This window comes from Nicotiana sylvestris, chromosome 1, assembly GCF_000393655.2.
Source record: "Nicotiana sylvestris chromosome 1, ASM39365v2, whole genome shotgun sequence".
NCBI lineage: Eukaryota > Viridiplantae > Streptophyta > Magnoliopsida > Solanales > Solanaceae > Nicotiana > Nicotiana sylvestris.
The window spans coordinates 29,305,353-29,377,441 of record NC_091057.1 but is presented as its reverse complement, the minus strand read 5'-3'; the positions used below and the strand labels follow the sequence as shown (position 1 = coordinate 29,377,441).

Genomic DNA, 72,089 nt, shown 5'->3' with positions numbered 1-72,089 from the left:
ACGAGAATATAGGGTGTGACAATATTCCGGGTACAACCAAATCAAAATGAACCCGGAGGATCAGGAAAAAACTTTGTTTATAACGAACTTTGGCACATATTGCTACAATGTGATGCCTTTTGGGCTTAAGAATGCTGGAGCCACTTATCAGAGGCTCGAGAACAAAATGTTCGTAAAGAAAATAGGGGAAAACAATGGAAGTTTATATAGATGATATGCTGGTTAAGTCTTTGAATGCAAGCGACCATCTGAAACACCTCTAAGAAACCTTTGGCATCCTAAGGAAGCACAATATGAAGCTTAACCGAAAAGTGTGTATTCAGAGTCAACTCTGGTAAATTTTTGGATTTTCTGGAGTCACAAAGGGGGATCAAAGTCAATCTCGACAAGCTGAAAGCCATTGACGACATTTCAGACCAACTGACAAATGTGAAAGAAGTCCAAAGGCTAACTGGAATACTAGTCTCTCTAAGCAGGTTCATTTCCCGGTCCTCAGAAAAAATGCCATCACTTCTTCTTACTTTTGAAGAAGAAGAACAACTTCAAATGGACTCTGGAATGCCAACAGGCCCTAAAAGACCTAGAACAGTATATATCAAGCCCTCTGTTACTATCAAAACCAGAGGAAGGTGAACAATTGCTAAAATATTTAGTATTCTCGTAGGTGGCGGTAAGTGCCATTCTAGTCTGGGAAGACGAAGGTACGCAATCTCCTACCTATTATGTTAGAAAAGTTTTAACGGGAGCGAAAACGCGTTATCCGCATCTCGAAAAATTGGTCTTAGCACTCATAGTCGCTGCTCGAAATCTTAGGCCTTACTTTATATGCCACTCGATAGTCGTGGTGACAACTTTTCCCCTGCAGAATGTCGTTTACAAACCTGAATTGTTAGGTCGACTAGCCAAGTGGGCAGTCAAAATAAGTGAATCCGACATCGAATATAAACCTAGGACTATAATCAAGTCACAAGTTTTGGCCGACTGTGTGGCTGATTTCAGTCCCGGGCTACTGGCTTTGGCCACCAACGAAGTGGTGATGGTTTCAAAAATGACATCAGGAGTTTGGATCTTGTTTATGGACGGAGCTTCCAATGTAAAAGGGTTCGGGCTTGGGGTAGTCTTAATTTATGCCCTCTGGAGAAATCTTAAGGCAAGCCATAAAACTGTTCCTCTCACTAACAATGAAGTTGAGTATGAGGCTTTGATTGTAGGACTTGAATTTCCCGGGAACAAGACTCTGAGGTCATTAAAATCAAATGCAATTCCCAGCTGGTTGTAAATCAGGTATATGGAATCTTCAACACCAAAGAGGAACACATACAACAATATATAGTAAAAGTTCAAACTTTGCTCGCACGGTTCAGGGAATGGTCAATCACCCACATCCCAAGAGAAGAAAACACAGAAGCAGATGCATTGGCCAATATAGGATCTTCCACAGGATGAATGGATCAGATTCTAGTACAATCGTATATCTCATGCACTCGGTATTGCATGTGGATGGTTATTATGAAGTAAATGCGACCATCTTGGTCTGGTACTAGAGAAATGAAATCATCGACTACCATGAGCACGACAAACTTTTTGAAGACCCGACGGCATCCCGGGCACTCCATACCAAAGTAGCTTGTTACAGCTTCTGGGGAGGACAGTTGTATAGATGGTCATTCCAAGGCCCGTTAGCCCAATGTTTAGGAACCTCTTAGGCTAATTACATCATGAGAGAGGTTCACGAAGGAATATGTGGAAATCATTCAGGTGCAGACTCGTTGGTGTTAAAATTAGTTAGGGCAGCATACTACTGACCTCGAATGGAATAAGACGCTAAGGAGTTCATTCAGAATGCGACAAGTGTCAACGTTGTATGCCGTTAGTACACCACACATCAGAGCTATTAAACTTGGTATTATCACCATGGTCATCCATGAAATAGGGATTGGACATAGTCGGTCCGCTGCCACCGACTCCCGGTAAGGTAAGGTTTCTTTTGATTTAACTAATTACTTCTCTAAGTGGGTTGAAGCAGGTCCTAACCAGAAAATCGGCGAGCACGAAGTGGTCGATTTCCTGTGGAAGAACATAATTTTCTGGTTCAGAATACCAAAGGAGATAGCTTGCGACAATAGGCCATAGTTCATAGGCGCAAAGGTCACAAAATTCCTTGAATACTTGAAAATCAAAAGACTCACATCTTCGCCATACCATCCGAGAGCAATTGGCTAAGCGGAATCAGCAAATAATGAAATTATTCAAAACCTCAAAAATAGATTGGAAGCATCTAAAGGCAAGTGGCCCAAAGAGTTACCAGGAGTGCTATGGGCATACCGGACAATGACCAAGTCAAGCACGGGAAATACACCTTTATCTCTCGTATGCGGAGCAGAAGCTCTGATCCCTGTGGAAGTAGGAGAACCTACCTTGAGGTACTTTCGGGCGAATGAAGAAACAAACAACGAAGCATTGCCAGTCAAATTGGAGCTACTTGATGAATGTAGGGACATGGTGAACATAAGGATAGTGGCCTAGAAATAAAGAATGGAAAGATACTATAATCGAAGAGCCAATTTCCGTTATTTCAAAGTGGGAGACTTGGATTCAAGAAAAGTGACTCAAAACACCCGAGAGATCAATGCATCTGACGTGGGAAGGCCTCTACCGAGTTTCAGCTATCACATGAAAAGGATCATATGAACTGAAAAACCAAGACAGAGTAAAATTAACAAGTAACTAGAATGTGACCCACCTCAAAAGGTATTATTACTGATGAGCACCACTTGTACTGAAAGTATATGCTGCACTATTTTATCCTTCGTCCAATTTTTGTCTCAATTGGATTTTCTGGCAAAGTTTTTAATGAAGCAGCAACAAAAGCATAATAAAAGTAAAACCTTTAAACAACAAGACATCGAAATGACAAACCATTGATAGATGGTTAAATAGTCTTTGGCTGGGTGGCAAATTCCTAAGGGAAAGCAAAATTTACCACTAGACCAAAGGCTACTCAACCATTTACAAGTGTTTTCCCAACAAGCTACTGGGGGTGGTTAGATAATCTTTGGCTCGATAGCAAAGTTTCTAATGGGAAATGAATCTTGCTATCAGATCAAATATTATCCAACCATTCACTAGTGGAACCCTCAAAGGAGAAAGACTTCCAATATTCGAATTTGTATTCTTCACATTCGAATACTAGGGTAATGATATGAGAATACGACAACCCGATTGCCACAAAAATTGGGACTACAAAGTCCGCGAACAAATATTCTTCATCGAGACCGAGGACTGCATAGCCAGCCCCATAGAAATAAATTGTACAAATTAGCCACATGTAATGGCAATTTCTTTTCTTTCAGCAAAACGAATTCTTATGTACTTTTTAATATAGAAGGAATATTCTTACCGTGTTTCTTGTCCAAACGATTAATTGATTTTATCATTTGAAAGTGAATCAGTAATTCAAATGTTAGTGCCGAAATAAATAGGAGACGTCCTCTTCAAGATCACCATGAACAAAAAAGGACCCTCTCTTATGAAATCCTCACAGTAAAGGGTTGGATCCAAAAACGTTTATGTCCGGAATCCAAATGCTATTGGGGAAAAATGAACCCCGAAGCCTTGCATAAGTCGACGCAAAAAAATAAACTTTGCGTAATGATTAAATGAAAAGAACTTTTATATATCAAATGTGTCAAGCAGAACAAGTACAAAAATTCAAAAAGAAAACAAAGAACTAAACTACATCGTCCCAGGAACTCGGGGGGAGAGAAGCATCAATGCCCCCGGGAGAAGTAGGTGGATCTTCCATTGGCTCAGAATCTTGGCGTTCATCATTCTCTTCAAGTTCCTCCTCGATTCCCCAGAACTCAAAACCGGAACCAGAAGAGTTAGTTACATCGGGCTGAGTAGGGAGGCATTTTCTAGTGGGTGACTCCAGCTCTCGGGCCTTAGTGATTTCATCGTCAATATCAATGACGCTCGTTTTAGCCTCTTCCAAGGTTTTTCTCCTCATGGTATACATATACTATGTTTTTTCAATGATGAAGGAATCTGTTCAGCGCTGAAGTTCTGATAAAGCCGCTCAACCTCGGTTGAAAGGCCATCCCGCTCGGATCTCACGGTGCTAAGGCTAAGATCAAGATCACGGATAGTGGTTATATGAACCTTATTTTGTTTTATGATCATCTTATATCTATCCTCCATTTGGGCATGCTTATTCTCGGCAGCAGCAGCCTCTTCGACTTTGGAGTTCAAGGCTGCCTACAAGTTATTCAATCTCTCAATGGAGGCAGATTCGTGCTCGGCAGCAACAAACACAACATTCCAGACCTCAGACCATTTAGACTTGGCTTCTTGAAACTGTACATTTAACTAAGAGGCTTCTTAGTTGAGGGTCATCATTTCCTGCTCACTCTACTGCAGCCGATCCTTTAACTCACCAGCTTCAGCTATTTTTACTTCCAACACCGGGAAACAAGCAGCAATTTGGTACCTCTCGGCCAACAGTTGATCCTGCTCGAAATTAAGCTTCTCTTTATCGATGATCAAATCTGAAGGCACTTGGAAGCAAGGAAGTTGGTTTGATAAGAAAAAACCAAAATTAGAAACTCTGTCAAAGCAAATCAAGAAGAAACAAGTAGTAAAGAGAATAAGTATATTACCGTTGTTTCATTGTACATGGCATTGTTTAACAAACACTCTCCCAAGAGAGAGTATATCTTCTTCTTATCCTTTTCTGAAACCAGCGGCTTCAGATAATTGGCAAGTTCCACCGATCGTGACAGTAGATGGCATTCGATAGATAACGAGAGAGAGACACTCCTCCTCATCTAGGATTTGTAGAAGGGGGCGAATAGTTGTGCCCACAATTCCCATGGTCTGGGGATTGGGGAGGAGGGACATCATCTTCTTGGGTGTCTGCGGTCGGTGAGGGTGATGTAGAAGTTATTGATGATGAAGGTATGGTCGGTGTAGAAGGATATGAAGCTGATGGTGTTGTGGGTTGAGAAGCAGATGTAGTAGAGGCAGTGATGGTCGTTGGCTGCTTACCAACCGAAGACAGAAGAGGACCGGTACTCAGCCTCACAATACCAGGAGCAGTAGCTGGGACTGGAAAGGGAGAGTAATTAGCATTCTCCACCAAGTCATCCCCCCCCCTCCCAAAGCACTTGGGCATCGTCCTCGATTGGGTTTGTAAGCTCTTCAGATTGAGAATTTTGTTGAGCTGATGAAGGATGTCTCCTTAGTAGGGAAGCCTCTTCATCACTGGCTTCCCCATCATCATCGATCACCACAGAGACTGCGGCTGGCTCGGGCGTGGCTTTCTTTACCTTTTTATTCTTGCCCTCGACCGAGGAAGAACGTCACCTTTTTGGTTACTTGTTCTCCGGTCAGGGACTCTGAGAGAAAGCGCTTGCGCCGGAAGCAGGTCCAATGGAATTTATTCGAGTGAGAACCTCTTTCAGCAACCTCATCGCCTCTGCGGGATTAACCAAAACATCCTCCTCAGGGATGGTAACAAAGCCCTGCAGGAGACCTGAATCAAAAAAAAAGAGTTTAACCAGTTTTCTTATGCATGAAAGTGAGATGAGGGAAAATCGGTTTTATGAGTCAACTTATTATGATTTTTGGCCTTCCATCCATATTTGGGGGCCAACTCTTTCCGCCGGCAGGTCTCAGGCATGGTGATACCCAGAATCTTCTAAATCCACCGGTCTAGGCCTTCAACCCTTGGTGGTGTCCGCCGAGTTGCTGAAATAATAAAAGAAGGAAGATCAGCAACAACATGAAATAAACTTTTTTTTAAAAAAGACAGACTTTGAACTTACGTGTACGAGTCTACGACTTAGGGAAAGATAGAGTTGTAACCGGGATGATATCCCTGGTGGCAACAACGGCAAATCACTCCATCCATCCACGATCGTTGTCATCATCTATACTGGTAAGCAAAGCATGGTGGCCACATTTGCTGAAATTTATTACTCCCTCATGGAAAATCTTGTGGGAGTAGAGATTCATCATATGAGCCAAGGTGAACTCCTCCTGCATTTCCTGGCACAGCCACCACAGATAGGCCACCGTTCACCATACCGAAGGGCCCACCTGTGCCAAACAAACTTGGTATCATTGGCACAGCTCCAAAATCATGGGGTCAAGTCCCCCGCTCAAAGAAAATGCACCCAAAGTGAATGGATACATATAAACATACATGAAGCCCTTCTTAGTTAAGGTTACTCGCTCCACCAGTTCGGGAGCAATGATGTTCATGTCATGGCAATCACAGTCCTCCTTCACAACAGGAATGATGGAAGGGCAAATAGAAGAATGGTATATGCTAATAGCCCAAGTGCGAGAACTTGAAGAAGGGAACTTCTCTTCGAAGTCCTTGGCTATGTTAAGTTGTTTAAGGATGATGGTGTTCACTGTAAGGGGGTCAGCATTAACATCGATTTTGTCTGTGCTCTCCTTCGGACCGCCACCTAAGAGAAGGCCGGAGTTCTTGGAAGAATTATTAAAGGAAGACATGATCGGCAGAAGATGATGAGAATTATTTGAATAATATTAAAAAAAGATGAATGAAACGAAGAGTTGAATGCAAAGAAGTTGAGAGAGTTTTTTAAAAAAAATGTTAAGTGTAAAAGAAGAAGAATGAGGCGTATAAGTAAATTAATAAGCGGCTAATATCGTGACAATGATTACCTTGAGAACTGGCAAAAATATTGCTAAATAGTGGAGTAACATGTATTCGGGGTATTAAATGCGAAGAGACGTGCGTTTTATCAAGCGTCAAAAACTTTTCAGAAGGGTTCAGAAATTTTCCACCAAAAAAGAAATTTTCACCAACTTCCTGGTGACACGAAGATATGCCACTGGAAAGAAGGGGGACTATCTGTATAGAGTAAAATCAGTTCACATCAAATACTCGAATGATAGAGTGACATGTGAGACCCTGGACGAACGGAAGATGAAGCAAGTTAAAACCAAGACCGAGGACAATAGCTTCAGTTAGCATCGGGTAGACCCCGAAGAGAATATTATTAATGAGGGAAAATGAACAGTTGTCATCAGATGACATTCAATGAAGAATATTCCTTGGTATTGAATATATGCTCATTACAGAGAATTTTGGCATTCATTACCTGCCATGACGTATTCATCAATGACCCCCATTATTGTCATTTAGAGGGGTTTGATCATAGGACATTGTTCCCTAGGTTTAGCTATAAATAGTGACTTCAACTGTCATTGTAAGACATGCAATTTCTGACAAACTTATACTATACATTATTCCAAGCTTAATATTAATTTATTTTATGTCTAACAATATTCTTATCGCGCCTTCGGAAGCCTTGCTCCTGGAATCAAGTTGTCTGCTATTTTATTTCGATTTCAACGCTAAGTCTAGCATTTTATTTAATTTATCTGTCATTTTGGGATCAAATCGATTCGTTTGTCTATAAATCACGCTATAAATTCAACTGCGCCGTTTTACAGGTAAACAACAATAAAGATGGCATTTGTGGGGGTGGGGGTGTGGCCGGAGACAGTAGTGGTTGCCTCATTTTTTCATACAGTCTTGGCCCTTGAAGTAGTAACTGTGCAGAATGCGCTTCCCTTTTTCCTCTAGTATAGGTTTCTTTTTCATCTGCACAAAGGCTTGGAGCCTATGTTTTGTACCAATAATGGCATTCACTTCATTTCCATGTATCTAGATAGGTTATTACTCCTTCATGCTACAATAGGGAGGTTTTGTATTAATATACAATCCCCTCAAGTCACTTGTACTCGTTTTTGAAAGTTGAACAAACACTACAGAAAATAAGATTGTCTCCTCCAAAAGTATATATCGCCGGTTGGAATGGCGACCATCCTAAATCTATTTTCTTACGCATGTTTAACTTTTGAGGCGAGTTCAGTCACCACAAAAGCTAATAATAAAATGAATAAGATTTTGAGTGGACTAAGCTCGCCGCAAAAGGTAAACAATTGTGCCAAAAATAAATTTAAGATTGGTGGCTACTCCATCTGGTGTAGCCTTTTGGGCGACTAAAATAGTCTGCCACAAAAAGATTGTCGCTAAAAGCCTTTATTTCCCGTAGTGAAAATGCGCCGTTGGTATCTTTATTTTTTTTTTAAAAAACGAAGAGAATTGAGAAAAGATTTAGTGAGAAGGGAGAAGCATAAAGCTTTTTTTGTTTTTTGTTTTTTATCCTCATTATAAGCTAACTCTCAAGGATGAGTACTAAAGTGACATATTTTTTGCTGCTCCTTTTTTGCAAAGTTTACATACACAGGAATTTTGATAAATAGTTTTCAATAACATATACTAGACAAAAGGGGAAGAAGAAAAATAAGGGAAATTTACAACAAACGTGGTAAAGTTTTTTTTTTACCATTAAGCCTAGTATTGCGAAAAGTAATCACATGCATGCATGTCTATCTTCTTTTGAATTTGAAAGAATTCTAACCTAATTGAAATTCTAAACGTCAACGTTATCTCTATATAATTATATGCATGTATATCTCTTAAACCTCCTCCCCAAAACTCTCCTTTTTATTCTCTTCTTTGTATCTTTTTAGTTTCTTCTTTTGCTTCTAACAGCCCTAGGCGTCACTAATTTAATCATTTTAGTGTCTGTTTCAAATTACTTTATTCCAATGAACAACCAAAATGATCAACAAGAAATCAACAGAAAAAGGAAGAACAACAACTTGCATGATCAAAATAATGCTAGTACTTTTAGTAAATTTTCTGCCGAAAATATTCCAAGAGTTGGAGAAGAAGGAGAAGAAGACGACGATAATGATTTGCTTACACTTTCACTGTCCTTTCCTCCGACCAATAAACCTCGAAAACAATCTCCTCCAAAAAATCAACCAAATCTCCCACCACCATCATTGCCTCTGCCATCAGGCTCTTTTTACCTCCCACCAGTTTTAGCGTCGCCAACGCCAATAGTAGCCGGTCCAATACAGCCAATGCGCAAACGACGTAACCCTTCAAAGGCAGCGAAAGATGGAAAAAGTGATACTATCCCACCACCATTTCCTTGGGCCACAAACCGTCGAGCCACAGTCCATACGTTAGATTACTTGTTGTCTAAGCAACTTTTCACCATAAGCGGCGACGTTCAATGTAAGAGATGTGAGAGAAAATACCAATTGGAGTATGATCTGAGAGAAAAATTCTTAGAAATTGGAACTTATATTGCTGAAAACAAAGCAGCCATGCATGATCGTGCCCCTGATATTTGGATGAATCCTTTGCTTCCAACTTGTCAATTTTGTAAACAAGAAAACAGTGTGAAACCAATAATCTCAGAGGACAAATGTACCATAAATTGGTTGTTTTTGCTACTTGGGAAAATGCTTGGATGTTGTACTCTTGACGATCTTAAGTATTTCTGTGAACATACTAAGAATCATCGCACAGGTGCAAAGGATCGTGTTCTTTATTTAACCTACTTGACTTTGTGCAAACAACTCGATCCAAATGGTCCATTTGATCGCTGAGAATTAGGGTTACGTCGTTCTTGTTTAGATTATTTTGGATTAATTGAGAATTTGCTACTTTGAATTATGTTGAATGAACATTTTGTAAGATTGATGTTTTCTCCTTAATTTTAGTTTTTCTTTTTATCATTGTTGCAATTTATTTTCACGTTAATTGCTTGTTGTGTTTAAGTCTTTAAAGTTTGTACAGAAGATATGTTCAACACCCTCGGGAACACACAAAAATTTACCGTGCCTATTAGTCTCGATGTCAAACACAAATTAAAGAGCATAGCTACGGGGTGGATAACCCCCTTTACCTTGTATCCTCGTCGAAAAATCACTAAGTCAATTACATTCAATTACAATTCTCTATTATTGAATTTTTTTTGCTTTCATACGGAATAAAGGCTACAATCATCAATAAAATTTCTATTTTCTTTATTCTCTCAATTTTTTTTCTTATTATTTATTCCCTTTCCGTATCGTTTTTATTTGAAAAAGTGAATCATATCGGTTGTTAGAGACCCATAGTATTTGTTTAATTGCTCTGACTAAAAAACTATTTTTTGGGTAATTAAACACTTAAATTAAGTTTGTTTTTATGGATTCTGAAAATGCGATGCATAAATTCTCCTGGTGGTAGATGTGGTTGTATTCATTACCTTAGAGTTGAACTATATTTATATAGTTAAACAATATTAAGACATTTAATTTGCATTTAATCTCGTATCTATTGATACAAAGTAATAATATGTGCAGTAATATCATAGGCTAGAGTTTATGAAATTAATACTCCCTCCGGTCCACAATAAGTGACCATTTGCCTTGGGCACACCCATTAAGGATATACAAAATTCTAGACAAAAATAGATAGTGTGACTAAACTACCCTTAATTAAACTGCATAAGGGTAATTTTAGAAAAACAAATTGAATTTTTCCTTAATTATATAAATTGGCACTTATTTTGAACCAAAATAAAAAAATAAATTGGTCACTTATTGTGAACCGGAGGGAGTAAACAATCTAACTATGCTTAATAAACTCTAGTCTCAACCAGAGTGGCATTATCTTAAAAAGGAAAACTAAATCCTTAAAAACAATAAACTGATAAAGCAATTTAATTAGAAGTTATCAGTTTTTTTTTTTTGTAGTTTCCCACCCATTGTTCGATATCTACATTGCGGCTCGACTAAATCCACATTCACGTCAGAAAATCTCACATTGTGCTATTTGTATGATTGTTGATTGGCTAACTGATACAAGTACCTTGTTTTATGTTTTGATGATCTAACAAATTTAATGTCAAGAACCAGATAAGGAACCCGTTACACATTCTCAAGACCTAAAGATCAAAAGGTTCTAGCTTGGGATATGGTTCAACTCTTCAGAGTCAAAAAAACAATAGAGGGAACAGATAGCTATCGTTTCCCGAGGAAATTGCACAAGTTAACTGCCCCAGCTGTAAAGTTGTTGCTTGCGCATGCTACAGTACAGAAACAGTGCAACAATCAACTTTATGGGGAGTGTCTTTTGCCTACTTTGCTTACACCATGCGAAGTGATGTCACAAATATTTTATTAACATCAAGGAAGTTAAAACAAATCACTTGAACACTTAGAGAATTTACTCAAGCACGCTTACGGTGATTGATCATCAAGCAGACAATTCTTAAATGCATCAAGAACAACACTACTACGGACCAGTTCCATATATCAAGTTATTGTATGTCTTAGTTGAGTTGTAACTTTGTAATAGTTCTTCAATTGTAATTCCTACTTAGCTTGTTTAGAAGCATTGCATAGGAAACTCTTTGTAAATCATAAACCCTTGTGTTTATGTCTTGGCTAGAGTTAGTCGAGTTGTAAAGTCTTTGTAATAGAGTTATTACAAAGTGGCTTGTAATAGAGCATTACAAGTTAGTGAGGGATTAAGAGGTTAATTCCTAGGTTACATATGTTGTAATCTGAAAGTTGCTCAGTAGTGAAGTTGAAATCCTACAAGGGTAGGTCGTGGTTTTTAATCTCGTTGAGCTGGAAATTTTCCACATAAAATTCCTCTTGTCATTTACTTACTGCAGTATCCGTGTGTTCTGTTGAAACTGATAGAGAACCTAGTATAGAGTTTATGGACCCTTAAATTCTAATAATTGATATCAGAGCAGGTTCTTTCTATCACGTTAACACCTAGAAAGGATCATCATGGCTGCTCCGCCAAACATCGAAGAAGGCCAGTCTACTTACAGACCACCAAGGTTCAACGACCAATATTATGGATGGTGGAGGACTAGGATGCACGACTTCATTAGGCTGAAGATTCAGAGCTATGGGATGTTATCTGTGACGGACCCTTTGTTCCTACCAAGAATCTTGGCGACCCATCTGTATCCATTCCAAAGATGAGGAAGGAATTCAATGATGTTGATCGAAAGGCCATAGAAAAGAATTTGCGTGCAAAGAAAATTCTTGTTTGTGGCATTGGTCCTGATAAATATAACAAGATATCAACATGCCGATCAGCAAAAGAAATTTGGGAGGCTCTTCAGATAGCTCATGAAGGAACAACACAGGTTAAGCAATCCAATATTGACATGCTCACAACTGAATACGAGCTCTTCAGGATGAAAGATGATTTATCCATCCAAGATATACATACTCGGTTCACCTCTATCATTAATGAGCTTCAATCTCTTAGTGAAATCATTCCAAGAAACAAGCTTGTCAGAAAAATCCTTAGTGTGCTACTCAATTCTTGGGAAAGCAAAGTAAACGCCATTACAAAGGCAAAGGACTTGCAGGAGTTAACCATTGATGAGCATGTCGGCAATCTGAAAACATATGAAATGAAGAAGAAGGACAATGAAAGAAGAAAGGCCAAAAGGGAGAAGAACCTAGTCCTCAAGACAGACAGCAATGATTCAAGTGGTAAGGATGGTGATATGGCTTACCTGACAAGAAGATTGCAGAAGATGGTTCGCAGGAATGGAGGCATTCCAAAAAGAGAAAGTTATAGCAAGCCAAAAAATTATGACCTTTGTCATAAATGTGGCAAACCAGGACATTTCATCAAGGATTGCCCTCTTTTAAAGCAAGATCTGTACAAAAACAACTTTGACAAAGTAGCCAAGAGGAACCCGGTTCCTGATAAATGCTTCAAGAGAAAGAATGTCGTTGATAATGTTGTAAAGCAAGCTCTTGCTGCATAGGGAGACTCCTCCAGCGAATCTGAAAAAGGAAATGATCATGGTGATAGTTTAATAATGGCAGTGGAAAGTGAAGCAACTGAGTATGACTCAATTTTTGCCTTGATGGCTCAGTCTGATTATGATGAAGATGACGACGATGATGAGGTAAATTTTCTAGATGTTCAGAGAAATATGAAATCTTATTCTCCTAAAAAACTCATGTCATTGGCAAATGTGTTAATTGATGCTTATCACCATCTTATAAATGATAAAGATGCCTTAACTGTGGAGTTAGGAGAAGAAGAACAGACCAGAGATAACCTGGTAATAGTTGTAGTTGATTTGAAGGAAACAATTGAGAACCTGAAGAAAGAGAAGGATGTCTTAGATGAAAAAATTGCAAATATAGAACATGAAATAGATGATCTAATGGTCATTGTGGTAGACCTAAAAGAGACCATTGAGTGTGTAAGAAATGAAAAAGAAGTCTTAGCTGAGATATTTGCAAATATTAAGCATGAGAGAGATGACCTATTAGTGGTGGTAGTGGACTTGAAGGAAACAATTGGGGAACTTAAAATGGAGAGTAGTATTGAAAATTCTCAAAAGGGAAACGAAGTTGCAAGTGAGGTACACATTAAGCTTGAAAGTGAGTTAAAGTCAGTAAAGTCTAGTCTGTTTGTTGGGCTTGAGAAAAACAAACAACTTCAGAAAGAACTAGGTAAAGTGAAGAGTGATCTTGAAAAATTACTCAAGTGGACTTGGTCCTCTGATGTTGTCACTACCATGTACACCAACAATAGGGGAAACAAGTAGGTGATTGGGTTCCAAAAGGAAAAGATTCCCGACAACCCTTATAGAAAATATGTTATTGTACCTGACAATTGGCTTTGCACTCAGTGCGGTAACACCGGGCACTTTAAAGAAAGCTATAAAGCCAGATTTCAGTCACAGCAGAAAAATAAAGTTTTTGCTGAAAAAGTAACTACTGGTAAAGAACCTGGTCCCTTATATAAAAAACGCATAATGCCTGTTTGGACCAGAAGATTCCTCATTCACCCATTTCCTCATTACAAGGGACCCAAACTCGTTTGGATTCCTAAGTCTAACTCCTAATTTTTCTGTGCAGGGAACAGTGAAAGGAAGCAGCTTACAATGGTACATGGATAGTGGCTGCTCAAAGCATATGACTGGAAGTACAAATGAATTTCTTTCACTTAAGACCCTGCAACGAAGGAGTGTATCCTTTGGAAATGGCAAGAAAGGATATATTCTAGGAGTTGGAAGGATTGGGAAGTCACTCTCACACTCAATCGAAAATGCGTACTACGTGAACGGGTTGAAGTACAGCTTGCTAAGTGTTTCCTAGATTTGTGACAAGGGAAACAAGGTGGAATTTGTGTCAAATATTTTCACAATCACAAACCTAGTGACTGGTGAGGTGGTTCTAGTAGCAAAAAGATATTAAAATATCTATGTTGTTGTTTTCGAGTCTCTGCAAAATGGTGATCTCAGTTGTCTAAGTGTCATTGATGATGATGCTGAACTATGACATAAGAGGCTGGGTCATGCAAGCTTCACGTTGCTGAACAAATTGGTCAGGAATGACCTAGTTTGTTGTCTGCCCAAGTCAAGCTTCAAGGATAACAAAGTGTGTGATGCATGTGTTAAAGGCAAGCAAGTCAGATCCTCATTCAAGCCCAAAAAGGAAGTCAGTACCTCAAGGTTGCGTGATCTTCTTTACATGGATCTATGTGGATCCATGAGAGTGACAAGCAGAGGAGGAAAGAAATGCATCTTTTTATAGTTGATGATTACTCCAGATTCACCTGGACTTTGTTTTTCAGAACCAAGGATGAAACCTTTGAAGTGTTTGTTGCTTTCGTCAAAAAGATTCAAGTGAAGATGGGGAATAATGTAGCTTGCATCATATATGACCATGGGACTGAGTTTGAAAATGCCAAATTTGATGAGTTCTGTATTGCAAATGGTATCACTTACAATTTTTCAGCTCCAAGAACACCTGAACAAAATGGTGTTGTGGAGAGGAATAATAGAACTCTTGAAGACATGGCAAGGAAAATGTTGACTGACAGTGGGATTGCAAAGTATTTTTGGGCAGAAGCTGTCAACTCTCTTGCTACTTGGTGAACATGTGCATGATCAGGTCCCTTCTGAACAAAACTCCATATGAACTGCTGAATGGAAGGAAGCCCACACTGACACATCTAAGGACTTTTGGGTGAAAATGTTTTGTCCTCAACAATGGAAAGGAAGCTCTTGGAAAATTCGATGCCAAAAGTGATAAAGGAATATTTCTGGGATACTCATCTCAAAGCAAAGCTTACAAAGTATACAATAAAAGGACTCAATGCATTGAAGAGAGTATACATGTGATCTTTGATGAATCTCACCTCTCCTATGAGAAGGACAAACATGTTGACCAAGATGGAGAACATTTATCTGTTTCAGGTGAAATCATTGACATGGCAAATGGAAAAGCTGATATGATGAGCCACGTTGAGGAATCAAATAAGGATGGTGCAACCATATCTCCAACTGGTGGAGAGGAACCTGGTCCCTCAATTACAATAACTGAAGCTGAAAATAGAGTTGTCAATGTTGTTCAAGGAACTCCATACGCTGAGACAAGAAGCAATCAAGGCTCACATGCAGAAATATCTGGACCTTCTCACAACGAGGTTCAGGTGTCTAACTGGAAACACAAAAGCTTACACCCCCTTGATAACATCATCACTCCTCTTGATTCAGGAATTCAAACCAGATTAAAGACCACCACTTGGCTTCTCGTCACTTCTATCTCAAATAGAGCCCAAAAATATCAAGGAAGCACTAAACAATACAGACTAGATCACAACCATGCAGGAAGAACTTCATCAATTTGAACAAAACAAGGTATGGCACCTGGTTCCTCGACCTGGAGATCGAACCATTATAGGAACCAGGTGGTTGTTCAGGAAAAAACTTGATGAGTTGAAAATACAACAAAAAACAAAGCAAGGCTTGTAGTTCAAGGCTACAATCAGGAAGAAGGGATTGATTATGATAAAATATTTGCTCCAGTTACTCGAATGGAAGCCATTAGAATTCTTATTGCCTTTGCATATCATATGGAGTTCACATTGTTCCAAATGGATGTCAAAAGTGCACTTCTAAATGGTTACCTGAAAGAAGAAGTCTATGTCAAGTAGCCTCTTGGATTTGAGTGTTACGAGCATCCTGAGCATGTGTTCAAATTGGACACGGCATTGTATGGGCTAAAGCAGGATCCACGGGCTTGGTATGAAAGGTTGTCGAAATTCCTTCTAGAAAATGGCTTTACAAGAGGGAAAATTGGCAACACTCTTTTTCTAAAAAAAAATGAGGGTGGAACCTGCTCATTGTTCAGGTATATATTGATGATATCATTTTTGGAGCCACAAGTGACTCTCTTCGTGAAGAATTTGCAAAACTCATGGGGAGTGAGTTCGAGATGAGTATGATGAGAGAATTAAATTTCTTCCTAAGACTTCAAGTGAAGCAATCTCAAAAGGGAACATTGATAAGTTAGCAGAAGTACATCAAGGAGCTGTTGAAAAGGTTTGACATGGAAGCATCAAAAGTTATTGACACTCATATTGCTACAACCACTCGTCTAGACATGGATGAACCAGGTTCCCCTGTAAATCAGACCATGTATAGAGGGATCATAGGGTCACTCTTGTATCTCACTACAAGCAGACCAGACATGTTTTCAACATGGGTCTTTGTGCAAGTTTTCAATCCAATCCAAAGGAATCTTATCTGAAGGTTGCCAACAGAATATTGAGATATATCAAGGGAACACAGGACCTAGTTCTCTACTATCTCTCAGGTGATAGCTTTGATCTTATTGGGTATGCTGATGCTGATTATGCAGGATATCTGGTGGACAGGAAAAACACATTTGGGATGGCACATTTCCTGGGTTCTTGCCTAATCTCATAGGGTACAAAGAAGCAAAACTCAATGGCATTCTCAACTGCAGAAGCAGAATATGTAGTAGCTGCTTTATGATGTGCTCAATTGTTGTGGATTAAACAGCAGCTGGAAGACTTTGGAGTGTTCTTAGATTGTGTGCCTCTCTTATACAACAATACAAGTGCACTAAACATGGCCAAAAATCCAGTCCAACATAAGAGGACCAAGCACATTGATGCACGCCATCATTTTCTCAGAGATAATATTGAAATGGGGCTCATATGCATGAAATTTTGCAGCATAGAAGATCAAATTGTAGATATATTTACCAAAGCCCTAAGTAGAGAACACTTTGAGAAAAATCGCCTAGCATTGGAGATGATAAAACCCAATTGAGAACATGGTCCCTCGATGATTAGCATTTAGTACAAACTTGGCATTTGGCTGGAAAAGCATATTTATTTCTTCGATGTCGAAGTTGAAGGGTTCTGCTTAATGGTTAAAAGCACATACGCATCGAATTTAGTAAATAGCGATAGAAATATTAAGGGCAAAGAAAATATGAAGATTAACACTTTTGACTTTGGCGCAAATAAACACACCTATATGTTACTGTTAAAACTAAATACTGATTCTTAGACTGCGTTTGTGCAATATTTGGTCAAAGTTGAAAAAACGAGAACTTGAAACTGAACTGAGAAAAAGTTAGTTGGGGTTGGACATGAATTTCACTTGAAATGCCCCTCAGACTATTTCGACTTTGAATTCTTTCTTATAAGTTCGAGTTGAAATAGTAATGGAATCTGTAAGCACATGATTTTTGCCCTATATGAGAATCACTCCCAAAATTTCCAAAAATAAAATAATTTTTTGTTTGTTTGCAATTGTTGTGAATTTTGTGTTATTTTTCTTGTATTGTTTGCATTTGTCTGTGCATGTTTATTTGCTAAATTAATAAAAAATACAAAAATATGTCGCATTTGCATTTAGGATTTAAGTTTGCAAATATGAGTAATTAAGTTTGTTTTACAAAAATAAAAATTACAAAAATAGGCATCTTTTGCATTTTTAGCCTTTAATGTCCAAATTGTGTGATTGTATTTTAATTGTCATTTTTTATTTTATATGATAATTGTTGCTAGGAATTAATTAGTATTTTTAATAAGTTAATTTAGTTTGTAACTTAATTTAGAATTTTAGTTTTAGAAAGTGAAAGAAAAGAAGCAATAAAAGAGGAAGAAAATCGGATTGGGCCACCTTCTAATTTAAATCAACCATGGCCCAAACCAAATAAACTCCTACCGGGTCCACCCGACCCAGTCTGCCCCAAAACCCAAATTAATCCCAACCCACCCCCATTTTCATTTTTTTTTCAATTTTCCAACCATAAAAAAAACCCTAAACTGCCCCCCCCCCCTCTCTTCTTCTCCTTCTCCAAACCAAGCTCCCTCTCATGGCTACCCCTTCCCCTTCACGTCCCAACAGCCCTCTCACCCCCATGGAAGCTGATGCCCAAGCTCCTTCATCTTCTTCGTCGTCGAGCCCCCCCCCCCCTCCCCCTCGTCGACCTCCAGCCATGCAACCACCACCAGTTTCGTCCAAACGACCACCTCCCTACCACCTCCCTTCACACAGCCCAGCCTCACCATCGACCCATCTCCAGCAGCTATTGTTGTTGCTTCATATTCTCTTTGCCCTCTCCAGTTGCGAAGCTCCATGTCCAGCAGCCACTGCTGCTGCTTCACCTCAACACACACTCAGCCTCACGTCCAAACAACCATAAAACCAAACGCAACTGCTTCTTCTTCAGCCCATCGCACGAGCAAATAACCAGTCCGCCTCCTGTCTCCATGCCAGTTTTGATTTCTGTCTCATCATGGAGTTCGTGTGTGCTTTCATTGGTTCGAGCCTAACTAAGAGCTGTCATCCGCTCAAGGGCTCGTTTGGTTTTGTTTGAGTCCGTCGTTGTTCGTCGTTCACTAAGGTCCAGTCGAGTTCGTCGTTGATCCAATCCGGTTAGTTGGTTTAAGTTTTATTTCTATTCGTATCTTGTTTGATATTTTCGGATTTGAAATCAGTATATGTTTGATTCATTTCTTGATTATCTCTTCAGTTTGTTTTTATTCATTTTTTCTTGTTTAGTTTAATATAGAAGTGTGTTGGTTATAATGTTGTTAGATTTAATTTGAAGTTCAATTGATTTTTTGAGTTTAGTGATTTGAATCTACTTGTTTGTTATTGTTGTTGAATCTAAAAGTAGGTTTGTTGTTAAAAGAAAAAAAAATATTGTTCAGTCAAAATAATTCTAGTTGTTTCTTTGTTGTTCATCATTTAGTTTGAATTTGTTTAGGAATTGGTTATAGCTGTTGTATTTTGGTTAGAATTGATTAGGCGAATTGGTTATAGCTGATGGGGGTAGAATGGTAAATTGTAGTATTTTCAGGGGTAAAATGGTAATTTCAGTAAGTTCGGAGGAGTATTTTTGGAATTGAAAATTTGAACAATTATTTAATTTGAGTGCTTCGTCCACTAGGCATTAATAATATTACAATAGTACATGGTGGGGGACAAGACATAATGGAGTGGGAATAATATATTTGTTTAATATAGTGGAGGACAAAACATGTAGGCATGGGGAACAAGGGAATTAAAAATATTAAGTAGTGGGGACAAGGCACGCAATTATGGGAATATTTCGAGTTAGTGGTTCAAGACAAGAGTCTTGGTTATAAATATTGTCATTTTTACACAGTGTAGGAGAGGATAGAGGAGAAAGTTGAGAGAGTTGACTGAATTTTGAGAAATCAGAATTTGAGAGCAAAAAGAGAAAAACAAGCTGAACTTTTACTTGAATAATTTCAGGTTGCTTTTCCTTGAGTGTTATTCAAAAATCAGTAAACTACTGCGTCTTGTATCCGTCTCTCTTCTGCTTTGACTGCGATTGCATTTTGGTACTGCTGGTTTTCAATCTATTACTGGGTTATTCTACTGGTCGTTACTGGTTTTGCTTTTGCTGAACCTGTTGTTGCTGTGTATTTACGCTACTGCTGCTTCTACTGATCTTCCTCTTCTTTTACTTCCAATACCAGGTACATGACTGTAACCTTATCGATATTGTAAGCTGAAATGTGAAAGCATGAATACATATGAAGAATGGAACTTTGAAGTTTTAATTTAGCTTTTTTTTCTTTGTCTCTTTTACTGATTGTGTTTAGGTTATCTCATGTATTATTATTCTGTAAATTTCGGTTGCTTTGCATAACTAGGCATCTTGTAGTGATGTATTAAATAATACTCTGTTTTAGTTTGGTTATTAGGTAGTATATGTTTAAGCATGCTCATTACTGTCAAACTGTTTAACAATTGGAGTAAGAGGAAAATAACATAAGTTGGTCTTTAATGAATCGGCTTGGTAAAACTGGTTAGTTCACTAGCTTGAAGGTTTTAATATTGTCAACAGTAGGTTAATCGTGAACATGTAGCTAAATTTAGTTAAAGCATGAATTTAAATTAATTTCGTGAATTAGGCATTATGGCATGATTTGAGTTCAAACAAGACGAGTTAACGTTTGAATTTAATAAACTTTCGAATATGTATTAGTAATTAAGATTGATTCTAGTTTCAAATAGTCGTAAATAATTAATTCCAATCGTTCAAGTCATCTAACAATGCAAGTTTAATCTAGTTATAGGATAATTAGTTTCTTTTGAACATATTATTTGTCGATTCCGTAGTTTATTTATAATTTCAATTTTAGTAATATTCTTTTCCGTTAACATTTGTCTTAATCTAGCATTTAATATGTTACGCCCTTTTTTTAAGCATGTAACTAATTATGATTTTTTTCTCTTTTATTTTATAAACGAATTTAATAGAAATGTAGTCACTTTAGGATATCCTTAAAATAAATGAGGCGAGCCTCGCCAAACAAAGACGCACAAACTGCGGGGCCCTCAATTGGTCATAATAAATACTTAGAATTTGGGATGGACTGTTTAGTGAATTCCACTGCCTTCCCCAAAGATAATAACGCGTTAGACTTTTTAGGCGCGACTTAATTAAATTACATTCTTAAATTCGGGTGCGCATTTATGTGACCCAAATTCAAATCTCAACGGAGTCGAAATGTGTTAACAACTACGGGTGCATTGATTGTGACGTGGTTCGAGATGCATTTTCACGACGTTGCAATTCTATAAAATAAATGATAATAATAAAAGCGGTTTAAACTTAATAAAAGCACATAAGTCACAACATGTATTTAAATCAGATATTTAGCCATTATAACAATTTAAGCGACCGTGCTAGAACCACGGGATTCGGGGGTGCCTAACACCTTCCCTCGGGTCAACAGAATTCCTTACTTAGAATTTCTGGTTCGCAGACTTCATTTGGAAAGTCGAATATTTTCCTCGAATTGGGATTCAAGATAAACCGGTGACTTGGGACACCAAAAGCCAAACCTTTTCCAAGTGGCGACTCTGAATTAAATAAATAATCTCATTTCAAATATTGTCACTTAAATTGGAAAAACTCCCTCACGCATTTATCCTTCGGGGTAGGCGCGCAAAAATGAGGTGTGACAGCTCTGGCGACTCTGCTGGGGAAACAAACCCAGAACTTCGGTTCAGGGTTCAAGAATTCGAGCTTAGAATAACTATTATAGTTGGCTTGTTTTATCTGATTTTTACATGTGGAGCCTAATGTGCTAAATGTCGTTTTTACCGCTTTGATATTGTTTGGACTGTATATAAATTGCTACGAAACCCCCCTCTCTCTAAGTCTTCTAAATCATCTGGGAAGTGTGCACTTCGTGTGACTTCTTTTCTGTTAGAGTCTTATCCCAATTTTAGAACGAGGTTCGAACAAGTTGCAAAGCCGGTGAAGCTTTTGTATTCCCAGTACGCTGACCCCCCTCGGCTCGAGCTGTCCGCTCGGGTAAGCCAGGTCTAGAACAATAAACCCAGGTTTTTAAACCTAGTATAACAAGCCTCATGCCGGATCCCTAGTATGAACGTTTGTTTGCATCATGTGCATTTGACCTTGGAGACTCAACACAGGGGTTGGGTCTGTCTAGGACAGGTATACCCAAATGAAAAAAACCATCTTGATGCATCTTACGTGCTATTTGCGCATCTGTTTGTTTCGGCTTGCATGTTGACCGACTTCTAGAACAGAGGAAGAAAATAAATAAATAAATAAATAATCAAAAAAAATAAATAAATAAATAAATAAATAATAATATAGGAGTGAGAGGTAGGTATTTAGAAAATTCTGAAATCTTCAAATGAGCCAAAGTTTTCAACTGCCATGTTCTGTCAAAACAGGCGAACTACGCTAGTTTGATTCTCACCGGATGTGGGATACGTAGACAACCCCCATCAGGTCCAACTTCATTTTTGTAAAAATAGCCCAAAAAGAACAAAAAAAATTTGTTTTGATTGTAAATGAGAAGGTAATGTCATTCTTGTCTAAAACAGTCGAATGTCCCCAAAAAGGCGTCGGAAGGCCACTTTTGCAAGAACATCCACATTTAGTATTTTTTTTAAGGTTTTGGCCGTTTAGCAAACACAGCTTTAAAATCTTCTACCCCGAAGTGCTGAAAGGCCATATTTGCAAAGCCGAATTTTTTTTTATGAAATTTTTTTTTTTAAAAAAAATAGTGATAACCTTTTCTTGAGTCGAAATGAGTCATAACCTTTTAAATTAAATCGCCCTAATAAATGTGCAGGATGAGCACAGATGAAAATGAACCCTTCTCAGCTCTTAAAGAGATCCACTTACAACTCCACATGTGGTGGAATGACCTAGGGAAAGGTAGCCGAGGAACTGTGATAAAAGTTTTGGGTGGTCTTGTCGGACTTTTTAACATCAAGCCAAGATTGGACGTAATTGAAGCCTTGATACCTTTTTGGGATCCGACTCGCAATGTGTTTCGCTTTTCTGATATTGAGCTCACACCCACGCTAGAGGAAATTACGGGTTACGCCGGCCTTAGCGGAAACCTTAGAAATTGGTACCCGGTGTCACCGAGACCAGTATCTCCTCACAAGTTTCTGGATATGTTGAGTATTAGCCGGGATATTCAGGATGGGAATTTATCTGAAGGGTTTTGCACTTTCCAGTTCCTGTACCAACGCTATGGCGATCCCCAAGGTTTCGAAGCACCGAATACTGGTCTGACCCATGCCGAAAATAAAGATAAATGGGAGGCAAGGCGGGGTTTGGTTTTTATAGTAGCATTCTTGGGTGTTATAATATGTCCACAAAATGACGGCAACATAGAATTGGGCCTCGTGGGAATGATTGATGTCGCAATTAAGAAAGCTAATGGCACATTAGTTCCCCTAATCTTATCTGAGATTTACCGAGCCTTGACCATCTGTCGAGAAGGGGGAAAATTCTTCCAAGGCTGCAACTTACTACTACAACTGTGGATACTGGAACATCTCTGCCACCGTGTCGGGTATATGAACTACGGCATGACTGGTTTGGATTGCATCAAAGAATTTGAAAGCCGAGTGGTGGGGGTTGAATTTCCAGAGGGTAGCGAAGCTTGGTTTGCCCGTTTGAGTTTTTTAACTTCGAATAAAATTGAGTGGACGTTTGGATGGCTCCCTGCCACCGAAGTCATATACATGTCAGCTAAAGTGTGCTACTTTCTCTTAATGGGCATCCGTAGCCTTCAACCATATGCTCCTCACAGGGTTTTGCGCCAACTGGGAAGATTTCAAACCATCCCCCATGACGAAGATTTGAGTATACATGTTGTCGAATTGGGCCCTGAGGCTGTATTTACAGAAGGAGGAGTTCGCCAAGTTTGGAATGAGTGCAGATTTCTCGAACCCAAGACTATGGTGCGGGATCTAGCTAGAGATGAGGTGGACCCCAATTATATGGTTTGGTTTGGCAAAAGATTTCAAATTCCTCGAGAGCCCGAGAGACCTCCTAAGAGACCTCATGTCCAACAATTCACTAACAACTCACAGAAGCAGTGGGGCTAGTTGGCAAAAGAAGAAAGCTATAGGGCTAAGACAAGTAAATTAGAGCGACAAATCAGGGACCTCAAATTTGGCCACAGTATCCAAGCTGCCGCAGATGAAGGGGAAAAGAAAAATCTAACTCAGGAAAACGAGTCTCTCAAAGCTCAAATTCATAAAACGAGAATGGCTGCTAGAAACCCGGAAAGAAGCTGGGCAGATGAAAGGCTTATAAGCGGTCTAAGAAAAAAGGTACTCGAGTGTCAAGATGACCAAGAAAAATCTGAGGCTAGTCTAGCAAAAGTCCGAGCACAGTTGGCAGATAATGCAGAAGGGCGGGCAGAGTTTGCGCGACAAATGAAAAGAAAATATGAGGGGACAATCTCCAACCTAAAGAGAAAGCTAATCACCCTTGAAAATGAGGCGGACAAACAAGCCAGGAATTTTAAAGCCGATAGGGAACATTGTTATGCTTTGATGGCCCAAATAGACAAAGATATCCAATAATTGTGGAATCAAAATCACCATGACACTCAAGTGTTGGAAGCCCGGAGTCAGCAAATCGGGCGTTTACTTCAGGAAAAGGGTATTGTCCGAGAGAGGATTAGAGCCATTGCTGACTACATCGTCATGAAATGTCACGCATGTGAGGATATGACTCAGACCAATTTTCTTCGCTATTGTAATGACATTTGTCAGCTAGATAATGAATGATTTGAAGCGGCTTCAAGGGGATCTTGCACATAGGCCCGTGAGACCGAATAATGTCCCACGGGCCCCAGGAGTCGAAGCATTGATGTATTTATGATTTTTCACTTATTGAGTTTGTATTTTGGAAATTATTATTTTTTTAGGCTGTTGATAGTTTTAAAATTCCAAGAAAATGAGTAGTTTGAAGTCTTTGTAATAGAAAGTTTAGGAGTTTATTAATGAAAATTTGAAAATCCCCAAAAAATTGTTTCTTTTTCACACTTGTTTTCTTGAACTACGTAATGATCTGATTCACGCGACGTCGTAATACGTAGGCAATCCTCATCGGATCCGGTCACGTTTTTGTAAATAACTTCAAATAATAATAAAAAAAAAGAAAGTGGAAAGAAAAAGAAAATTGGGAAAATAAGCAGAGCCGGGATGAAACATGCAGCCGTTGCGAAACATGTAGAAACATATTTAACTGTATAGGTGCATCACACCCCAACGTGTGATTTCCTATGTGTTAATTGTTTCAAACTAACTGATTTGTTGTCTTCCAATTCCGAGGTTCTATAGTAAGGTGGTTGGTTTTGTGGTAGTCTGGCTTCACATTCATACTTCACAAGGTCAAAAAGAAGCGTTGAAATGTCTTCAGAAATTCCTCTGCCAAGAGTTCCTATTCCAGAGGATAGTCCGATCTCGGCCATCACAACTTCTGAGTCAGCAACGGCTGAGGAAAATAGAATTTTGCGTCTCCGCATGATGGAAATGTGGGACGCCTAGGCCAATGGGAAAGAACCGCCAAGTGCGATCCCTGGATTCCCTGAGCTTTTCCCCAGGACAAGTGGGACCTCCAACATCCCCATAAGTTATCCAAATACCCCACTGGGATATCCTACCATTTCAGCCCACTTTGCTGGAACACCTTCTGAGTTTCGTCCCCAGGTTTTAGCTTCAAGCGCGGCTTCAAACATATTCACCGCGCCACCTTGTTCAGCTACGACACAACCTGCTTTACCCAGGCCTAACTTTGATTCATCTTCCTTCACATTTCAAGCACCATCTTTCCAAGTGGAATCTCCTCAGTTTCCTACTTATACTTACCCTCAACCACCCCAATTTGAATTCGCTGCGGGGCAAGAAAAAACCACCAAAACTCCCGAGCAAGAAGAGATTGTGGGGAAGATGAGGAGTATGGAATAGAGTCTCAAAAGCATACAAGGCTTGAGCGGACAGAAAAGTGTGTCCTATGCTGATTTATGCGTGTTCCCTCATGTGCACCTACCATTGGGATTCAAAACCCCAAAATTCGAGAAGTACGATGGGCATGGTGATCTTATTGCTCATCTCAAGAGATATTGCAATCAGCTGCGAGGAGCCGGTGGAAAGGAAGAACTACTCATGGCCTATTTCGGAGAAAGTCTGGTTGGCATCGCATCTGAGTGGTACATGGACCAGGATATATCCCGCTGGCACATCTGGGACGATCTTGCTAGAGATTTCGTCACGCAGGTCCAGTACAACATTGATATTGCTCCATATAGGAACTCATTGACAAACTTGAAGAAGAAATCCTCAGAAAGCTTCCGAGAGTACGCAGTTAAATGGCATGAGCAGGCATCCAGGGTAAAGCCTCCGATGGATGAATTTGAAATGGTCACAGTTTTCCTTCAAGCTGAGAAAGCTGACTACTTCCAGAATATGATGTCTGCAATGGGTAAACCGTTCGCTGAAGCTATCAAGATTGGCAAAATGGTTGAAAATGGGATAAAAACGGGTCGAATTCTAAGCCAATCCGCTATCAGAGCTACCTCCCAAGCCATTCAGGGTGGGTCTAGAGGGATATCAAAGGGAAAGAAAAGGGAAGAAACATTCATGGCAGCGTCGGGTACAAGGAGAAACTATACTCCCAGATCCCTTTTCTCAGAAAGGACCTCGCAGCACTATTACCCTCACCAAGATTTGGCCTATACTCCTCAGCCATACTCGGTCATGAATACTCAGCCTTATGTCCGGCCACAACAACAAGCCAACAGAAATCAAGCTCCATTTCCTAGAAACTAACCTCCTTACCAAACCCACTACAACCCCCGTCCTCCACAAAATAATTTCCACCCTCATGAACCGCCCAAGAGACCAAATTTCACACCAATTGGCGAAACCTACTCCAGCCTGTTACCGAAGCTTATTCAAATGGGTTTGCTACAGCCTGTTCCTCAAACCAGGCAAAACCCAGCATCACCTGCTTACAGAGCCGGTACCCGATGCACCTATCACTCAGGGGCAGAAGGGCATGACACGGATGATTGCTGGACTCTGAAGAGAGCCGTGGAGAACTTGATAGAACAAAGGAATATAATGTTGAGGGATGAAGAGGTTCCCAATGTGACCAACAACCCACTGCCAGCCCACAACAACGGGCCGGTAATTGGAATGATTTGTGAGGATAAGGAATTTGACCTAGCATTGAAGGCCATCATTGTCATTGCTGACAAAGAAAAGAAACCAAAAGTTGCCTCGAAGCAAGATAAAGGGGAGAAAAAGAAAGAAACTACCCCTCCAAAGTCAGAGAAGAACATGGAAGTTGAGAGCGGGGCAACGCCTCTCAAAGATGTTGTTCTCTACGTCCCTCAAGGCCTTAAAGAAAAGCAGATGACATTGAGTCCTCCTAGGAGATTCGAGCTGAACAAAACAACCCAGATGTATGTGCCCAAAGGGGTTTATGTGATGCAAGGGCCAATTAAACCATCAAGGCTTAATGAGCCCGTGGTTATTGGACGCGCGCCACAGAAGCCCATGAAAGATCTTACTGTTGTGCCCTGGAACTACAACAAAATGGTGGTGACCTATAAAGGTGAAGAAATCCAAGGAAAAGTTCAAGAAAATAACCCTGTTGAAAAGTATTCCAATTTGGAAGAGGTAAACAATGCTACTAGAAAGCGCTTCCCACTTAAGAAGCATGTGAGTGCCGAAGAAGTGGAGGTTTTCTTCCAAAACATGAAAATGGCAGATTATGAGGTGATTGACCAGCTTCAAAAATTTCCCGAACAAGTCTCCTTGTTGGCTTTGTTGATGAATTTCGCCGAACATCAGAAGGTATTGATCAAGACCCTTAACGAAGTATATATGCCTGTTGACATTTCTGTAGAGCAGTTGGAGAGAATGGCAGAAAGATTGTTCGCAATCAACCAGATCACTTTCAGCAAAAATGATTTACCCTCAGAAGGGGCCGCACATAACAAAGTCTTGCACCTAACAGTCAAATGCGAAGGGCACTACGTGAAAAGGGTGATGTTGGACGGAGGCTCTGGAGTAGACATTTGCCCACTTTCAACTCTACGGCGCATGGAAATTGGGACCGAAATAATCCGACCCAACAATGTCTGCGTACGTGCCTTCGATGGCATCAAAAGGGACACAATTGGAGAGATCGATCTAATTCTGATCATCGTCCCAGTAGACTTTGAAGTAACCTTCCAGGTTCTAGACATGGACACATCCTACAACTTTCTTTTGGGGAGGCCATGGATTCATGCAGCGGGGGCTGTACCCTCTACTCTTCATCAGATGGTGAAGTTTGAGCATGAGGATCAAGAGATCGTGGTCCACAGAGAAGATGAGCAGTCAATTTATCGGGACCCATCATTCCCATGTCTTGAAGCAAGAGAGGGGAGTGAGCACATAGTTTATCAGGCTTTTGAAATTGTGGTTGCAGAACAGTACAAAGAAGGGAAACCTTGCCCCCAACCTTTCCTTTCTAATTCATAAATCATGGTGGCTAAAGAAATGATCCGGCATGGCTTCAAACTGGGGAAGGGACTTGGGAAATCATTGCAAGGGATAGTTGAACTTATCACCCTGCCCACCAGTGAAAAGTTCTTCGGGGTGGGCTTCCGACTCACTCCAGCTGATAGAAGATGGGCAAATGATAGAAAGAATGATGGTTGGGTTTTGCCTCAGCCGGTTCCGCATCTTTACAGAACATTTGTCAAGCCGAAATACCAGAAGAAAGAAGAGATTGAGGCCTTTACTGCCGAAGAGATTGAGGAGATCTGTGGGACAATGAGGAAGATACTATATGAAACCCACATGGTCCAGCCAGGGGAGGGCTCAAGCACCGCTAAGGTGCTGTATATGGGTCCCAATGCCAAGCTGCAGAATTGGAAGGCTACGCCATTCCCAATTAGGCGGGAGTCCCGCTAGACCTGCCCTGCCACTTTTTCTGCATCACGAGTTATGTCAGGGTGTAACTCGGATGTTTTTCTTTAGTTTCTTGTCTTTTAATTACCAATGTGAACCCTGTTATCTTCAAAATTCAATGAAATGAAATTAATATTTCATCGTTCATCTCTCTTCATTCTTTCTGATTTTGTTACTTTTTCTTATTTTTTTTTTCAGTTCTAATAATGCGGCTTTAAATAACATGACATGCTTGCGTACTTCATGCCCAGATCCAAACACGTTGTCTAACTGTGAAATAATGAACCAAGAATCGGAATATGATGAAGAAGAGGCTTTTAAGGAAATAAATCGAGAATTAGAACAATTTGAGAATAAACCTAAGCCAAACTTAAATGAAACCGAGCCAGTTAATTTGTGTAGCTCTGAAGAAGTCAAAGAAACCAAGATAAGCATTCATACAGATGAAAGAACCAGGGACGCATTGATCCAACTCTTGTTTGAATTCAAAGATGTGTTTGCTTGGTCATACGATGACATGCCGGGATTAAGTGTCGATCTAGCGGTCCATAAATTGCCAACCTACCTCGATTATTCCCCTATCCAGCAAAAACAGAGGAAATTTAAAGTTGATATCAGTGACAAGATTAAAGAAGAGGTCACAAAACAATTAAATGCGGGGGTGATTCGAGTGGTCCAATACACCACATGGCTGGCTAATATAGTTCCTGTGCCAAAGAAAGATGGAAAAATCTGGGTGAGCGTTGACTACCGAGATCTTAACAAAGCAAGCCCCAAGGACAATTTCCCTTTGCCAAATATCCACATCCTTGTTGATAACTGCGCCAAACATGAAATACAGTCTTTTGTGGATTGTTACGCAGGATACCACCAGGTGTTGATGGATGAAGAAGATGTAGAAAAGACAGCTTTTACCACACCTTGGGGCACTTACTGTTATAGAGTCATGCCATTTGGTTTGAAAAATGTCGGGACAACCTACATAAGGGCCATGACTGCCATTTTTCATGATATGATGCACCAAGAGATAGAGGTGTATGTGGACAATGTAATCATCAAATCCAAAACCCAGGACGACCACGTTCGGGACTTGAGAAAATTCTTTGAGCGGTTGCACAAATATGATTTGAAACTGAACCCAGCCAAATGTGCATTTGGAGTACCATCCGGCAAACTCTTGGGATTCATAGTCAGTCGGAGGGGCATCGAGTTAGATTCAACAAAGATAAAGTCTATTCGGGATTTGCCTCCTCCAAGCACCAAGAAAGATGTTATGAGTTTTTTGGGAAGATTGAATTACATCAGTTGTTTCATCGCTTAGTTGACCTCCACGTGCGAACCCATATTTAAGTTGTTAAAGAAATATGCGACAATCAAATGGACAGTTGAATGTCAAGAAGCTTTTGATAAAATCAAGGAATATCTATCGAATCTGCCAGTCTTGGTCCCACCTGAGCCAGGGAGGCCTCTATTCTTGTACCTGACCGTCTTGGAAAATTCTTTTGGTTGTGTCCTCGGGCAACATGACGTTACCGGAAAGAAGGAGCAGGCCATTTACTATCTGAGCAAGAAGTTTACTAGTTATGAAGCCAAGTACACTTTATTGGAAAGAACTTGTTGTGCTTTGACATGGGTCGCTCAGAAGCTGAGACATTATTTGCAAGCTTACACCACCTACCTCATAACCAGGTTGGATCCTTTAAAGTACATATTTCAGAAACCAATGTCCACTGGGAGATTAGCAAAGTGGCAAATCTTGCTCACGGAGTTTGACATAGTCTATGTCACTCGCACGGCAATGAAAGCCCAGGCATTAGCGGATCATTTGGCTGAGAACCCGATTGATGATGAGTATCAACCTTTGAGAACTTACTTCCCGGATGAAGAAGTAAATTTAGTTGAGGCAATATCTGAAGACACTCATGCTTGGAAAATTTTCTTTGATGGGGCGGTAAATGCAAAAGGTGTTGGAATTGGGGCAATTTTGATCTCACCCACTGGTCAACACTATCCAGCCACAGCTCGGCTTCGGTTCTTCTGTACAAACAACACCACCGAGTATGAATCTTGCATTATGGGTATAAACATGGCAATCGACCAAAATGTCAAAGAGTTGTCGATCATGGGAGACTCAGATCTGATTATCCGGCAAGCCCAAGGAGAATGGGAAACCGGAGATTTTAAGCTTATCCCTTACAAGAAACATGTGGAAGACCTCAGCAAGCGATTCAAGTCAATAGAGTTCAGGTACATTCCTCATTGTCACAATGAATTAGCCGACGCACTTGCTACTTTGGCCTCAATGCTGTCGTACCCAGGCAATGCTCACATAGATCCCTTGGAAATTCAAATCAGGGAAGGCATGGTTATTGTAATACAATTGAAGCAGCACCAAATACCCAACCATGGTACCATGACATCAAAAAATTTCCGAAAACTCAAGAGTACCCCGAGCAAGCCAGTGGAGACCAAAAGAGAACCATTAGACGGCGCGCGAGTGGTTTCTTCTTGAGTGGGAATGTCTTGTACAAGAGAACTCCGGACCTCAATTTGTTGATATGTGTTGACGCAGAAGAGGCTGGAAGAATCATGCATGAGGTACACACGGGAGTATGCGGGCCCCACATGAATGGGTATATTTTAGCAAAGAAAATCCTTCGAGCGGGTTATTACTGGATGACCATGGAAAAGGACTGTTTTAGTTTCGTTCGGAAGTGTCATCAGTGTCAGGTGAACGGTGATTTGATTCATGCACCTCCCACAGAACTGCATCCCATGTCTGCACCTTGGCCATTTGTTGCCTGGGGCATGGACGTCATTGGGCCAATCGAGCCAAAAGCCTCAAATGGACACAGATTCATACTAGTTGCCATTGACTACTTTACAAAATGGGTTGAAGCAATCACTCTCAAGTCTGTCACCAAGAAAGCTGTGGTAGATTTTGTGCACTCCAATCTTATCTATCGTTTTGGCATTCCTGCAACTATTATCACAGACAATGCTGTAAACTTGAATAGTCATTTGATGGAGGATATATGTGAGCAATTCAAGATAATGCACCGGAACTCTACTCCTTATCGGCCCAAAGGCAATGGTGTCGTTGAAGCAGCAAACAAAAACATCAAAAAGATTTTGAGAAAGATGATTCAAAGTTCGAGGCAGTGGCATGAAAAGCTGTCGTTTGCATTGTTGGGATATCGCACTACTGTGCGCACGTCAATTAGAGCCACCCCGTATCTTTTGGTTTATGGCACGGAAGCCATAATACCCGCCGAGGTCGAAATCCCTTCTCTCCGAATCATTGTTGAAGCCGAAATTGAAGACAGTGAGTGGGTTAAAACCCGTCTGAAACAATTAACTTTGATCGATGAAAAACGAATGGCTGCGATCTGCCACGGGCAGTTGTACCAACAAAGAATGGCTCGTGCCTATAACAAGAAAGTGCGACCTAGAAATTTTGAAGTGGGGCAACTCGTTTTAAGGCGTATTCTTCCCCATCACCAGGAAGCAAAAGGAAAATTTGCTCCTAATTGGAAGGGCCCATACATCATCAGAAAGATATTGCCGAGAGGATCATTGTATATGGGCGATATCGAAGGAAATGATCCTGAAGCAGCTGTAAATGCGGATGCAGTCAAAAGGTACTATGTTTAGTTTTTCTGTAACAGCAGCATTGTCCGATTGGGAGGACGAAGGCTTTTATTCTCACTACCCAAACACTATCTACCCTTTGCAAACCCATTTGTGTCGGTTACTCTTTTTTGATTGCCCTCTTTGGAACTTGAAAGTGTTATTGGAAAAAAAATTGAAAACGAAAATGAAAAAAAAAAAGAAAAAGATGTTTTCCTGAACTACGTCTGACTTGATTCCGAAAGGATACGTAGGCAGCCTCTCTCTGGGGTTCAGTCACACCAAAATAAAAATCCAAATTCCCTCAAAAATGAAACTGGGGGAGCTGTTGTAATGGTCCTGCGATAATCTCGTTTGAATGGTTCCAAAGTTGTAATTCGATTCAAATTATTTTTACCCAAATCCTTTCAAGTCCTTCCGATCAATCAGTGAGAATGTTCAAGGATTAGAGGATACAGCTACTTGGATCCGAGGCAAGAAAAATGAGAGAAATAAAATGAGAGAGTCTTATTGGTGAAAACCCACACGGGCACCATAAGGCAATGGTGAGCAGAAAAATTAAAAATGAGAGAGCCTGGTTAGTGAAAACTCGTAAAGAGTACTATCAGGCGATGGTGAGAAGAGAAATGAGAGAGGTCGATTGGCGAAAACCCGCAAAGGGCGTTGTTGATCGAAAAGAAGACACCCCCACCACTGAAAGAGTCCTGGCCAGGTTTCTCGATTAGAGATGTGGTTCACAATGAGTTGGATAGTTGTGCATATCGGGTATCCAGTCCAAGAAGCATGTCATGTCTATTGAAGTCTACATGCACCCCAGATAGGTCCTTCTTTCCCCCAAAAGGGACGCTTCTCCTCAAATTCATTTTTTTTCTTGTCCTTTCTTTACTTTTCCTTGAATCCCTTTCGGCTTAACCCTAAATTCCAAAATGTGTTAGAAAGAAAAGGTGGCAGGACCGATTTTACAGAGCTCCGTCTGGCAAGAGGTGAAGAAAATACCCAGCCTCAGTGGTGCGTCAGTCCAATCCCGACTGATCATGATGTTTGATTACCTCCAAAGTAAAGGCATTGAAAAAAAAGAGAAGAAAGTCAAAGGCAAAGGTTTGGAAAGCGGAATGAGAACCAAAGCCTTACACGGGGGAGTCATCATGAAATCCTGAAATTTGAGTCTTATCAGTTTGAAAGGGGGTCGCCTTTGAAGCCAATCAATGGCGAAGTTTCTCAACAGAAATGAGGCCGGGACCAAGCAATTGGAATGATCAAGGCCACCAAACCAACCATCGTTTTCAAACTGACAATTGTTCTTTGTTTGGAAAATTGAAACAGGTGCAATCCAAAGCAACCGAGCAAGAAGCAGGTGCAACCAAAAGAGAAAAGAAATGCACAAGTGCAAGAAACAGCTTTGCAGCAAGGAATCAACCCAAAAGGGAAGTTTCCTCCAAATTCTTTCCTGCATTTTTACTGAACAAAAAATAATTTAAAAAAAAACGAAAAGAGAAATAAGAAGAAAATTCCAAAAAAAGGGTTAGTTTAGAATCCCCAATATCAACCTATTTTTCGCCAACATTAGGGCTCTGATCCCTGAGTTGAGATTTTAGACATAGGGTATCCATTCCCTAGTCACCTTTGCCAACATTAGGGCTCCAATCCCTGAGTTGAGATTTTAGACATAGGGCCTCCATTCCCTAGTCACCTTTTGCCAACATTAGGGCTCCAATCCCTGAGTTGAGATTTTAGACATAGGGCCTCCATTCCCTAGTCACTTTTGCCAACATTAGGGCTCCAATCCCTAAGTTGAGATTTTAGACATAGGGCCTCCATTCCCTAGTCACCTTTGCCAACATTAGGGCTTCAATCCCTGAGTTGAGATTTTAGAAATAGGGCCTCCATTCCCTAGTCGTCTTTAGCCGACATTAGGGCTCCAATCCCTGAGTTTAGCAATTTTCTTTTAGCCGACATCAGGGCTCCAATCCCTGAGTTGAGAAAGTTTCCTTTAGCCGACATTAGGGCTCCAATCCCTGAGTTGAGCGATTTTCTTTTAGCCGACATTAGGGCTCCAATCCCTGAGTTGAGCAATTTTCCTTTAGCCGACATTAGGGCTCTCATCCCTAAGTTGAGCGATTTTTCTTTTAGCCAACATTAGGGCTCCAATCCTTGAGTTGACCAATTTTCCTTTAGCCGACATTAGGGCTCCAATCCCTGAGTTGAGCAAGTTTTCTTTTAGCCGTCATTAGGGCCCCAATCCCTAAGTTGAGCAAGTTTCCTTTCGCCTACATTAGGGCTCCAATCCCTGAGTTGAGCAATTTTCCTTTAGCCGACATTGGGGCTCCAATCCCTGAGTTGAGCGATTTTACTTTAGTCGACATTAGGGCTCCAATCCCTGAGTTGCGTCTTTTAGATTTGAGGTTTCCAATCCCCTCATCAATTCTGTAGATTTTTATGGCAATTAACTCACGAAATTTTCCTAGTGAAACTGGGGCAGAAAAATTTCATTCGTTTGTTTGTTTCGTTGTCTGAGCAGGTTTGACCTCGAGGCACAGGGATCGAGATGACCTATGGAGTGAGTCTCAATCCAGAATAAAAGAAAGGAAGAAAAGAACAAAAAAAGATGAGCCCAAATACTGGAACAAACAAAGTGCGTATCGCTCAAAATATGATTGAAGTCACGAGCTCCGCCAATCCCGCTTCACTCAATGCTGCAGAAATAAACAAGCACCTACAACTTGCGAGCATCAAGATTCAGATCGAAGTCTATAAGCAGAATCAGCTAAGACTCAAGATCAATTTGCGAAAGAATTATAGATAGGAATCTTGTAACTAGTATTTGATAGGCATAGCTAGCTTAGTTTTAATTCTCCTTTGGTGTAATAAGGAGGTCGGTAAACCAGTAGTAACAGCATGCAACAGCAGTAACAGCAGCATCGCAGTTCCATGGTAGTCTCAACTACCAAAACTTCTCGAACTACATTAACCTGATTCCCTTCTAGCCAGGGATATGTAGGAAACCTTTGAAGCAAAGGTTCGGTTAAATCTTTTTCAAAAAATGCTTCACACGGAGTACTCGGATGGGCAAAAATCGCTCACTTTATCTTTGCACGAAACTCTTCGTGTTTTCGGAAAAAGAGGGGCAGCAGTAAGCACGTGATTTTTGCCCTATATGAGAATCAATCCCAAAAATTCCAAAAATAAAACAATTTTTTGTTTGTTTGCAATTGTTGTGAATTTTGTGTTATTTTTCTTGTATTGTTTGCATTTGTCTATGCATGTTTATTTGCTAAATTAATAAAAAATACAAAAATATGTCGCATTTGCATTTAGGATTTAAGTTTGCAATTATGAGTAATTAAGTTTGTTTTACAAGAATGAAATACAAAAATAGGCATCTTTTGCATTTTTAGCCTTTAATGTCCAAATTGTGTGATTGTATTTTAATTGTCATTTTTCATTTTATATGATAATTGTTGCTAGGAATTAATTAGTATTTTTAATAAGTTAATTTAGTTTGTAACTTAATTTAGAATTTTAGTTTTAGAAAGTGAAAGAAAAGAAGCAATAAAAGAGGAAGAAAATCGGATTGGGCCACCATCTAATTTAAATCAACCATGGCCCAAACCAAATAAACTCCTACCGGGTCGACCCGACCCAGTCTGCCCCATAACCCAAACTAATCCTAACGCACCCCCATTTTCATTTTTTTTCATTTTTCCAACCCTAAAAAAAACCCTAAACTGTCCCCCCCTATCTTCTTCTCCTTCTCCAAACCAAGCTCCCTCACATGGCTACCCCTTCCCCTTCACGTCCCAACAACCCTCTCACCCCCATGGTAGCTGCTGCCCACGCTCCTTCGTCTTCTTCGTCGTCGAGCCCCCCCCCCTCGTCGACCTCCAGCCATGAACAACCCCTCGTCGACCTCCAGCCATGCAACCACCACCAGTTTCGTCCAAACGACCACCTCCCTACCACCTCCCTTCACACAGCCCAGCCTCACCGTCGACCCATCTCCAGCAGCCATTGTTGTTTCTTCATCTTCTCTTCGCCCTCTCCAGTCGCGAAGCTCCATGTCCAGCAGCCACTGCTGCTGCTTCACCTCAACACACACATAGCCTCACGTCCAAACAACCATAAAACCAAACGCAACTGCTTCTTCTTCAGCCCATCGCACGAGCAAATAACAAGTCCGCCTCCCGTCTCCATGCCAGTTTTGATTTCTGTCTCATCATGGAGTTCGTGTGTGCTTTCATTGGCTCGAGCCTGACTAAGAGCTGCCATCCGCTCAAGAGCTCGTTTGGTTTTGTTTGATTCCGTCGTTGTTCATCGTTCACTGAGGTCCAGTCGAGTTCGTCGTTGATCCGATCCGGTTAGTTGGTTTAAGTTTCATTTCTGTCCGTATCTTGTTTGATATTTTCGGATTTGAAATCAGTATATGTTTGATTCATTTCTTGATTATTTCTTCAGTTTATTTTTATTCATTTGTTCTTGTTTAGTTTAATATAGAAGTGTGTTGGTTATAATGTTGTTAGATTTAATTTGAAGTTCAATTGATTTTTTGAGTTTAGTGATTTGAATCTACTTGTTTGTTATTATTGTTGAATCTGAAAGTATTTTTGTTGTTAAGAGAAAAAAAATATTGTTCAGTCAAAATAATTCCAGTTGTTTCTTTGTTGTTCATCATTTAGTTTGAATTTGTTTAGGAATTGGTTATAGCTGTTGTATTTTGGTTAGAATTGATTAGGCGAATTGGTTATAGCTGATGGGGGTAGAATGGTAAATTGCAGTATTTTCAGGGGTAAAATGGTAATTTCAGTAAGTTCGTAGGGGTATTTTTGGAATTAAAAATATGAACAATTATTTAATCTGAGTGCTCCGTCCACTAGGCATTAATAATATTACAATAGTACATGGTGGGGGACAAGACATAATGGAGTGGGAATAATGTATTTGTTTAATATAGTGGGGGACAAAACATGTAGGCATGGGGAACAAGGGAATTAAAAACATTAAGTAGTGGGGGCAAGGCATGCAATTATGGGAATATTTCGGGTTAGTGGTTCAAGACAAGAGTCTTGGTTATAAATAGAGTCATTTTTACAATATGTAGGAGAGGATAGAGGAGGAAGTTGAGAGAGTTGACTGAATTTTGAGAAATCAAAATTTGAGAGCAAAAAGAGAAAAACAAGATGAACTTTTACTTGAATAATTTCAGGTTGCTTTTCCTTGAGTGTTATTCAAAAATCAGTAAACTACTGCGTCTTGTATCCGTCTCTCTTCTGCTTTGACTACGATTGCATTCTGGTACTGCTGGTTTTCAATCTGTTACTGGGTTATTCTACTGGTCGTTACTGGTTTTGCTTTTGCTGAACCTGTTGTTGCTGTGTATTTACGCTACTGCTGCTTCTACTGATCTTCCTCTTCTTTTACTTCTAATACCAGGTACATGGCCGTAACCTTATCGATATTGTAAGCTGAAATGTGAAAGCATGAATACATATGAAGAATGGAACTTTGAAGTTTTAATTTAGCTTCTTTTTTTTTGTCTCTTTTACTGATTGTGTTTAGGTTATCTCATGTATTATTATTCTGTAAATTTCGGTTGCTTTGCATAACTAGGCATCTTGTAGTGATGTATTAAATAATACTCTGTTTTAGTTTGGTTATTAGGTAGTATATGTTTAAGCATGCTCATTACTGTCAAACTGTTTAACAATTGGAGTAAGAGGAAAATAACATAAGTTGGTCTTTAATGAATCGGCTTGGTAAAACTGGTTAGTTCACTAGCTTGAAGGTTTTAATATTGTCAACAGTAGGTTAATCGTGAACATGTAGCTAAATTTAGTTAAAGCATGAATTTAAATTAATTTCGTGAATTAGGCATTATGGCATGATTTGAGTTCAAACAAGACGAGTTAACGTTTGAATTTAATAAACTTTCGAATATGCATTAGTAATTAAGATTGATTCTAGTTTCAAATAGTCGTAAATAATTAATTCCAACGGTTCAAGTCATCTAACAATGCGAGTTTAATCTAGTTATAGGATAATTAGTTTCTTTTGAACATATTATTTGTCGATTCCGTAGTTTATTTATAATTTCAATTTTAGTAATATTCCTTTCCGTTAACATTTGTCTTAATCTAGCATTTAATATGTTACGCCCTTTTTTTAAGCATGTAACTAATTAGGATTTTTTTCTCTTTTATTTTAGAAACGAATTTAATAGAAATGTAGTCACTTTAGGATATCCTTAAAATAAATGAGGCGAGCCTCGCCAAACAAAGACGCACAAACTGCGGGGCCCTCAATAGATGTTAATAATTACTTAGATTTCGGGAGTGGCCATTTAGCGAACTTCACGGCAAAGATAATAACGCGTTAGACTCTTTAGACGCGATTTTAATTAAATTACATGCTTAAATTCGGGTGCGCATTTATGTGACCCAAATCCAAATCTCAACGGAGTCGGAACGTATTAACAACCACGGGTGCATTGATTGTGACGTGGTTCGAGATGCATTTTCACGACGTTGCAATTCTATTAAAAAAATAATAATAAAAGCGGTTTAAACTTAATAAAAGCACACAAGTCATAACATGTATAAAAATCAGATATTTAGCCATTACAACAATTTAAGCGACCGTGATAGAACCACGGGATTCGAGGGTGCCTAACACCTTCCCTCGGGTCAACAGAATTCCTTACTTAGAATTTCTGGTTCGCAGACTTCATTTGGAAAGTCGAATATTTTCCTCGAATTGGGATTCAAGATAAATCGGTGACTTGGGACACCAAAAGCCAAACCATCCCAAGTGGCGACTCTGAATAAAAAATGAATAAATAATCTCATTTCGAATAATGTCACTTAAATTGAAAAAACTCCATATATATACCTTCGGGTAGTGTAAAAAGGAGGTGTGACAGAATCAATTACATAAAAACAAAAATTGATTTAAAAATCTATGTTTTTCATTACTACAAACTTTTGAACGTTTAGAGTAAGAACAAATTAAGCAGTCATAAGGCTTATGTTGACTATTAGAATAGGACTCTCTCTGGGGCAAAATCGAACCTTAACCGTTTGAGGAAAAAACATAAGTAGGCCATATTTAAGAAAAAATTTCAGTTACCTAACAGTAATAAATATTCTACAAAAAAGACATCTGAATAATTATATTTTTAGCATGAAGCTACAAATATGGACCCAGAATCACGATTTAAAAAATTTAAAGCATTCAATTCCAAAAAAAATCCAAAGCAGTTCCGATTCTTCTCTTTAACTTCCTAAATTAACGTTGAACAATAATTTGACTAATTTTATATTATTTGATTTTTGATTCTTTCATGTTTGTATATTTAAATCTTACTGATATATAAAACGTATATTAATTGGCATTGTAAATATTTTACAAATATATTAAATATATATAGTGCATATTTAAAGTAATTAAGTTTTATACAATAAATATTCTACAAATATAATAGTATATGCATAGGTTTTTTCTTGAAGATTTTTATATTTATGGTATATTTCTAGTATAAAATATATCTTATACATACCATGAACATCCCACCAAAAAAATTCCAGCTAATCACATTATTAATATACAAAATATAAACAAAAAATGCATGCATGTTTTAGTTGAAAATATATAAGGTATATATATATATATATATATATATATATATATATAAGTAAAAATATTTAGGTAGCAACAATAAAGGAAGAGAGAGGGAGGGGGTGCCGTTACAAAAGAGTGAAAAAAAAGAAAGTTTTACTATAATGATGAGAGAGAATTGATATGAATATTATTAGAATAAAACTAACTCCTTAATCTGAGGGTCAACTTATTTTTCAAATGTGCTAGAATTGTAAAAGAAATTGTCATTTATGGAATAAATGAAGAATATATTATTAATGAAAATAATATTAAATAAAGGATTAGCGCAAAAATAATTTATTGGCTTATTGGTATCGGATTATCGAGGTAATGGTTGGTGAACAGATTACAATTTTGTAATTAACGGCTTAACAGTTTATGGACGATTTATTCAATTTTCTTATAGGATAAATCATTAACCCGTTAAGAATTTTTATATTTACACTTTTACCTCTATATTTATAAAGTAATATTTATTGGACGGTCCAAGGTATATGGAACATGTCATGATCTAGTAATAGATGTAGATTTTGATGTGGAATGTAAGTTACTTGGGGCAGAGTAGTACGCTAGTCTGCTACTTTCATATACATATACAAGTATATGATGTAAGTTAAAGGTGATTGATAATTTCGTTGCCCAAATACTATGCCCACTCCGACTTTGAATGAATTTGATTTGCAAAGACAAGGCAAAGTCAAGAAATTTTAGTCGGTTCAGCTTTGAAGAGCACCTTTATCTGACACAGAACTTTCTAATTCAGAGTTTCTGAAATGGTGTCACTTATTAGATCTGTTAGATCATCTTAATCTTATCATGTATATTCAAATATTATGATAATGACTTAGAATTGTAGTCTAGCCGCTTAAGACGTTAAAGACGCTTTTGGATTATCTCTTGTAGCAACTTTCACCTATTGGACTCTTAGCTTATATCATGTACATTGTACTATTTAAACTACGTGAAATAAAGAATAAAAAAAATTCTATTTTGTAGTCTTACTCAGTTAGTTCAGTTTTCAATACAAAGGGATTCATTTACTTCATCCAGAATTATTGCAAAGATAAAGTAGATGTGATGCTTTACTCCAAAATTTTCCTTAATCGATAATCCGATAAACTGTCTGATAATCGCTAATCCGATACCAATCCGCCTGATATCTTATTAGTGGACTAGCGGATTACTACATTTATAAACCGATAACCAATAAGCCAAATCCGCCCGATAAGCACCCTTAACTCCCTCCGTCTCTTTTTATATGGTCTTGTTTTGATGGGCATGAAATTTAAGAGACAAAGAAAGAATTTTTTTTAAAAAAAAATATGATCTAAAATAAGTCATAAATATTTGTATGACTATAAATTATTTCATTAAGGATAAAATGAGAATTTTAAAATTAAATTATTTCTATATATAAAGTGTCACTCTTTTGAGATAGTGTCCCCCGTAATTTCAGACAGATGGAGTAATTAATTTGATAATGAGGAAGGGGCGAAAAACAAGTACATACCATGATTTACTTTGTACTCTAAACTGTGCACTTGATGTCAAATCTAAACTTACCATACTGGCCACAGTTCATAAACATATTACTAGTTTTAGTATGATGTCAAATATCTCTATAACAAAATTTATAACAGTCATTCACGGTAAAAGCTAAAAAAAATTTTGACCATCGATTTTTTATGTTATATTTTACTTTTTTACCTGTAAAAGCACATCCATCTTTATAGCGGTACGATCTTTGTAAAATTACTCATTTATAATAGCCATGTAGAATCTCTAAGAATACCAATAATAAGTTAAAAAATTTGACCTCAACCTACTACTACTTGAACTAAGATAGAAGATTCATCTGTTAAGCTATTAAATTGACTTCAAGGGAAAACTAACAGATACATTTTTGCTGAAAGTTTGGACACAAATCTTCGCCAATTCAAATGTTATATTGCTAGTAAGAGACTGGAATCTACGGAACAAGGAACAAGCTACAATTATAGAGTTCTTCCATCAACCTTGAAAGAATTTAATCTTCTTGTAGCTTTAAAATGTGTGTATCAGAGTTTAAATCTTTGTACATTTAATCATAAATTTATTAATAATGTATAACTTTCTTTAATATTTAATTAGTTAAATATGCATATCTTTTGAATCTTTAAATTTGAATAATTTTCTTATCTTGTATGTACATTAAAAAATAATTGATTCTTGGATAATTTTTGTTTATAACAGCCAAAAAAATTTAAAAGTCAAATATTGTTATAGGTATATAACAGGCATTCACTATAAAAACCGAAAAACATCCAAATAAATGATACTGGTATAGAGAGGTTTGACTATATTTTCATTACAACCCACATGCAACTCATGCTTAAAGACCTAGAGCATCAAAAGATGGGTGATACTAGTCGAAAATAAAACAAGAGAAGACAAAAGGAAAGATAAGGGGGTGGGGGAGAATCTAAAACAAATCAACCATAGTGTGATGCTCGATTTACTATGAACACTTCATCACGGATACACACCGTTGAATTTGTAATAATGGGCCAGAAAGCATAAAACTACAAGAAAGCAATGAAGCAAATGACAGTACAGGTTGTTCAAGTAATTAATCAATCTGGTTGGCAGCAATCTTAGGAACCACATAGCTTAGCATAAGAATTAAGAACCACTCTGAATCTGAGTACCAATTTCCACAGGTCATTTTACATAATATGGAGAAACTTAGTTTCAGAAGAAAAACAAAAGAAGGGAAACACATTACTTTTGTCTATAATCTGACCATTTAGTATCATATTCAATCAATAAGATACATTACATTAGGCAACGACTAAGCTAGTTACAGACTTCTTGTTACTTACGATGTAATAAATCACTTGCAAAGGATTTCTCAGCTATATCATTTACCTCTATGACGCTACATCCAGGCTGCTTCTTTGTCCTCATCTCCTCGATCAATTCCCTAACACACTTAGCTTCTACATCTCGACCAGCTTCCCTGTATATATTGTATGCAAGTACACAAGTACCATGGTCAATTACCTTCATGTTAGACAGCTTTCTCCATATCCTATCACCTACTTCAACATTACCATATACCCTACAAGCACCAAGTAAAGCTCCCCATACATTAGCATCCCCTTTCTCTATCCCTCCCATGTTCTCCTCATTGAACTTCTCAGCATCCTCGAGCTTACCAGCTCTTGCTAACAGGTCTACCACGCAGGCGCGATGTTCAAACCTGGGTTCAACCCCATAAACACTGCCCATTCTTGCAAACAGTGAAAGACCTACGTCGACCATTTCTGCATGAGTGCAAGCAGAGAGCAGAGCAACAAAAGTGGTTTCATTTGGACGATTCCCGCTTGCTATCATCCTATCGAACAATTGAACCGATTTCACTGCATTTCCATTCATTGCAAAGCCTGATATGATGGCATTCCATGCTCCACTATCCTTATAAGTCATCGCTTCAAAAACTGATGAAGCCGACTCCATTCTACCACATTTAGAGTACATGTCAACTAATGCAGTAGCCAATATTGGGTTTGACTCGTAATTATAATGCTTAGCAAATGAATGTACCAAAAGACCTTGTGCCAGTGCACCTAGATGAGCACAAGCCGTGAGAATACTCACAAGAACAGACTCGTTCGGCTTAAGACCGTCTTCTTCCATCCTCCGATACAAGCAAAGCACCTCCTTAAAATCACTAGCCCGTGAATATGCTGCCATCATTGCACTCCAAGAAATCACATTTCTCTCTGGCATTTCATCAAACAACAATCTAGCTTTCCCCACCTCCCCTATTTTCCCATATCCATCAATCATGCTGGTCCACATAACCACATCTCTGTTGGTAATTTCATCAAACAACATACGTGCTCTGTCCATCTCGATATTTAGGGAATAAAATTCAATCAATGCTGCAACAATAAACCGGTCATGTTGTAATCCCAATTTCAGTAAATGGGCATGCACTGAAAAACCATGTTGACCAAACTCATTTAAAATCATTGAACAAGCCTTTATCAATGGCGGAAAAGTATAATTATTTACAATAAGCTTATTTCTTAGCATATCTTTGTAGCATAGAACTGCTGGTATCGGCAAATCTGATTGCATGTATCCTCTGATCATGGTATTGTACAGAAAAGTACTTTGGTAGCCAAGATTTTGAAACACAATACGCAAATAATTAAAGAAAGAAGGATTGCTAGAATTGACGGCAAATGAAAGAAGTGGGGCAATGGCTGATGGAGTTTCAGGGAGGTAGAATTTGAGGAGTTGGCAGTGGAGTTCTTTTAGGTGGTTGAGCGTTCTGCACTTTTGTGTGAAGGGCGTTAAGGCAGAGTGAGTTTCGCTGACTGCTTTTCGGATCATTTAGAATGGTGAAAAGATCTTCTTTTTTTCCCATTCCTCATCTCAGGAAACAAGTCCTAAGACTTCTCCAATACATGATACTTCCTTTCAAACCAGCACAGCTACCTTTGAAATACTGATCATTTGTCTGAGGTTTCTAGGGGTAATGGTTCAACGCCCTTAGTGGCTTTACCAGATTCTCTAGTACATGTTACAATTGCATACAACTACTGCACAACCACCAGAGCAGAGAATGTAGATTAAACCACTTCCTGATCCTAAACTATTTTAATCGCTTTAGCTGATAATGATTGATCATACTAATATATATACTAACTGCAAGCATCGTGCATATTCTTATAATGTAAGTCGCCTGGTTTGTCCACACATCTTTGCAGATGTAGCTGATCAGGAGAACATACTCGGCCTGGCAGTCGAAAACAGTTAAGGCAACAATATCAGTGAACGATTAATCACAATTCTACACACAAATAGGCAATTGCCCGGAAATCCACACTTTAGAAGTAATGTTTCCAAGATAGATGGTGTATCCAGTAAAGTAAGTATTATGACACATGTTACAGTCTCAAGAAATAGCCAGTCCAATTTGCCCCCCGGCTTTGGTTCAGTGGTATACTCGCAGTAGAGGGACGGACCCATTATCCAATGAGTTTTGTTCAAGCTGGCCCTCGAGGATTTCTCGGTAATCACAAAAAAAAGTCCAATTTCCTACACATGGTAACTTAAGTGATAACTTGTTCATCATGGAACAAAAAAAAAAAACTAATAACAGGAAAATATGTTTATCTTGTTCTCACACCCATCGGCCATCTAGACATTTTAACAAACACCTAGCATTCAATTAAACTAACGGCTTTACAGCAGCTGCAAACTTGCAACTGGTGATTCACTTAATTATCCCTTCAAACACAGATATGGAGAAAAATTACTTCATGCATACTACAAACTATACACGTATTAATTCCACCTCATTTCCAACACAAAAACATAAACACGCAGAAACTCAGCAAGTATGTTGTAAAGAACGAGAAACAAAGAGTTTATAACACACCTATTGATTGTCTTCTCTTCAGTTTCTTATAGCATATCAACGATTGCAAAGAAACCAACTGTTACGAAAGGCATTGAACTTTTTCTCTATATCAACATGGCGAAGTGCACAAATAGCCGATTTTAAGACATCTATTTAAAGAATAGACATTTTTACAAAGAATTTAAAGTTTAGCCGCTTCAAAATCACTTTGATGGTCTGAAGTTAGAAAATCGGGTGTCTCAAGTTTTCAAATTCAGACCAATGGGTCTGGTTTCGCTCTATTGAAGCCTCAATTATGAAATTTGAATAAAGTTAGGCTTTGGTTCATATCCGAAAGCGGCTCTAGGGGGAGAAATTCAAAAATAGCCGGTTTACAAGTGGTCATTCAAAAATAAAAATACGCGAGCATAATATACTACTGAATTCCAGTATATTATAATGGAGTTCCAGCATAAGTATATTGGAACTCCAGCATAATATACTGGAGTTCCAGTATAATATACCAGTCCAGTATAATATGTTGGAAGTTCATATACAGGTGCTCTGATTTCCAGTATATTGTGCTGGAACTTTTTGCATGTTGGAGTTCCAGCATAATATGCTGGAAGTTCATACACAGGTACACTGATCTCCAGTATATTATGCTGGACCGGTCCCTGTTGCAGCAAAATAGCGATTATTTTTCAATGACTTTACAAACGCTGGCTATTTTTGAATGACCAGCCCGAAAACTGGCTAGCTCGTGCTATTTTAACGGCTCTAGGCTAAGGCAAGTGAAGCTCTTGCCTTAGGCCACAAATACTTAAGGCACTAAAAATATAAAATATTACTATATAATGTATGTAAATATATATATTTATAAATTATTGATAAAATATTTCAAATTTTAATACTTTTGTTAATGAGTTAATAGGATAAAACTTTTAGGAACATTTGGTTTAGGAGCCAAAAGAGCTTTTCTGGCGCAAATCCGAATTAGTCGGGCCCTAATATGGGTATTGGATACCTGGTGAGAAATCCAAAAAAAAAAGGCTCCACCCACAGGGAGAGCGGTTACCAGAGAGAGATTGTAAATAAAAAGAGTAAGAGAAAAGTCATCTCGTGACTAGAACTGGCTCGATCCAAGGGAAAATTCTCTCACTAAATTAAATAATATATTTACCTTCTCATCAATTTTATTTTTATTTTTTTATTTCTTTATGTATAATCTTTTCATATTTTTTACTATTTTAATTTCTAATTTCAACTTAGATTCTCTAAATTAGCTATTCTTTTTTATCACATTTGATTGATCAACCCATCAGAACGCAAGTTCTTGTGTTTCATCTTTTTTAACTAAGAAATTCTCACAAGTGTCATAAGGTTCAAAACACGATGGATAATTGGCTCAACCCTTTTACCATTTTCACTAAATGCTATATTTTTGTATAAGGGAAAGTTCAATATGACATGCGTCTAACCCACACATTATACGTTGCTATCTCACCACTAGATCAAAGCCATGTAGACTTAGTTTAATATGACATGCGCCTAACCCACATATTATATGTTGCTATCTCACCACTAGATCAAAGCCATGTAGACTTTTTTGGTCTCAATATTATATGAATTTTATGAATGAAATTTTAAGGTCTTTTAATATATTTTAGTTTTAAGCCACCAGTTCCATTAAGCCGCGTGATTAATGATCAACAATTAGCTATAGATCACTGCCCTATGAACGTGTTGTTCAACCATCTTCATTTACATTTGGTAACTAATAGCCTATTTGGCCAAGCTTATTTTTGGCCAAAAGTGTTTTTTTTTTTTTGCCAAAAGCACTTTTGGCCAAAAATTGAGGTATTTGGCCAAGCTTCTAGAAGGAAAAAAGTGCTTTTGAGGAGAAGTAGAAGCAGTTTTGGAGAAGCAGAAAAAAATAGTTTCTCTCCAAAAGCACTTTTTTGAGAAGCATTTTTGAGAAAAATATACTTAGAAGCAATTTTTTAAAGCTTGGTCAAACACTAATTGCTGCTCAGAAGTGCTTTTTAAACTAATTAGCCAAACACAAACTGATTCTCACCAAAAGTACTTTTGAAAAAAAAAGCACTTCTCAAAATAAGCTAATTTTTGCAGCCTGGCCAAACGGGCTATAAATAACACATTCAATCAGCTGCAGGTTGCTTCCTGTCACTAGCATATCATCCACATAAACTAGAATCACAACAATGTCTGATTCCTACCACTTGATGAACATGGAGTGACTCTGATGAAAACCAGAATGCAATAGTGCTTTTGTTAATTTCAGATTTCACTGCCTACTGGCTTGTTTAAGCCCATAGAGGAATTTTACAAGTTTGCAGACCACACCTTGCTTCCCCTAACTAGTAAAACCTTGTGGAAGCTCCATATAGACCTTATCATGAAAGTCTCCTTGCAAGAAAGTATTGTACACATCTAGTTGATAAAGAAACCAATTCTGCATAGCAACAATTGAAATAACAGTCCTGACAGTAGTTATGTTAACCACTGGAGAGAATGTCTCATTATATCTTCTCTTTGGTTATAGCCTTTAGCTACTAGCCTAGTTTTAAATCTTTATACCTCTCTATTATCCTTGAGTTTCGCTTTGTACGCCCATTTGTATTCTATAGGTCTCTTTCCTGGCGGTAGTTTAACCAATTTCCATGTATTATTCTCTTGTAAATACCTGAATTTTACATGCATTGCTTCTACCCATCTTTTATCTTGGGAGGCCTGCTGGAACTTCTTAGGTTCTATGATTGCTGAAAAAGCTCCAAGATATGTATGATGAGATGATGATAATATATCATAGTTGACAGAGTCTTCAATAGGATACAGAATTGAGCTAGCAGAAGGTTTGTTGGTGACATAATCTGTCATCCATACAGGCTCCTTGGAGCCTTTTTAAGATCTCCTCATAGGGACACCAGTGCCAATATTGCTTATGGCTGGAAAGATTACCTCTACATGTTCATCTGAGTTCGGTGGCTCATGTGAGGTAGAGGTATTCTAAAGGCTCTCATTCTCATGAACATCTTCAAAAGGTGAAACATTCTGGGAGGTCATTATTTAGGAGGATATCTCCTGAGACAGTTACAGGATCAATTGTTGTAGTCGACTTAAATACAGGGGACATAGTATTGTTGAAGTTGCTGGCAAACTGTTATCATCATGTATGAGATAAGGATCTATTGTTTTATCTATCTCTGTTGACTGAAGCTAAAATGGGAAGACATTCTCTCTAAAAATGATATCCTTATTTGCAAAGAATAGATGTTTCTCCAAGTCATAGAGAATGTAACCTTTGGTTACACTAGAATATCCCATAAATATTGTCTTATTTGCCCTGTTGGCAAACTTATCTCCCTTTGGTAATGCAATAGCAAAACAAAGACACCGTAGTGTCCTTAAATGACTTGCAGAAGGTTTTTTGTTGAAGAACACACTTCATAAGGTGATTTCCCTTCAAGAACTACAGATTAGTCTGTTTATCACGTAAGCTACATCCAATATGCCATGACCCCAAAGTCTGAGAGGGGTGTGACCTTGAAACCTTATTGCTCTTGCAACCTCGAGTAGATGCACGTGCTTCCTCTCTGCCACCCCATTGTGTTGGGGTGGGTAATACATCTTCTCTGATGTATAATCCCCAACATTTACACAGTTCTTGCATTTTTGAGTTCACAAACTCCCCTACATTATCAGATCTAATTATTTGAACTACAACATAAACTGATTAGCAATCATTTTAATGAAGTTCTTTAAAACTATGATAACATCTTATTTGAATTTCAACAAAAAACTTATGTCACACGAGAATAGTCATCTACAACGGTTAGAAAATATTTTTTTCCATCAAAAGTTGGCGTATTATAGGGATCTCAAACATCTAAATATAGCAGCTGAAACACCTTACTTGATCTGCTAGTACTTAAAGAAAAACATAATTTGTGATACATTTATGTACTACAGACTGACAAATTTCTATGTTGTATCCTAGAAGCCTTTTCATAGATCCTCCCAAAGCATGTGCCAGCCTTTTGTGCCAGATCATTGCTTCTTCTTTATTCTCTTGTACGGTTAGTCCTCTTGCAATTCCTTTGCCCTGTGATTCTTTTGGATTGTTTATTTGTGAAACCAGCTGATAAAGTCCATCTTTTTTTTTACCAATACCCTTCATCCCCTAGTGAATATGTCCTAGGATAAACAAAAATAAGAGTAGAATGCAACTAAGCACTTAAGATCTTTTGTTACTTTGGAAAATAACATGAGATTGTATTGAAATCTGGTGTAAACAAGACATTTTTGACCTTCTTTGTGCCTGTTATTCTGCAGTTTCCAATGTGTGTAACCTGTGCTACTTCTCCATTTGGCAAATTAACCTTCTTGGTGTCTTTAGTATCAACTGCTTTAATGTTACTTAACAATCTTATATCTACGACCATATGATTGGTTGCTCCTGTATCTGTTATCCAATGTGTCGTTGCTATATCAATCAGAAATGAGTAAGCATTACCTGTCATGTTGGCCATATTTTTCTGTGGTGGTTCTCAATTAGTGTTCATACTCAGCATCTTCATAATCTGTTTATATTGTTCTATGGTCAATTGTGATGCTCTAGCTATCTCTCCTTTGTTAGATCCCTCAAATTGTCCAGTGTTTCCTGCATTCGCAACAGTTATGTTTGGATGAACATTCTATGCAGTGGTCATGTTCATTGTGAGCACGTAATTTTTGCCTTACGAAAACTACTCCAAAATAAATCAAAAATAAAATAAATTTCTTTTACTGTGTAATTCTTGAATTTGTGTGGTGTTAAATATTTGTGTTATGTCCGTAAATGTTTACTTTGTCATAATAAAAATGAAAATTAAAATAAAATACATGTTGCATGCATATAGGATTTTATTATGCATTTGAAAGATAATTTAAATAAAATCACAAAAAATATGCATTCGTTCTATTTTTAAATGTGTCGTTATGTGATTAATGATTTATCTACGTGTTAATGGTTATTTAAAGATAATTAGTATTATTGTAATGATAATTTTGTTTTATAATTTTTTATTAGGATTTTATTAATTAATAATAAAATGGAATAAAATAAAATAAGTTGTAAAATAAAAATTGGACCTGGATTAAAATCCAGGCCCAAAACCAAATTACTCCCCCTTCAGCCCAATTCAGGCAACCCAGGCACCGGTCCAAATCAAACGAGTCAAAACGACATCGTTTGATTATAGTTTATCAGGGACCGTTGGATCAAAGCCAACCAACGGCTGAGATCCCACGAACCTTAACCCATATCCATTACCCGACCCAATGCCCCGATTCAGCCCGACCCCAGCAGTGAACCAAACGACACCGTTTGGCTAAGTGAACCAATCCTGGCCATCTATTCTCATTGATCCAACAGTCAAGATTAATCCACCCCACCCCTATATAAGGACCAAAACCTTACCCCGGCCCTCCTAGCCAAACCCCCCCTCCTTCCCTATTCATCGTCCCTACCGAAACTCACCCCTAACTCTAGCCGCCCTAGGATCCCACTGCCTGAAACCCGGCGGCAACAACGCCGCCGGTCACCAAAATAACACCCTAGAACCCCCTGAACATCCTCTATCCAGATATGCTAGCCACTTAGCTCGAATCTTCTTGAAGGTTCTCGAATCTTCATTTGAAGATTCGAGCCGAGTTTAGATCTAAACCAAACAACCCCTAGTTGACACCATAGTACCCCCTAGCATGCTTTGTTATGGATCTGATGTTTGTTTGGCTCGAATCAGTTCCGAGTTTCTCGAATCTTCTCTTGAAGATTCGGACCAAACAAGAACAAACTCAGATCCGTTCTAAACTGACACCAAATGACCCCTAGGCTACCCTCACCCTTGTGTCGTATTTGGTCCCCCTCGAATCTGACCAGAAATGGTTAAGTCCCAAATCGAACCTTCAAGAACCCTAGAAATACCAGACTTTTGGATTCTGTTCACTTCAGACGAAAGATTGAGGTTTAATCGACCTTAGTCAAAGTATTTTCAATAGAAAATACTTCGACTAAGGTCTGTTTGATTTCAAACAAAGTCCAAATCCAAGTTGAGTTGAGTCAGGTTAAAATTGAAGGATTCAAAGGTATTTTTTCTGTTTCTAATGAATATTCTACATGTATTCTTGTTTGTAAATAACCTGTTAATTTTTCATTTTTTTTTGATTAATTCTGTCATCTTTATCTCCTACCCGTCTACTTAATCCAAACATGAATTATTTCTGTTGGTTGTGATTGTTTACAATGTGTGTAATCGACTCGATTAAGTTCGTCGATTAGTTATATTACGAATTTTCATTTCTGAAAATGCTGACTGAAACAGTCTGCTTCTATTGTTTTAGACTGATTATGGACAAATGTTGTAAATAGTCAACTGATTAATACTCGTCAATTAAATCATGTTTGTTTGTGAATCAGTGAATTCAAATGTATGCTGTATATGTTGTTTTCTGAACAGGGCATTGTCAGTATATTGACAATGCTCCTGTGTATGTTTGATCTTAGTTCAATTTGAAGATCAGTTTGAATTATTATGCTGAACTCAGTGTAATATTGTTGTAATGTCAAGTTTGAATTCAAGTTTACAAAAGTTGGTCAAATACAATTGTGTTAGGAGGTTAATAGGATTGGTTATAGCTGTAAATCAGAAGGATAATTAAGTTTATACAGATTTTAGAATCTGTTTTGCAGTAGGTTCTGATTTTTCAGTAATAACATCAGGATTTCAGGGGCATTTCTGGGAATGAAACAGTAAAAACAGGGTGTTAGTGCTAGTGTATTATAATGTAATGTTAGTGGCTATAGTTTAAGATACTAATGGGAAACAAGGGATAATGGGGCTGCTGAAAATCAGGTTAGGATCATATAAAGTATTAAAAAGTAGTTTTTAATGGAAACTTTCTAATTTTTAAAGGGATAAAGGGTCCATCCAGCATTAAAAGGGTGCAACCAGCCCTGTATAAGATAGAGGGGATTGGGACTGATTTATAGGGGAGTTTTTTTTTAGAAAGATTTTTGAGAGTTCAAGAAAAAATCTGATTTAGGAGAAGAGAAGAAAAAAAATCTGATTTAGGAACCTTTTCAGACAGAAAAGAAAGGAAAGAGAGAAAATCAGTAGTTCAAAAAAAATCTGATTTAGCAGATTTTAAGAGAGTGAAAAGTCAGATTTGAGTGTGGAAAATCAAGCAGGAAATCAAAAAATGAAAATCTGAAGAGGAAAAAGAAACAGAAAAGAAACAAAAGAGAACAGTCACACACACATACACAGATACAGCAGAAGAAACAGAAAATCAGAAAAATGGGAATTTGAAACTGAAAAGAAACTGAAATCTGAAATATTGTTCTTTTGTTGAATCTGTTCAACTTTATTTGATTCCACTGTTCAGTTAAAATCTGAAGTGTCTTTAAAAAATACTGTACTGTGCATCTGGTTTCCTCGGGTCGTATTATTGCTCAAATCTGTGGAAATACTGCTATTCTGCTGAATTTGTTACTGCTGCAACTGCTGGAACTTACTTCTTCTACCTTCATTTCCAGGTACTTATCTTTTAGATTCTATGTTGGAAAGAGATTCAGCATGACGAATCAATGAAGCTTGAATTGCAATTCTATTTTTATTTTGTTTAAGTTCGTTATTTTAAAAGTTCAGTCTTGTTTGGCGTTTGGTTAATGTAGTAGTATGTTTGACATGATAATTAGTAGTTGATTATTCTCTTTTAAAACTCATATAAGTGCTGTAATAATATTATCTATATTAGAATTTTTCATTAGTGTAGTTATATGTGAGTTGTCAAAACAGGGAGTATGGCATGAAAATGGGCCATTGATTACATCCCATAATACCTTTAGCTAAATGTAAAGTAGAATGGAAGTATTAAGAAGTTACATTAGTAGTATATCTTGTAAAAAAAAATATTTTTTTTAGATTGATATAAGCTATTATATGGCATGATGACAGGTATATTTATAATCATATGAGTAAGGTGAGTTGGTATAGCTCGTTAAAGTGTTAAAAATATTATGAATGTTTAGACGCGCAATTATGTTGTATGTAATACAATTTTATGGAATCAATTCGAATAATAACTCCTTTCTCATCAATTTGAATATTTAGCGTTATAAATAAACTAAGCAATTATAATTTTGGATTAAAAACAAGTATGTGAGAATGAGATGATATGTATAAGAACAAATTGCAACAATTTATATCAGTGGTAAGTAGAAATAAAACTTGCACTAAATAAAATAATAAAAGTTCTTGAAAAATGTTTCTTCCCTTTATAAATCATTTTTAGTTTCATACACAATTCATTCTTTGGCATATATATATATATATGTTGTATTTGTATATATATATATATATATATATGTTGTATTTGTTAAAAATCCTATTTTTTATTATTTTCTTCGAATTTGAATAGCGGGATGAATATAATTTATACTCGAAAATTATAATCAACGGGCAACATTTAATAGATTGTGAATGCTCTTTCAAAGAATTTAAGGGCCTCTAAAATGGGAGTTCTCATGATTCTCACATAAAATGTATGAATATAATAAACAATTTGTGGAAAATCCATAATACCATTACGAATATTTTGCGCGATTAGGGATGCGTTCGCGTACCCTGATTATATTTTATTTATTTTTTAAAAAAAAAAACAAATTCGGATTATGCGTACGCGCAATTTCGAGCGAATATTTAATAAAAGGATTTTTCCAAGGATGTTAAAATAATTTCATATAACCTGAGATGTGCAGTTCATTGTCTAAATACAAGGGTGATGATGTTCCTGATTTTATTTTTCGAACATATTTTTTTTATTAATAAAACTATAACCATTTTTATTGTGTACACGTACGCGTGGCACAATTCCCGGTAATTATAAAAATATAGAATACGAATATACGTACGCGTAATTCGCCCATATAATTGTAAACAATAAGTAAAAAGCAGTAGTAGAATCATGCAATAAAAACGTATTTAGTAAAATCAAGATAATTAAGCCAATAATAAAAACAGTTAAGCGACCGTGCTAGAACCACGGAATTCGGAAATGCCTAACACCTTCTTCCGGATTAACAGAATTCCTTACTCAGGATTTCTGGTTCGCAGAATAATAAACAGAGTCATATTCTCCTCGATTCAGGGATTAAAACCGGTGACTTGGGACGCCTTAAAATTCCCAGGTGGCGACTCTGAAATAATTAAATAAATCCCGTTTCGACTGTCCTTCAATTGGAGAAAACTCCCTCACGCGCCCCGCGGGCGCGGTAAAAAGGAGGTGCGACAGCTCTGGCGACTCTGCTGGGGACTTTACAGTGTAAACTGTAACCCAGAACCATTGGTTCAGGGTTTAAAGAATTCGAGCTTAAAATATCTGTGTTAATTGGCTTTATTTACTATATGATTTTCAACTGTTTATATGCTAATATGCTAAATGTTGCTTTTTACCGCTTTAATATTATTTGAATTGTGAATATATACAACTGCTACGAAACCCCCTTCTTTCTGAGTCTTCTGAATTTATGGTGTACACGTGCGCGTGACCCACCTTTCTATTAAAGTCATACCAAATAAGACGGAGTTGGGACAAGTAACTAGGCCAGGCAGACTTTCGTGCTCCCGGTACGTTGCCCCCGCTTCGGCTCAAACTGTCCGTTTGGGTAAGCCAGGTTTAGAACAATCAACCTCAGGTTTTTCACTTAGAATAACTCAGCCATGTACCGGATCCCTAGTAGGAACGTATATTTGCATCATGTACATTTGGCCTTGGAGACTCAACACAGGGGTTGGGTCTGTCTAGGACAGGTGAACCCGAAATAAAAAGACCATCATGATGCATCCTACTTGCTACTTGTGCATTCATTTGCCTCGAACATGCTTGTTGACCAGCTTAAATGAAATCATGGTGAAAAGAGAGGAATAAAATGGGTTGTTTTTAAAAAAAAAATCAAAAAAAAAATTCAAAAAAGAAAAATAGTTTTAAATCTTGAAATAAAGGTATTTAATAAATAAAAAAATTTCGAAAATGATTTTTTAGTATAAATTTTCAAAATGAATTTTGACTTTATTAAAATTAAATTTCAGATACAAAATGAGCACCACACAAAGCCCCTCGTCCACGAGTACAGAAGAATTTCTATTTCAACTTCAAATGTGGTGGTATGATTTAGGCGAAGACGGTCAAAAATGGGTCGTCAAGCATTTGGGAAATCTCACGGACATTATGAAAGTTAAACCCCGTGATGATCTGATTGCGGCGTTAGTAACTTTTTGGGACCCTGTTCACAATGTCTTTCGTTTCTCTGACTTCGAGCTTACTCCTACATTAGAGGAGATAGCTGGATATGCTGGTTTTGACGGAAGTCTAAGAAATCAAAGCTTGATATTCACAAAGGCTCCTTCGGTACATCGATTCTTCGGTCTTCTGAACATCAACAGTCAAATCAGGAAAAACAATGTCATCAATGGATGTTGTTCCTTCAACTTTTTGTATTCAAGGTTCGGAAAGTCAGATGGGTTCGAAATTCATGAGAAAGGCCTTACTAACAAACAAAACAAAGACACTTGGCAGATTCACCGTCTCTTTGCCTTCATTCTCCAGGTGGACGCCTGACTTCTTCAATTCTCATCCTCATTCTCCAGGTGGACGCCTGACTTCTTCTTTTCTCATCCTCATTCTCCAGGTGGACGCCTGACTTCTTTAATTCTCATCCTCATTCTCCAGGTGGACGCCTGACTTCTTCTTTTCTCATCCTCATTCTCCAGGTGGACGCCTGACTTCTTTAATTCTCATCCTCATTCTCCAGGTGGACGCCTGACTTCTTCTTTTCTCATCCTCATTCTCCAGGTGGACGACTGACTTCTTTAATTCTCATCCTCATTCTCCAGGTGGACGCCTGACTTCTTCTTTTCTCATCCTCATTCTCCAGGTGGACGCCTGACTTCTTCAATTCTCATCCTCATTCTCCAGGTGGACGCCTGACTTCTTCTTTTCTCATCCTCATTCTCCAGGTGGACGCCTGACTTCTTCAATTCTCATCCTCATTCTCCAGGTGGACGCCTGACTTCTTCTTTTCTCATCCTCATTCTCCAGGTGGACGCCTGACTTCTTTAATTCTCATCCTCATTCTCTAGGTGGACGCCTGACTTCTTCTTTTCTCATCCTCATTCTCCAGGTGGACGCCTGACTTCTTCAATTCTCATCCTCATTCTCCAGGTGGACGCCTGACTTCTTCTTTTCTCATCCTCATTCTCCAGGTGGACGCCTGACTTCTTTAATTCTCTTCCTCATTCTCCAGGTGGACGCCTGACTTCTTCTTTTCTCATCCTCATTCTCCAGGTGGACGCCTGACTTCTTTAATTCTCATCCTCATTCTCCAGGTGGACGCCTGACTTCTTCTTTTCTCATCCTCATTCTCCAGGTGGACGCCTGACTTCTTTAATTCTCATCCTCATTCTCCAGGTGGACGCCTGACTTCTTCTTTTCTCATCCTCATTCTCCAGGTGGACGCCTGACTTCTTTAATTCTCATCCTCATTCTCCAGGTGGACGCCTGACTTCTTCTTTTCTCATCCTCATTCTCCAGGTGGACGCCTGACTTCTTTAATTCTCATCCTCATTCTCCAGGTGGACGCCTGACTTCTTCTTTTCTCATCCTCATTCTCCAGGTGGACGCCTGACTTCTTTAATTCTCATCCTCATTCTCCAGGTGGACGCCTGACTTCTTCTTTTCTCATCCTCATTCTCCAGGTGGACGCCTGACTTCTTTAATTCTCATCCTCATTCTCCAGGTGGACGCCTGACTTCTTCTTTTCTCATCCTCATTCTCCAGGTGGACGCCTGACTTCTTTAATTCTCATCCTCATTCTCCAGGTGGACGCCTGACTTCTTCTTTTCTCATCCTCATTCTCCAGGTGGACGCCTGACTTCTTTAATTCTCATCCTCATTCTCCAGGTGGACGCCTGACTTCTTCTTTTCTCATCCTCATTCTCCAGGTGGACGCCTGACTTCTTTAATTCTCATCCTCATTCTCTAGGTGGACGCCTGACTTCTTCTTTTCTCATCCTCATTCTCCAGGTGGACGCCTGACTTCTTCAATTCTCATCCTCATTCTCCAGGTGGACGCCTGACTTCTTCTTCTCATCCTCATTCTCCAGGTGGACGCCTGACTTCTTTAATTCTCTTCCTCATTCTCCAGGTGGACGCCTGACTTCTTCTTTTCTCATCCTCATTCTCCAGATGGACGCCTGACTTCTTCAATTCTCATCCTCATTTTCCAGGTGGACTCCTGACTTCTTCTTTTCTCATCCTCATTCTCCAGGCGTCCACCTGGAGAATGAGGATGAGAATTAAAGAAGTCAGGCGTCCACCTGGAAAATGAGGATGAGAAAAGAAGAAGTCAGGCGTCCACCTGGAGAATGAGGATGAGAATTGAAGAAGTCAGGCGTCCACCTGGAGAATGAGGATGAGAAAAGAAGAAGTCAGGCGTCCACCTGGAGAATGAGGATGAGAATTAAAGAAGTCAGGCGTCCACCTGGAGAATGAGGATGAGAAAGAAGAAGTCAGGCGTCCACCTGGAGAATGAGGATGAGAATTGAAGAAGTCAGGCGTCCACCTGGAGAATGAGGATGAAAAGAAGAAGTCAGGCGTCCACCTGGAGAATGAGGATGAGAATTAAAGAAGTCAGGCGTCCACCTGGAGAATGAGGATAAAAAGAAGAAGTCAGGCGTCCACCTGGAGAATGAGGATGAGAATTAAAGAAGTCAGGCGTCTACCTGGAGAATGAGGATGAGAAAAGAAGAAGTCAGGCGTCCAGCTGGAAAATGAGGATGAGAATTGAAGAAGTCAGGCGTCCACCTGGAGAATGAGGATGAGAAAAGAAGAAGTCAGGCGTCCACCTGGAGAATGAGGATGGAGAATTGAAGAAGTTAGGCGTCCACCTGGAGGATGAGGATGAAGAAGTTAAAAAGAAGTCAGGCGTCCACCTGGAGAATGAGGATGAAGAAAGAAAAGAAGCAGTCAAGGCACCCACCTGGAGAACGAGCGAATGCAATTGAAGTGTTGAATCAAAAGCCCGCTCATATGAAAAAGGAGCACACTTAGAATCAATAAAGCAGAGGAGTCCAACAAAATCCCCAGCAAGAAACAACAAGAGTCCCAAAAGAAAGTACGGGACATAATGAAAAAGAATACGGAATAAGCCAAATGCCCAAGAGTCACCAAGATATCAAGACAACAAGAAACGCAAGGGCATGACCTAGATAAGATTTTTTATAATTCCTGTACCATAATCTAGTTTAGTTTTTGTATTACCTTTGAAGTAAGGTGTAATAAGGAGGTCAGAAAGCAGTAAAAACAGCACGAGGCAGCAGTAACATCACAGTCCCACGGTAGTCCCAGCTACCCAAAACTTCCCGAACTACATTGACCTGATTCCTTTATAGCCAAGGATATGTAGGAAACCTTTGAAGCAGAGGTTCGGTCAAATCTTTCAAAAAATGCTTCCCACGGAGTATTTGAACGGGCAAAAATCGCTCGTGTCCGCTCACTTTATCTTTGCACGAAAACTCTTCGAGTTTCCGCACAAAGAGGGGCAGCTGTGAGCACGTAATTTTTGCCTTACGAAAACTACTCCAAAATAAATCAAAAATAAAATAAATTTCTTTTACTGTGTAATTCTTGAATTTGCGTGGTGTTAAATATTTGTGTTATGTCCGTAAATGTTTATTTTGTCATAATAAAAATGAAAATTAAAATAAAATACATGTTGCATGCATATAGGATTTTATTATGCATTTGAAAGATAATTTAAATAAAATCACAAAAAATATGCATTCGTTCTATTTTTAAATGTGTCGTTATGTGATTAATGATTTATCTACGTGTTAATGGTTATTTAAAGATAATTAGTATTATTGTAATGATAATTTTGTTTTATAATTTTTGATTAGGATTTTATTAATTAATAATAAAATAGAATAAAATAAAATAAGTTGTAAAATAAAAATTGGACCTGGATTAAAATCCAGGCCCAAAACCAAATTACTCCCCCTTCAGCCCAATTCAGGCAACCCAGGCACCGGTCCAAATCAAACGAGTCAAAACGACATCGTTTGATTATAGTTTATCAGGGACCGTTGGATCAAAGCCAACCAACGGCTGAGATCCCACGAACCTTAACCCATATCCATTACCCGACCCAATGCCCCGATTCAGCCCGACCCCAGCAGTGAACCAAACGACACCGTTTGGCTAAGTGAACCAATCCTGGCCATCTATTCTCATTGATCCAACGGTCAAGATTAATCCACCCCACCCCTATATAAGGACCAAAACCTTACCCCGGCCCCTAGCCAAACCCCCCTCCTTCCCTATTCATCGTCCCTACCGAAACTCACCTCTAACCCTAGCCGCCCTAGGATCCCACCGCCTGAAACCCGGCAGCAACAACGCCGCCGGTCACCAAAATAACACCCTAGAACCCCCCGAACATCCTTTATCCAGATATGCTAGCCACTTAGCTCGAATCTTCTTGAAGGTTCTCGAATCTTCATTTGAAGATTCGAGCCGAGTTTAGATCTAAACCAAACAACCCCTAGTTGACACCATAGTACCCCCTAGCATGCTTTGTTATGGATCTGATGTTTGTTTGGCTCGAATCAGTTCCGAGTTTCTCGAATCTTCTTTTGACGATTCGGACCAAACAAGAACAAACTCAGATCCGTTCTAAACTGACACCAAATGACCCCTAGGCTACCCTCACCCTTGTGTCGTATTTAGTCCCCCTTGAATCTGACCAGAAATGGTTAAGTCCCAAATCGAACCTTCAATAACCCTAGAAATACCATACTTTTGGATTCTGTTCACTTCAGACGAAAGATTGAGGTTTAATCGACCTTAGTCAAAGTATTTTCAATTCGACTAAGGTCTGTTTGATTTCAAACAAAGTCCAAATCCAAGTTGAGTTGAGTCCGGTTAAAATTTAAGTATTCAAAGGTATTTTTTCTGTTTCTAATGAATATTCTACATGTATTCTTGTTTGTTTAATAACCTGTTAATTTTTCATTTTTTTGATTAATTCTGTCATCTTTATCTCCTACCCGTCTACTTAATCCAAACATGAATTATTTTTGTTGGTTGTGATTGTTTACAATGTGTGTAATCGACTCGATTAAGTTCGTCGATTAGTTATATTACGAATTTTCATTTCTGAAAATGCTGACTGAAACAGTCTGCTTCTATTGTTTTAGACTGATTATGGACAAATGTTGTAAATAGTCAACTGATTAATACTCGTCAATTAAATCATGTTTGTTTGTGAATCAGTGAATTCAAATGTATGCTGTATATGTTGTTTTCTGAACAGGGCATTGTCAGTATATTGACAATGCTCCTGTGTATGTTTGATCTTAGTTCAATTTGAAGATCAGTTTGAATTATTATGCTGAACTTAGTGTAATATTGTTGTAATGTCAAGTTTGAATTCAAGTTTACAAAAGTTGGTCAAATACAATTGTGTTAGGAAGTTAATAGGATTGGTTATAGCTGTAAAATCAGAAGGATAATTAAGTTTATACAGATTATAGAATCTGTTTTGCAGTAGGTTCTGATTTTTCAGTAATAACATCAGGATTCCAGGGGGGTACTATTGGGATTGAAATAATGTGATAGTGTGCTGATAATGGAATGTTAATGGCTATTAGTTAATGATACTAATGGGGAACAAGGGATAATGGGTTGCTAGAAATCAGGAAAAAGTTAACTTAATGGGATTTAAAGTAGTAAAGGCAGACTTTAATGGAATTTTTCTGTTTTTAAAAGATAAAAGGGGGTCCGGGCAGCACTTAAAAAAGGGGGGACAGACCTGTATAAGATAGAGGGGATTGGGACTGATTTAGAGGGGAGTTTTTTTTGAGAAAGATTTTTGAGAGTTCAAGAAAAAATCTGATTTAGGAGAAGAGAAGAAGAAAAATCTGATTTAGGAACCTTTTCAGACAGAAAAGAAAGGAAAGAGAGAAAATCAGTAGTTCAAAAAAAATCTGATTTAGCAGATTTTAAGAGAGTGAAAAGTCAGATTTGAGTGTGGAAAATCAAGCAGGAAATCAAAAAATGAAAATCTGAAGAGGAAAAAGAAACAGAAAAGAAACAAAAGAGAACAGTCACACACACACACACACACAGATACAGCAGAAGAAACAGAAAATCAGAAAAATGTGAATTTGAAACTGAAAAGAAACTGAAATCTGAAATATTGTTCTTTTGTTGAATCTGTTCAACTTTATTTGATTCCACTGTTCAGTTAAAATTTGAAGTGTCTTTAAAAAATACTGTACTGTGCATCTGGTTTCCTTGGGTCGTATTATTGCTCAAATCTGTGGAAATACTGTTGTTCTGCTGAATTTGTTACTGCTGCAACTGCTGGAACTTACTTCTTCTACCTTCATTTCCAGGTACTTATCTTTTAGATTCTATGTTGGAAAGAGATTCAGCATGACGAATCAATGAAGCTTGAATTGCAATTCTATTTTTATTTTGTTTAAGTTCGTTATTTTAAAAGTTCAGTCTTGTTTGGCGTTTGGTTAATGTAGTAGTATGTTTGACATGATAATTAGTAGTTGATTATTCTCTTTTAAAACTCATATAAGTGCTGTAATAATATTATCTATATTAGAATTTTTCATTAGTGTAGTTATATGTGAGTTGTCAAAACAGGGAGTATGGCATGAAAATGGGCCATTGATTACATCCCATAATACCTTTAGCTAAATGTAAAGTAGAATGGAAGTATTAAGAAGTTACATTAGTAGTATATCTTGTAAAGAAAATATGATTTTGTTTAGATTGATATAAGCTATTATATGGCATGATGACAGGTATATTTATAATCATATGAGTAAGGTGAGTTGGTATAGCTCGTTAAAGTGTTAAAAATATTATGAATGTTTAGACGCGCAATTATGTTGTATGTAATACAATTTTATGGAATCAATTCGAATAATAACTCCTTTCTCATCAATTTGATTATTTAGCGTTATAAATAAACTAAGCAATTATAATTTTGGATTAAAAACAAGTATGTGAGAATGAGATGATATGTATAAGAACAAATTGCAACAATTTATATCAGTGGTAAGTAGAAATAAAACTTGCACTAAATAAAATAATAAAAGTTCTTGAAAAATGTTTCTTCCCTTTATAAATCATTTTTAGTTTCATACACAATTCATTCTTTGGCATATATATATATATATGTTGTATTTGTTAAATATATATATATATATGTTGTATTTGTTAAAAATCCTATGTTTTATTATTTTCTTCGAATTTGAATAGCGGGATGAATATAATTTATACTCGAAAATTATAATCAACGGGCAACATTTAATAGATTGTGAATGCTCTTTCAAAGAATTTAAGGGCCTCTAAAATGGGAGTTCTCATGATTCTCACATAAAATGTATGAATATAATAAACAATTTGTGGAAAATCCATAATACCATTACGAATATTTTGCGCGATTAGGGATTCGTTCGCGTACCCTGATTACCTTTTTTTTTAAAAAAAAAAAACAAAAAACAAATTCGGATTATGCGTACGCGCAATTTCGAGCGAATATTTAATAAAAGGATTTTTCCAAGGATGTTAAAATAATTTCATATAACCCGAGATGTGCAGTTCATTGTCTAAATACAAGGGTGATGATGTTCCTGATTTTATTTTTCGAACATATTTTTTTTATTAATAAAACTATAACCATTTTTATTGTGTACACGTACGCGTGGCACAATTCCCGTTAATTATAAAAATATAGAATACGAATATACGTACGCGTAATTCGCCCATATAATTGTAAACAATAAGTAAAAAGCAGTAGTAGAATCATGCAATAAAAACGTATTTAGTAAAATCAAGATAATTAAGCCAATAATAAAAACAGTTAAGCGACCGTGCTAGAACCACGGAATTCGAAAATGCCTAACACCTTCTTCCGGATTAACAGAATTCCTTACTCAGGATTTCTGGTTCGCAGAATAATAAACAGAGTAATATTCTTCTCGATTCAGAGATTAAAACCGGTGACTTGGGACGCCCTAAAATTCCCAGGTGGCGACTCTGAAATTAAATAAATCCCGTTTCGACTGTCCTTCAATTGGAGAAAACTCCCTCACGCGCCCCCGCGGGCGCGGTAAAAAGGAGGTGCGACAGCTCTGGCGACTCTGCTGGGGAACTTTGTGTTACTGTGACCCAGAACCATTGGTTCAGGGTTTAAAGAATTCGAGCTTAAAATATCTGTGTTAATTGGCTTTATTTACTATATGATTTTCAACTGTTTATATGCTAATATGCTAAATGTTGCTTTTTACCGCTTTAATATTATTTGAATTGTGAATATATACAACTGCTACGAAACCCCCTTCTTTCTGAGTCTTCTGAATTTATGGTGTACACGTGCGCGTGACCCACCTTTCTGTTAAAGTCATACCAAATAAGACGGAGTTGGGACAAGTAACTAGGCCGGGCAGACTTTCGTGCTCCCGGTACGTTGCCCCCGCTTCGGCTCAAACTGTCCGTTTGGGTAAGCCAGGTTTAGAACAATCAACCTCAGGTTTTTCACTTAGAATAACTCAGCCATGTACCGGATCCCTAGTAGGAACGTATATTTGCATCATGTACATTTGGCCTTGGAGACTCAACACAGGGGTTGGGTCTGTCTAGGACAGGTGAACCCGAAATAAAAAGACCATCATGATGCATCCTACTTGCTACTTGTGCATTCATTTGCCTCGAACATGCTTGTTGACCAGCTTAAATGAAATCATGGTGAGAAAAGAAGAATAAAATGGGTTGTTTTTAAAAAAAAAAAATTCAAAAAAAAAAAAATTCAAAAAAGAAAAATAGTTTTAAATCTTGAAATAAAGGTATTTAATAAATAAAAAAATTTCGAAAATGATTTTTTAGTATAAATTTTCAAAATGAATTTTGACTTTATTAAAATTAAATTTCAGATACAAAATGAGCACCACACAAAGCCCCTCGTCCACGAGTACAGAAGAATTTCTATTTCAACTTCAAATGTGGTGGTATGATTTAGGCGAAAATGGTCAAAAATGGGTCGTCAAGCATTTGGGAAATCTCACGGACATTATGAAAGTTAAACCCCGTGATGATCTGATTGCGGCGTTAGTAACTTTTTGGGACCCTGTTCACAATGCCTTTCGTTTCTCTGACTTCGAGCTTACTCCTACATTAGAGGAGATAGCTGGATATGCTGGTTTTGATGGAAGTCTAAGAAATCAAAGCTTGATATTCACAAAGGCTCCTTCGGTACATCGATTCTTCGGTCTTCTGAACATCAACAGTCAAATCAGGAAAAACAATGTCATCAATGGATGTTGTTCCTTCAACTTTTTGTATTCAAGGTTCGGAAAGTCAGATGGGTTCGAAATTCATGAGAAAGGCCTTACTAACAAGCAAAACAAAGACACTTGGCAGATTCACCGTCGCTTTGCCTTCATGGTGGCTTTTCTAGGAGTCATGGTCTTCCCAAACAAAGAGCGAACAATTGATATTCGCACCGCGAAAGTTGTGCAAATCCTCACGACCAAAGAAAATCACACCCTTGTCCCCATCATTCTATCAGATATTTATCGGGCTTTAACTTTATGTAAATCAGGAGCAAAGGTCTTCGAAGGATGCAAAATTTTGTTGCAAATGTGGGTGATGGAGCATCTCCAACAACAGCCCAAGGTCATACAGTATGGGTCAAACAATGATAATTGCATCGAGAGCTATGAGGAAAGAACAAAAAATTATCAGGCTCCAGAAGGGATAGAAGCATGGGTATCTCATCTAAAGGCTTTAACGGCAAATCAAATTGAATGGACTCTGGGATGGCTCCCGATGAGGGAAGTAATACACATGTCAACCTCAAATAGTTATCTACTACTATTGGGATTGAGAAGCATTCAGCCGTATGCACCACTGAGAGTCCTAAGGCAATTAGGGAGATATCAAATAGTTCCTGATGATGAAGATTTGAGTGTGCAAGTAATCGAATTACACCCAGAAGCCACTATTCCCGAGGCTCTACTTCAGCAGATGTGGAATGGGTGCCGATACTTGAAAAGTGATACTCAAGTCCCAGACGCTACAAAGGGTGAGATAAATCCTGGATATGCAAGGTGGTTTGAAAAACGGTCTCGCGTGGATGATGTACCAGAGCCTGAGCTAAGAAGGCCAACAAAAAGACCCCATGTTCAAAACTTCAATGATAAAATCCAAGAACGGTTGATCTGGGGAGAAAAGGAAAAAGGGTACAAAGCAACTATCCATGCCCTAAAAGAAAATCTAAGAAGCCTCAGTTTGGAGAAAGATTTGCAAGAACAAGAAGCCGAAGGCGAGAAAAAGAGTCTAGCTTGTGAGAATGAAAATCTTCATGCTCGATTCCAAAAAATGAAAAGAGTTTCTGAAACGCCAAAGAGGAGCTGGAAGGATCAAAAAACCATCGCCAATCTCTTTGAAAGAATGCAAGATTATGATTCCATTCTTGCGGAAAACGAAAGGGCATTGAGCAAAGCAAAAGAAAGGATCCAACAATTAAACGAAGAAGCCAGATCTAACAAGGAACGCCAAGATAGGCAATCCGAAAAAGACAAGGCACAATTCAAGAAGGAAAAAGACTATTGGATGCGATCAGAAGACCAGCTTCGTGCACAACTAGAAGAGGCAAGAAGATGCAACAGAGAACATCAACAAGCAGACCTCGACAGGGAAAGATCGCAAGCAAGATTAGAGCAGGCCAGACTCCGAGCTCTGTTAGAATCAGCTCTAGATCGTGAAAACCGTGTCAGAGATATAGCCACCACTCGTCAGCAGCAATTGCAAGACCAAGACCAACGTCTCCAAGGTTTCAGGGCACAAATCCACGACCTGGCAGTCTTCACATCTCAAAGTTATGTAAACTGCCAAGGAATGGATTATGAAAGGTTTACAGAGCATGCGCCCACTTTTGCTCGTCATCTAGCAATGGAGTTGGAAAGGATGTATCGTACGCTGGGAGGCCATCCAGGTCAAGCCCCACATTGAGCAGATAATCCAATATTTGACAACAAAAGTGGAAAGTGGGGCATGTTGTGAGATGTTAAGAATTGTATCTTTTATTTTGATTTAAGTGTGTGTGTTTCAAGCCATTTTCTTAAAGTTTTCAAATGTAATTCCATCTTTGTGTAATGAATAAAAGTGATTGCCTTTAGTCGCAAGGTCTGATTCATGTAAGGCATGATACGTAGGCAATCTCTAAGATTCGACCACAACGATAAAAGATATATATAATAAATAAAAGTGAATGACAATAAAAATTTCAAGAAAGCTGGGACGACACAAGCAGCCGAGCAAATGCATAATAGAAAGGGATTATTTGTCTAGGAGCATTGCATCTCAACGTGTGATTATATATGTGTTAAACTCTCAAAACTAACAAGTTTGTTCATTTCCAGAATTCAAGCAGTTAGTTTCTCTAAAGAGTATACTGGCATATTATCACTATCACACAAGATCAAAAGGACCAATACCCGAAAGTATGTCTATCCCAGATGTTGACACAGGTATGGAGATAGAGGAGATGGATGTCGGGAAAATGAAAGAAGAGATGTTTAAGCTCAAGCAGCAAATGGCTGAGATGTACCAAGCCTGGTCTACAGGACAGTTACCCTCATCTTACCCAAATAACCCCGCTCCATCAATGACCCAAACTCAGGATAATATTACCACTGAATTATCCCCAAACTTCCCCATTTACCAGCACTACCGAGGCACCACCTCTCAGACACTGCAGTCTCCACCTCCAAAACTCGTTCCATATTTTCCTCCACCTATGACTCCTGTTTTCGTAGCACCTCCCCTTGCTACATTCCACAAATCTCCTAGTGAGCCTACATTCCAGGCCCAAGACAACCAATATTACCCCCCGGAGCCCACCTTCAAAGCCTCCGAAATCAATTCAACTGCTCCTCGGTTTGATCTCCCAACCGAAATTGACAAGCCAGCCAAAAATGTTGAACAAGAAGAGATGTTCAGGAAGGTCAAAAGTCTAGAACAATCGTTCCGAGACATGCGGGGATTAGGTGGGCAAGTCAGTGTAGCATACAAAGATTTATGCTTATTCCCCAATGTACAATTGCCAGTTGGCTTCAAGATGCCCAAATTTGACCTATACAGCGGGCACGGCGACCCAGTAGCCCACTTAAGGGGTTTCTGTAGCAAGATGCGAGGAGCTGGGGGAAAGGATGAATTATTGATGGCTTACTTCAGTCAAAGTTTAAGCGGATCAGCTTTGGAGTGGTATACACGCCAGGACCATGGGAGATGGTACACCTGGGATGACCTGGCACAGGCATTCGCATACCATTTCCAATACAATCTGGAAATCATCCCAGATCGATTATCTTTGACAAAATTTGAGAAGAAACACAATGAAAGTTTCAGAGAGTATGGTTTTCGGTGGAGAGAACAGGCAGCAAGAGTGGATCCTCCTATGAAGGAGAGCGAAATGGTAGACTACTTCCTCCAAGCCTTGGAACCGACTTACTATGCCCATTTGGTTTCAGCGGTTGGGAAATCATTCAACGAAGTAGTGAAGATGGGAGGTATGGTGGAAGAAGGCCTCAAGACAAATAAAATCATGAGCTATTCAGCAATTAAGGCAACTACTCAAGCTATTCAAGGCGGGGTAGGAGGAATCGGAAGAAAGAAGAGGGAGGAAGCAGCAGTAGTTGATTCAGGAATTTGGCCGGGACCCAGAGGTTCACCGCTTTACTATAATCAACAACGACCTCGCCAATCAGCTTACCACCATGATTCATCCCAACACTACTATCACCCTTCAGAGCCTCATTTTTCCATTAACCATGCTCAAGCATACAATCAGCCACCTGTTCACACCAATTGGCGTGCTCCTGTCACACCAAATACTTACCCACGAGCCTATCCCGGACCAGGTTTCAGGCCTAGGCCAGCATTCAGGGGAGAAAGGGAACAGAAAAAGAAAACTTACACTCCATTGGGAGAGTCTTACACTAGTCTGTTCCACAGGCTGAGACAGCTAGACATGCTGAGACCAATACAATCCAAACTACCCAATCCTCCTCCAAAGAATCTGGATTACACCATTAGCTGTGAATATTGCTCCGGTGCACCAGGCCATGATACGGAGAAATGCTGGCATTTGAAAAATGCAATACAAGAGCTGATTGATACTAATAAAATCGAGGTTCAAACCCCCGAAGCCCCAAATATCAATAGAAATCCAATGCCAGCCCATCAAGAGGCTAATATGATAGAAATCATACAAGCTGATGGGGAGACAAAGAAGCCGTCACAAACTGTCATGATGATCAAGTCTCATGAAACCAAGCCAGATAAGCAGTTGATAGAGGAGAAGCTGGTGTTTAAGCAAAACAAAAATGGTGATGAACCATCTATGATAGTCGATGAGGGATCATCAAGCAAAGTTGCCGCAAAACAAGAAAGGCCGAAAGTGATAGTACCAGGGGTTGCTAACAAACCCATTGTATTCGTAGAAGGAGCCCGTACAGATCAGGTTATTATTGCACCTGTAATCCAGCTGCCGGTCATCAACAACAAAGCCATCCCATGGAACTATGAACGGGTGACTGTAATGTACAAGGGAAAAGAAATCAAGGAAGAAGTGTGTGAGGTGCAAGGCTTGACTCGTTCGGGAAGATGTTTTACTCCCGAAGAGTTAAGAAAAACTAAAAATAATCCAACGCCAACAAAGAGAGCTGTGACGGAAGAAGAGGCGGAGGAGTTTTTAAGAAAAATGAAACTCCATGATTATTCTGTTGTGGATCAATTAAAGAAGACCCCCGCTCAAATTTCATTGTTGTCATTACTGATCCATTCAGAGGAGCACCGTCTGGCTTTGATGAAAATCCTGAATGAGGCTCATGTTCCTGAAAAGATCTCTGTAAATCATTTGGGAAAAATAGCCAACAGAATCTTTGAGACAAACAGAATTACATTTGCTGATGATGAATTACCTGTGGAAGGTACCGAGCACAACAGAGCTCTTTACCTCACCGTGAAATGTGAAAACTCCGTAGTAACCCGGGTATTGGTTGACAATGGGTCAAGTGCAAACATATGCCCTCTCTCCACTTTAAGCAAATTAAAAATTATAGAGGAGAGGATCCAGAAGAATAGTATTTGCGTACGGGGATTTGACGGTGGAAGCAGAGATTCATTTGGCGACATAGTGTTGGAACTAACAATAGGGCCAGTTGAATTCACAATGGAATTCCAAGTGTTGGACATAACTGTTTCTTACAACTTGTTGTTGGGTCGACCATGGATCCATGCTGCTAAAGCAGTCCCGTCAACACTACATCAGGCTGTCAAGTTTGAATGGGATCATCAAGAAGTAGTCGTGCATGGAGAAGAAAGTTTAAATGCTCACAGCAGTACCATTGTACCGGTCGAGGGAACAGAAAATGACCAGGGACCATGGGTATACCAAGTGACCGACACAGTGTCGATAGAGAAAATTCCAGAGGGGAAATACCTTCCAAATCCAAAGATATCCTCTGCATCAGTCATGGTAGCTTATGAAATGTTAAAGAATGGCTTTATACCCGGCAAAGGTCTGGGTTTATCTTTGCAAGGAATTATACAACCAGTATCTCTCCCCGAGAACTGGGGAACATTCGGTTTGGGGTTCATACCCACTGCCAATGACGTGATAAGGGCTAGGAAGCTGAAACACCAAGCATGGGTTCTTCCAAAACCAGTCCCACATCTGTCAAAGTCTTTTGTCAAGACCGGTGCTAAAAATCGCCCGATAACAACAATTCCTAAATCCCAGGTCAATCCTGAGGAGGAATTAATTGAAAGATTCGAGAAATTGTTTAGTGATGTGAATATGTTGGAAAGCGGAGAAGGGTGTAGCAACGCAGAAGTTCAATTCGTTGGGCCAGAAACAAAGCTCAGTAATTGGAAAGCCACTCCTCTCCCAATTCGAAAGGAGTCTTGGTAGTTTGTTTTGATTTTCTTTCAGTTTGTTTGGGTTACTTCAGGGTTGTAATCCCAAAGCTTTTCTTACAGTCTGTTTGAAGTGTGCAAAACCTTGTTATCTTTCATCATCCAATAAAAAGCAGTTTCCTTTTTATTATCATTCCTGATAGTTTTCTTTTCTTTTTCTTCTTTCCTGTACAGTTCTTTTTACGCTGGCTCTAGTGATATGGCATGCATGAGGAATCCTCAGCCCAGTCTTAAAAATCAATCTGGTTCCGAAATATTAATTCAAGAAATATATTGTGATTATGAATCAGAATATGATGAAGATGAGGTTTTTGAAGAGATTAGTAAAGAGTTAATTCACTTTGAGGAAAAAATCAAACCTAACTTGAGTGATACCGAGGACATCAATATAGGGGACACGAGTAATATCCGAGAAACTAAAATAAGTGTCCATCTGGAACCAAAGATCCGAGAGGAGTTAATTAAAGCACTCATAGAATTCAAAGATGTTTTTGCATGGTCGTATGACGACATGCCGGGCCTGAGCACTGATTTAGTGGTTCACAAATTGCCCACCGATCCAACGGTGCCTCCTGTCAAGCAGAGGCTGAGAAAATTCAAGCCTGACATGAGTGTGAGAATTAAGGAAGAAATCACCAAACAATTGGAAGCAAAGGTCATTCGAGTCACTCGATATCCTGTTTGGTTGGCTAATATCGTTCCTGTACCAAAGAAAGACGGCAAAATTAGAGTATGCGTCGACTATCGCAATCTCAACAAAGCAAGTCCAAAGGATAATTTCCCATTACCCAATATCCATATTTTGATCGACAATTGTGCCAAGCATGATATAGGGTCTTTCGTGGATTGTTATGCCGGGTATCATCAAATTCTAATGGATGAAGAAGATGCAGAAAAGACGGCATTCATCACACCATGGGGAACTTATTGCTACCGGGTAATGCCATTCGGTTTAAAGAACGCCAGAGCAACCTATATGAGAGCAATGACCACAGTGTTTCATGATATGATACACAAGGAGATTGAGGTATACGTGGACGATGTGATCATAAAATCAAAGCATCAGGCCAACCACGTTGGGGATTTGAGGAAGTTCTTCTTAAGACTTCGCAGGTACAACCTCAAGCTTAACCCTGCCAAGTGTGCATTTGGAGTTCCATCTGGAAAGTTGCTGGGATTCATAGTCAGTCGACGAGGCATCGAGCTAGACCCATCAAAGATCAAAGCCATCCAAGAACTGCCACCTCCAAGAAACAAAACTGAAGTAATGAGTTTGTTGGGAAGGTTAAATTACATCAGCAGGTTTATTGCTCAGCTCACAACAACCTGTGAGCCAATTTTCAAATTGTTAAAAAAGGATGCTGCGGTCAAATGGACCGATGAGTGTCAAGAAGGTTCGATAAAATAAAAGGGTACTTGTCAAACCCACCCGTGTTGGTCCCGCCAGAGCCAGGAAGACCTTTGATTCTTTACTTGACGGTTTTGGAAAATTCATTTGGTTGTGTATTGGGGCAGCATGACCTCACTGGCAGAAAAGAACAGGCCATCTACTACCTTAGCAAGAAGTTCACAGCTTATGAGGTTAAGTATACTCATCTGGAAAAGACATGTTGCGCCCTAACATGGGTAGCTCAAAAATTGAAACACTATTTGTCATCCTACACTACTTACCTCATTTCTCGGTTGGATCCATTGAAATACATTTTTCAAAAGCCTATGCCAACGGGAAGACTTGCAAAGTGGCAGATATTGCTCACAGAATTCGACATCATCTATGTGAC

At 38.6% G+C, this 72,089-nt stretch overlaps 4 protein-coding genes across 5 annotated transcripts; 3 read left to right on the top strand and 1 right to left on the bottom strand.

Moving 5' to 3' along the window:
* The first annotated feature begins 8,655 nt into the window (after nucleotides 1–8,655).
* LOC104235071 (uncharacterized) lies at nucleotides 8,656–9,510 on the top strand. Its single transcript, XM_009788752.2, has one exon. It carries the CDS (start codon nucleotides 8,656–8,658, stop codon nucleotides 9,508–9,510), a length of 855 nt encoding a protein of 284 aa, XP_009787054.1.
* Nucleotides 9,511–26,501: 16,991 nt separating this feature from the next.
* On the top strand, nucleotides 26,502–28,076 carry LOC138868204 (uncharacterized). The gene has a single exon (XM_070145638.1). The coding sequence runs from the start codon at nucleotides 26,502–26,504 to the stop codon at nucleotides 28,074–28,076; it is 1,575 nt and encodes a 524-aa protein (XP_070001739.1).
* Nucleotides 28,077–30,306: 2,230 nt separating this feature from the next.
* LOC138868203 (uncharacterized) lies at nucleotides 30,307–32,162 on the top strand. Its single transcript, XM_070145632.1, has 3 exons — nucleotides 30,307–30,755; nucleotides 31,526–31,949; nucleotides 32,013–32,162. Exons 1-3 carry the CDS (start codon nucleotides 30,307–30,309, stop codon nucleotides 32,160–32,162), a joined length of 1,023 nt encoding a protein of 340 aa, XP_070001733.1.
* A 10,231-nt stretch (nucleotides 32,163–42,393) lies between these two features.
* On the bottom strand, nucleotides 42,394–45,553 carry LOC104221343 (pentatricopeptide repeat-containing protein At5g06540-like). 2 transcript variants are annotated; one of them, XM_009772387.2, is made up of 2 exons: nucleotides 45,223–45,553; nucleotides 42,394–44,577 (listed from the first exon to the last, which is right to left on the bottom strand). In XM_009772387.2, exon 2 carries the CDS (start codon nucleotides 44,169–44,171, stop codon nucleotides 42,642–42,644), a length of 1,530 nt encoding a protein of 509 aa, XP_009770689.1. In that variant the 5' UTR covers nucleotides 44,172–44,577; nucleotides 45,223–45,553; the 3' UTR covers nucleotides 42,394–42,641. The 2 variants fall into 2 exon arrangements, with proteins under 2 accessions (XP_009770689.1, XP_070014775.1); XM_070158674.1 differs by having other exon boundaries at nucleotides 42,394–43,714; nucleotides 45,223–45,552.
* Between the last annotated feature and the right edge of the window lie 26,536 nt (nucleotides 45,554–72,089).

Bases quoted from the DNA above. Each gene is read 5' to 3' on its own strand.
- LOC104235071 (XM_009788752.2), top strand. From the start codon at position 8,656: ATGAACAACCAAAATGATCAACAAGAAATCAACAGAAAAAGGAAGAAC.
- LOC138868204 (XM_070145638.1), top strand. From the start codon at position 26,502: ATGGGTTTGCTACAGCCTGTTCCTCAAACCAGGCAAAACCCAGCATCA.
- LOC138868203 (XM_070145632.1), top strand. From the start codon at position 30,307: ATGAAAGCCCAGGCATTAGCGGATCATTTGGCTGAGAACCCGATTGAT. The intron at 30,756-31,525 runs GTACATTCCTCA...AAACTTGAATAG, and splicing joins TTCAAGTCAATAGAGTTCAG to TCATTTGATGGAGGATATAT. The intron at 31,950-32,012 runs GTGCGACCTAGA...CCCCATCACCAG, and splicing joins CTCGTGCCTATAACAAGAAA to GAAGCAAAAGGAAAATTTGC.
- LOC104221343 (XM_009772387.2), bottom strand. From the start codon at position 44,171: ATGATCCGAAAAGCAGTCAGCGAAACTCACTCTGCCTTAACGCCCTTC.